This window comes from Triticum urartu, chromosome 5 (assembly GCF_003073215.2).
Source record: "Triticum urartu cultivar G1812 chromosome 5, Tu2.1, whole genome shotgun sequence".
Lineage (NCBI taxonomy): Eukaryota > Viridiplantae > Streptophyta > Magnoliopsida > Poales > Poaceae > Triticum > Triticum urartu.
The window spans coordinates 658,976,193-659,048,281 of NC_053026.1; the positions used below are offsets into that span (position 1 = coordinate 658,976,193).

The 72,089-nt window shown below is 46.1% G+C and overlaps 3 protein-coding genes and 1 pseudogene across 5 annotated transcripts; 2 read left to right on the forward strand and 2 right to left on the reverse strand.

Moving 5' to 3' along the window:
• Positions 1-17,908: 17,908 nt before the first annotated feature.
• On the reverse strand, positions 17,909-19,722 carry LOC125511683 (molybdate-anion transporter-like). Of its 2 annotated transcripts, none has more exons than XM_048677116.1 (5): positions 19,240-19,722; positions 18,863-19,107; positions 18,545-18,760; positions 18,297-18,411; positions 17,909-18,187 (listed from the first exon to the last, which is right to left on the reverse strand). In XM_048677116.1, the coding sequence occupies exons 1-5, from the start codon at positions 19,340-19,342 to the stop codon at positions 18,144-18,146; spliced, it is 723 nt and encodes a 240-aa protein (XP_048533073.1). In that variant the 5' UTR covers positions 19,343-19,722; the 3' UTR covers positions 17,909-18,143. The 2 variants fall into 2 exon arrangements, with proteins under 2 accessions (XP_048533073.1, XP_048533072.1); XM_048677115.1 differs by having other exon boundaries at positions 18,863-19,112; positions 19,240-19,720.
• Positions 19,723-23,193: 3,471 nt separating this feature from the next.
• On the forward strand, positions 23,194-25,745 carry LOC125511684. Of its 2 annotated transcripts, XM_048677118.1 has the most exons (5): positions 23,194-24,055; positions 24,128-24,189; positions 24,270-24,426; positions 24,520-24,593; positions 25,392-25,745. In XM_048677118.1, the coding sequence occupies exons 1-5, from the start codon at positions 24,041-24,043 to the stop codon at positions 25,441-25,443; spliced, it is 360 nt and encodes a 119-aa protein (XP_048533075.1). In that variant the 5' UTR covers positions 23,194-24,040; the 3' UTR covers positions 25,444-25,745. The 2 variants fall into 2 exon arrangements, with proteins under 2 accessions (XP_048533075.1, XP_048533074.1); XM_048677117.1 differs by having other exon boundaries at positions 23,195-24,189.
• On the forward strand, positions 25,581-30,250 carry LOC125507676 (annotated as a pseudogene).
• Positions 30,251-68,855: 38,605 nt separating this feature from the next.
• LOC125506578 (outer membrane protein H.8-like) lies at positions 68,856-69,567 on the reverse strand. The gene has a single exon (XM_048671365.1). The coding sequence runs from the start codon at positions 69,420-69,422 to the stop codon at positions 69,195-69,197; it is 228 nt and encodes a 75-aa protein (XP_048527322.1). The 5' UTR covers positions 69,423-69,567; the 3' UTR covers positions 68,856-69,194.
• Between the last annotated feature and the right edge of the window lie 2,522 nt (positions 69,568-72,089).

The window sequence follows — 72,089 nt, forward strand, 5'->3', positions numbered from 1 at the left end:
ATCAACATGGAGATGTTCACCGATGATGACTAGTCCGTCTCACGTGATGATCGGACACGGCCTAGTCGAGTCGGATCATGTTTCACTTAGATGACTAGAGGGATGTCTAATCTAAGTGGGAGTTCATTAAATAATTTGATTAGATGAACTTAATTATCATGAACTTAGTCTAAAAAACTTTGCATAAATGTCTTGTAGATCAAATGGCCAACGCTCATGTCAACATGAACTTCAACGCGTTCCTAGAGAAAACCAAGCTGAAAGATGATGGCAGCAACTATACGGACTGGGTCCGGAACCTGAGGATCATCCTCATAGCTGCCAGGAAACAATATGTCCTAGAAGCACCGCTAGGTGAAGCACCCATCCCAGAGAACCAAGACGTTATGAACGCTTGGCAGCAGCGTGCTGATGATTACTCCCTCGTTCAGTGCGGCATGCTTTACAGCTTAGAACCGGGGCTCCAAAAGCGTTTTGAGCAACACGGAGCATATGAGATGTTCGAAGAGCTGAAAATGGTTTTCCAAGATCATGCCCGGGTCGAGAGATATGAAGTCTCCGACAAGTTCTACAGTTGTAAGATGGAGGAAAATAGTTCTGTCAGTGAGCACATACTCAAGATGTCTGGGTTGCACAACCGCTTGTCCAAGCTGGACATTAACCTCCCAGACGAGGCGGTCATTGACAGAATCCTTCAGTCGCTCCCACCTAGCTACAAGAGCTTTGTGATGAACTACAATATGCAGGGGATGGAAAAGACCATTCCTGAAGTATTTTCAATGCTGAAATCAGCGGAGGTAGAAATCAAGAAGGAACATCAAGTGTTGATGGTCAATAAAACCACCAAGTTCAAGAAAGGCAAGGGTAAGAAGAACTTCAAGAAGGACGGCAAGGATGTTTCCGCGCCCGGTAAGCCAGTTGCCGGGAAGAAGTCAAAGAATGGACCCAAGCCTGAGACTGAGTGCTTTTATTGCAAAGGGAAGGGTCACTGGAAGCGGAACTGCCCCAAATACTTAGCGGACAAGAAGGCCGGCAACACTAAAGGTATATGTGATATACATGTAATTGATGTGTACCTTACCAGTGCTCGTAGTAGCTCCTGGGTATTTGATACCGGTGCCGTTGCTCATATTTGTAACTCAAAGCAGGAGCTGCGGAATAAGCGGAGACTGGCGAAGGACGAGGTGACGATGCGCGTCGGGAATGGTTCCAAGGTCGATGTGATCGCCGTCAGCATGCTACCTCTACATTTACCTACGGGATTAGTTTTAAACCTCAATAATTGTTATTTAGTGCCAAGTTTGAGCATGAACATTGTATCCGGATCTCGTTTAATACGAGATGGCTACTCATTTAAATCCGAGAATAATGGTTGTTCTATTTATATGAGAGATATGTTTTATGGTCATGCTCCGATGGTCAATGGTTTATTCTTAATGAATCTCGAACGTGATGTTACACATATTCATAATGTGAATAGCAAAAGATGTAAAGTTGATAACGATAGTCCCACATACTTGTGGCACTGCCGCCTTGGTCACATTGGTGTAAAGCGCATGAAGAAGCTCCATGCTGATGGACTTTTAGAGTCTCACGATTATGAATCATTTGACACATGCGAACCATGCCTCATGGGCAAAATGACCAAGACTCCGTTCTCCGGAACAATGGAGCGAGCAATCAGCTTATTGGAAATCATACATACTGATGTGTGCGGTCCAATGAGCGTTGAGGCTCGCGGAGGATATCGTTATGTTCTCACTCTCACTGATGACTTGAGTAGATATGGGTATGTCTACTTGATGAAACACAAGTCTGAGACCTTTGAAAAGTTCAAGGAATTTCAGAATGAGGTAGAGAATCAACGTGACCGAAAAATAAAGTTCTTACGATCAGATCGTGGAGGAGAATATTTAAGTCACGAATTTGGCACACACTTAAGGAAATGTGGAATCGTTTCACAACTCACGCCGCCTGGAACACCTCAACGTAACGGTGTGTCCGAACGTCGTAATCGCACTCTATTGGATATGGTGCGATCTATGATGTCTCTTACTGATTTACCGCTATCATTTTGGGGATACGCTCTAGAGACAGCTACATTCACTTTAAATAGGGCACCGTCTAAATCCGTTGAGACGACACCGTATGAATTATGGTTTGGGAAGAAACCTAAGCTGTCGTTTCTAAAAGTTTGGGGATGCGATGCTTATGTCAAGAAACTTCAACCTGAAAAGCTCGAACCCAAGTCGGAAAAATGCGTCTTCATAGGATACCCTAAGGAAACCATTGGGTATACCTTCTACCTTAGATCCGAAGGCAAGATCTTTGTTGCCAAGAACAGATCCTTTCTGGAAAAAGATTTTCTCTCGAAAGGAGTAAGTGGGAGGAAAGTAGATGTAACGCCCTCGATGCGGCTATAGCTCCCACGTGTCGAGGCACGACTTAGAGACATAACCGCATTGAAAGCAATGTCGCAAGTCAGGCAATCATTACAACATCCCATGTAATATATAATAAAAGGGGGAGAACATAGTTGGCTTACACTCGCCACGTCACATCAAAGTACATAAATAACATCCATCATACAAACACTCATGGCCCGACTACGGTGCCCAAATAGAAGAAAACCCAACATGCGACAAGGCCCTGAATCGAACCCCAACTAGGCACCACTACTGATCATCGGGAAAGGAAACATAATAACGCTGAGAGTCCTTGTCGAACTCCCACTTGAGCTCGTACTCGTCACCTGGAGCGAAATCACCTGGACCTGCATCTGGAATTATAGTATCTGTGAGCCACGGGGACTCAGCAATCTCGCACCCTCGCGATCAAGACTATTTAAGCTTATAGGAAGGATAAGGCAAATATATGTGGAGCTGCAGCAAGCGACTAGCATATATGGTGGCTATCTTATACGCAAAAGAGAGTGAGAAGAGGAGGCAAAGCGCGAGCAAGAATCTAGAAGAACAACCTGCGCAAGCATAACTCCAACACCGTGTCCACTTCTCGGACTCCGCCGGAAAGGGGCCATCACGGTAACACACACGGTTGATTCATTTTAATTAAGTTTAATTCAAGTTATCTACAACCGGACATTAACAAATTCCCATCTGCCCATAACCGCGGGCATGGCTTTCGAAAGTTCAATCCCTGCAGGGGAGTCCCAACTTAGCCCATGACAAGCTCTCACGGTCAACGAAGGAATAGACCTCCTCCCAAGACGTTCCGATCAGACTCGGTATCTCGGTAACTCAAGACACTTCGACAGGTTAAAACAAGTCCAGCAACACCGCCTGAATGTGCCGACAAATCCCGATAGGAGCTGCACATATCTCGTTCTCAGGGCACACTCAGATAGGTCAAGCTACGAGTAAAACCAACCCTCAAGTTTCCCTGAGGTGGCCCCGCAGGCTGCCCGATTCGGACCAACACTCAGAGGGAGCACTGGCCCGGGGGGGTTAAAACAAGATGACCCTTGGGCTCCGGTAACCCAAGGGAAAAGGAGGATAGGTGGCGAATGGTAAAACCAAGGTTGGGCATTGCCGGAAAAGCTTTAATCAAGGCGAAGTATCAAGGGGTTCCCATTATAACCCAACCGCGTAAGGAACGCAAAATCCGGGAACATAACACCGATATGACGGAACCTAGGGCGGTAAGAGTGGAACAAAACACTAGGCGAGAGGCCGAGCCTTCCACCCTTCACCAAGTATATAGATGCATTAAGATAATCATGGCAATATAATGATATCCCAACAAGTAAATAAAAGATGTTCCAACAAGGAACGGCCTCCAATCTTCACCTGCAACTAGCAACGCTACAAGAGGGGCTGAGCAAAGCGGTAACATAGCCAATCAACGGTTTGCTAGGACAAGGTGGGTTAGAGGTTTGACATGGCAATTGGAAGGCTGACAAGCAAAAGTTAGGCATCGCAGCATTGGCATAGCAAAAGAGCGAGCAAACTAGCATAGCAAAGATAGTAGTGATTCCGAGGGTATGATCATCTTGCCTGCACAGTTGTCAGAGTTGACTGGATCCTCACAAGCGAACTCAACGGGCTCCTCGTTAGCGAACTCGTCTCCTGGATCTACCCAACAATACAAACAAGCAACAAGGATACAATCAACCACGTGCAAGACCAAGCAATATGATGAAATGATGATATGCTATGCGGGATGTGACGCGGGATGCAAAATGCAAGATATGACAGGAAATGCATGAACCTGGCCTCAACTTGGAATTCCAAGGGTGCCACTGGAAATATGAGATGAAATCGCTTGAAAACGATATAAAGAACGCCGGAATCGGAGTTACGGTTTGGAAATGGCAAGCGTTTTAAGAATGACACCGGTCTGGAATTTACAGCAAGTAGGCATCTAAATGCAATGAGATGAACATGCTACAGCCACCAAACATGACAACAAAATACATGGCAGGGATGCACACAAGATGCTTAACAAAAGACTAGCACTGAGCCTCGGCCAATTCATCCATTATGAGGTTCAAACAAGCATGTCAAAAACGCAAATGCAAAACAGATCTCAGACTTAGTGAAATTAACACTTGTCTGAAATTTCAGATCACGAAGCCCTCTTCGGAGCAGCAAAACAACATGATACATGACCTGATTAAGACAAGTAAGAACATGGCATGGAGCTACTCAACAAGCTTAACAAAAGACCCAAAGTGACATGGGGCCAAAAGGGTTCACAAAATATACTAACGGGCTCATGAACATAGCAAAAACACAATCAGTTTTCAGACTTAGTGAAAACTGAGACATGCTGAAATATAACTCACGAAGGCATGTAAACGAGCTCGATGCACTCACCACGGTCCAAGTCATGGCAAGGCAGACATACATCCATTAAGAAGGTACAAAATTCTAGCTAGACATGGCAAGAACAATGGCATAGCATGCAAACATCAACTACAATAACATCGGCAAAATCGCAAACGAGTTGACGATCTGCCCAGATTCACCACGAAGCAAAAGTAGAGCTCGATTGACTCAAGCTATGGTGCTCCATAATTGCAAGTAAAGACATATATGGATAGAACATAACATGATTAACAAAACTCCTTTACTGATCATCCTCAAAAGAGGCAAGGATCACTAGGAAACAAGCTGAACATATGGCATTATGAACTAAATAATCCCAGACTTAGTGAAAACTACTAAGTCCCTGAAAACAGATTTTCCGGGTGCCTCACTTTGCAAGCTTGCACAAGTCACCACACACATCCTAAAAATGCATGGGTTGCACCTCTAGAAAGAAGACAAAATCCATAACAAAACATATGAAGGACTCACAGGCATAGCATGCACACAATAATCATGACAAAAAAGACAAAAGTCTAAGATGAACTAGCAGATCTTACAATTAACTCACCAAGCCTCCTTCTAACAGCATTTTGGGCATCAATATGAACTCAAATGAAAATGATGCAATGGAATGAAATGATGTACTCGTCGAGGCGAACATTTTGATATACTATATGCCCAAATCGGAGCTACGGATGCAAAGTTACGGCAGGTCAAAGTAGGCATAAAAATTAGGGTTTCTGAGCAAAAAGTCAACCGTTCGGGATCCAGATCTGGATCGGCACGGATAACGGAGTTTGCCGGATTTCACTGTTCACGCCGGAGTCTTGCCGGAGAGGAAGAAGCCGGACATGCATGGGGAGGAGGAGGAGGACGGCGGGGCCGGCCGGATCCGGCGAGGACGGCGGCGGCGGCGGCCGGGGTCGGCCGGTGCGGGCTCCGGCGAGGCGGGCGAAGGGCGGCCGGGGTCGGCCGGTGCGGGCTCCGGCGAGGTCGCCCGCGGAGGCGGCGAGCTTCGGCGCCCGGGGCCGGGGAAGACGGGCGGCGCGGGGCGAGGCTCCTCGGGCCCGACGAGGCGCGGGGGAGGGCCCGCCTCGGGCCTGCGGGCCGGCGGGAGCGGCGATGTGGGCGCGGCGGCGCGGGCCAATGGCGTGGCAACAAGTGGCGGCGGGGTGGCGATTCAGACGTGTCCGTCGGCGGGGAATTTTTCCGGCGGGCGCGAGGGGTGGATCTAGGGTTTCATGGGAGGAGATGATCCGAAAAATGGAGGGGGCTATTTATAGGCATAAGTGGAGGTAGGAGAGTCCAAATGAGGTGCGGTTTTCAGCCACGCGTTCGTGGTCGAACGATCTAGATGATGGAGCAAAGATTGGTGGGTTTTGGGCCAAATTGGAGGGGTGTTGGGCTGCAACACACACGAGGCCTTTTCGGTCCCTCGGTTAACCGTTGGAGTATCAAACGAAGTCCAAATGATACGAAACTTGACAGGCGGTCTACCGGTAGTAAACCAAGGCCGCATGACATGTCTCGGTCCAATCCGGAAATGTTTAATCCCCACACACGAAAGAAAGCTAGAATTGACCACCGGAGGAGAACGAAGCGCCGGAATGCAAAACGGACAACGGGGAAAATGCTCGAATGCATGAGATGAACACGTATGCAAATGCAATGCACATGATGACATGATATGAGATGCATGAAAACGAAAACAACACACGGAGACAAAGACCCGAACCCGAGAAATAAATATAAATTAGTGCCGGAAACGGCAAGAGTTGGAGTACAAATAGGGAAAGTTACATCCGGGGTGTTACAGTAGAACTCGATGAAGTACTACCTCTTGAACCGGAAAGTAGTGCAGCTCAGGAAAATGTTCCTGTGGTGCCTACATCCACTGGAGAGGAAATTAATGATGATGATCAAGGTACTTCGAATCAAGTTGCTACTGAACTTCGTAGGTCCACAAGGACACGTTCCACACCAGAGTGGTATGGCAACCCTGTCCTGGAAATCATGTTGTTAGACAACGGTGAACCTTCGAACTATGAAGAAGCGATGGCGGGCCCAGATTCCAACAAATGGCTTGAAGCCATGCAATCCGAGATAGGATCCATGTATGAAAACAAAGTATGGACTTTGACAGACTTGCCCGATGATCGGCGAGCGATAGAAAACAAATGGATATTTAAGAAGAAGACGGACGCGGATGGTAATGTTACCATCTATAAAGCTCGACTTGTTGCTAAGGGTTATCGGCAAGTTCAAGGGGTTGACTATGATGAGAATTTCTCTCCCGTAGCGAAGCTGAAGTCCGTCCGAATTATGTTAGCAATTGCCGCATACTATGATTATGAGATATGGCAAATGGACGTCAAAACGGCATTCCTTAACGGTTATCTTAAGGAAGAACTGTATATGATGCAGCCGGAAGGTTTTGTCGACCCTAAGAATGCTAACAAGGTATGCAAGCTCCAGCGATCCATTTATGGGCTGGTGCAAGCATCTCGGAGTTGGAACATTCGCTTTGATGAGATGATCAAAGTGTTTGGGTTTATGCGGACTTATGGAGAAGCCTGCGTTTACAAGAAAGTGAGTGGGAGCTCTGTAGCATTTCTCATATTATATGTAGATGACATACTTTTGATGGGAAATGATATAGAACTTTTGGACAGCATTAAGGCCTACTTGAATAAGAGTTTTTCAATGAAGGACCTTGGAGAAGGTGCTTATATATTAGGCATCAAGATCTATAGAGATAGATCAAGACGCCTCATAGGTCTTTCACAAAGCACATACCTTGATAAGATATTGAAGAAATTCAATATGGATCAGTCTAAGAAGGGGTTCTTGCTTGTGTTGCAAGGTGTGAAATTGAGCTCAGCTCAATGTCCGACCACGGTAGAAGATATAGAAGAGATGAGTGTCATCCCCTATGCCCCAGCCATAGGGTCTATTATGTATGCCATGCTGTGTACCAGACCTGATGTAAACCTTGCCCTAAGTTTGGTAGGAAGGTACCAAAGTAATCCCGGCAAGGAACACTGGACAGCGGTCAAGAATATCCTGAAGTACCTGAAAAGGACTAAGGACATGTTTCTCGTTTATGGAGGTGACGAAGAGCTCGTCGTAAAGGGTTACGTCCACGCTAGCTTCGACACAGATCTGGATGACTCTAAGTCACAAACCGGATACGTGTATATGTTGAATGGTGGAGCAGTAAGCTGGTGCAGCTGCAAGCAGAGCGTCATGGCGGGATCTACATGTGAAGCGGAGTACATGGCAGCCTCGGAGGCAGCGCATGAAGCAATTTGGGTGAAGGAGTTCATCACCGACCTAGGAGTCATACCCAATGCGTCGGGGCCGATCAAACTCTTCTGTGACAACACTGGAGCTATTGCACTTGCCAAGGAGCCCAGGTTTCACAAGAAGACCAGACACATCAAGCGTCGGTTCAACTCCATTCGTGAAAATGTTCAAGATGGAGACATAGAAATTTGCAAAGTGCATGCGGATCTGAATGTCGCAGATCCATTGACTAAACCTCTTCTGCGAGCAAAACATGATCAACACCAGAACTCTATGGGTGTTCGATTCATCACAATATAACTAGATTATTGACTCTAGTGCAAGTGGGAGACTGTTGGAAATATGCCCTAGAGGCAATAATAAAAGGATTATTATTATACTTCCTTGTTCATGATAATTGTCTTTTATTCATGCTATAATTGTGTTATCCGGAAATCGTAATACATGTGTGAATACATAGACACCAACATGTCCCTAGTAAGCATCTAGTTGACTAGCTCGTTGATCAATAGATAGTCATGGTTTCCTGACTATGGACATTGGATGTCATTGATAACGAGATCACATCATTAGGAGAATGATGTGATGGACAAGACCCAATCCTAAGCATAGCACAAGATCGTATAGTTCGTTTGCTAGAGCTTTTCCAATGTCGAGTATCTTTTCCTTAGACCATGAGATCGTGTAACTCCCGGATACCGTAGGAGTGCTTTGGGTGTACCAAACATCACAACGTAACTGGGTGACTATAAAGGTATACTACGGGTATCTCCGAAAGTGTCTGTTGGGTTGACACGGATCGAGACTGGGATTTGTCACTCCGTGTGACGGAGAGGTATCTCTGGGCCCACTAGGTAATGCATCATCATAATGAGCTCAAGGTGACCAAGTGTTTGGTCACGGGATCATGCATTACGGTACGAGTAAAGTGACTTGCCGGTAACGAGATTGAACGAGGTATTGGGATACCGACGATCGAATCTCAGGCAAGTAAAATACCGATTGACAAAGGGAATTGTATACGGGATTGATTGAATCCTCGACATCGTGGTTCATCCGATGAGATTATCGAGGAGTATGTGGGAGCCAACATGGGTATCCAGATCCCGCTGTTGTTTATTTGCCGGAGAGGCGTCTCGGTCATGTCTGCATATCTCCCGAACCCGTAGGGTCTACACACTTAAGGTTCGGTGACGCTAGGGTTGTAGAGATATGAGTATGCAGTAATCCGAAAGTTGTTTGGAGTCCCGGATGAGATCCCAGACGTCACGAGGAGTTCCGGAATGGTCCGGAGGTAAAGAATTATATATAGGAAGTGCAGTTTCGGCCATCGGGAAAGATTCGGGGTCACCGGTATTGTACCGGGACCACCGGATGGGTCCCGGGGGTCCACCGGGTGGGGCCACCCATCCCGGAGGGCCCCATGGGCTGAAGTGGGGAGGGGAACCAGCCCATAGTGGGTTGGTGCGCCCCCCCCCTTGGGCCCCCCTGTGCCTAGGGTTGGAAACCCTAGGGTGGGGGCGCCTCCACTTGCCTTGGGGGGCACTCCACCCCCCTTGGCCACCGCCCCCCCCAGGAGATCCCATCTCCCAGGGCCGACGCCCCCCCCAGGGGGCCTATATAAAGGGGGGAGGGAGCGCAGCCGCACCCAAGTCTTGGCTCCTCCCTCTCCCCTGCTACACCTCTCCCTCTCGCAGAAGCTCGGCGAAGCCCTGTTGCGGTGACTGCTGCATCCACCACCACGCCGTCGTGCTGCTGGATCTTCATCAACCTCTCCTTCCCCCCTTGCTGGATCAAGAAGGAGGAGACGTCATGCTGACCGTACGTGTGTTGAACGCGGAGGTGCCGTCCGTTCAGCGCTAGGATCTCCGGTGATTTGGATCACGACGAGTACGACTCCCTCAACCCCGTTCTCTTGAACGCTTCCGCTCGCGATCTACAAAGGTATGTAGATGCACTCCGATCACTCGTTGCTCGATGAACTCATAGATGGATCTTGGTGAAACCGTAGAAAAATTTTTATTTTCTGCAACGTTCCCCAACACAGGCGGCTCGGAGTCCGTGGCCGGAGATGAATCCAGTGGTTCGGCATCACGACTCTCGTGTGGGGTGAAGTCAGTATCCGGCTCTATCTCCGCTGAGAGTATGGTCTCCATGGCGGGGTCTATCCACCCGTCCTTGGATGGAGCAATTTGCTCCGGATTGAAGGCCGGAGTAGTTGCCGGTGTGATCTCCCGAACACTGTCCGATGGCAGAGCTAAATTATGCTCGTCGTGATCGTGCGGCGCACCTGGCATGGGCTCGAATCCGTCGAAGATGAAGTCTCCGCGGATGTCGGCAGTGTAATTCAAGTTCCCAAACCTGACCTGGTGGCCAGGGGCGTAGCTCTCGATCTGCTCCAGATGGCCAAGCGAGTTAGCCCGCAGAGCGAAGCAGCCGAATACGAAGATCTGTCCGGGGAGGAAAACCTCACCCTGGACCGCATCGTTACCAATGATCGAAGGAGCCATCAGGCCTTATGGTGATGACACAATGGAACTCTCAATGAAAGCACCAATGTCGGTGTCAAAACCGGTGGATCTCGGGTAGGGGGTCCCGAACTGTGCGTCTAAGGCGGATGGTAACAGGAGGCGGGGGACCCGATGTTTACCCAGGTTCGGGCCCTCTCGATGGAGGTAATACCCTACTTCCTGCTTGATTGATCTTGATGATATGAGTATTACAAGAGTTCATCTACCACGAGATCATAGAGGCTAAACCCTAGAAGCTAGCCTATGGTATGATTGTTGTTCTACGGACTAAACCCTCCGGTTTATATAGACACCGGAGGGGGCTAGGGTTACACAGAGTCGGTTACAATGGGAGGAGATCTACATATCCGTATTGCCAAGCTTGCCTTCCACGCCAAGGAGAGTCCCATCCGAACACGGGACGAAGTCTTCAATCTTGTATCTTCATAGTCCAACAGTCCGGCTAAAGGATATAGTCCGGCTGTCCGGAGACCCCCTAATCCAGGACTCCCTCAGTTGCATTCACGTTAATAGGGCACCATCAAAATCCGTTGAGACGACACCTTATGAACTGTGGTTTGGCAAGAAACCAAAGTTGTCGTTTCTTAAAGTTTGGGGCTACGATGCTTATGTGAAAAAACTTCAACCTGATAAGCTTGAACCCAAATCGGAGAAATGTATCTTCATAGGGTACCCAATGGAAACTGTTGGGTACACCTTCTATCACAGATCCGAAGGCAAGATATTCGTTGCTAAGAATGGATCCTTTCTAGAGAAGGAGTTTCTCTCGAAAGAAGTGAGTGGGAGGAAAGTAGAACTTGATGAGGTAATTGTACCTGCTCCCTTATTGGAAAGTAGTTCATCACAGAAACCGGTTTCTGTGACACCTACACCAATTAGTGAGGAAGCTAATGATATCAATCATGAAACTTCAGATCAAGTTACTACTGAACCTCGTAGGTCAACCAGAGTAAGATCCACACCAGAGTGGTACGGTAATCCTATTCTGGAGGTCATGTTACTTGACCAAGGTGAACCTACAAACTATGAAGAAGCGATGGTGAGCCCAGATTCGACAAAATGGCTGGAGGCCATGAAATCTGAGATGGGATCCATGTATGAGAACAAAGTATGGACTTTGGTTGACTTGCCTGATGATCGGCAAGCCATTGAGAATAAGTGGATCTTCAAGAAGAAGACTGACGCTGACGGTAATGTTACTGTCTATAAAGCTCGACTTGTTGCAAAAGGTTTTCGACAAGTTCAAGGGATTGACTACGTTGAGACTTTCTCACCCGTAGCGATGCTTAAGTCTGTCCGAATCATGTTAGCAATTTCTGCATTTTATGATTATGAAATTTGGCAAATGGATGTCAAAACTGCATTCCTAAATGGATTTCTGGAAGAAGAGTTGTATATGATGCAACCAGAAGGTTTTGTTGATCCAAAGGGAGCTAACAAAGTGTGCAAGCTCCAGCGATCCATTTATGGACTGGTGTAAGCCTCTCGAGTTGGAACAAACGTTTTGATAGTGTGATCAAAGCATATGGTTTTATACAGACTTTTGGAGAAGCCTGTATTTACAATAAAGTGAGTGGGAGCTCTGTAGCATTTCTGATATTATATGTGGATGGCATATTACTGATTGGAAATGATATAGAATTTCTGGATAGCATAAAAGGATACTTGAATAAAAAAATTCAATGAAAGACCTCGGTGAAGTTGCTTACATATTAGGCATCAAGATCTATAGAGATAGATCAAGACGCTTGATAGGACTTTCACAAAGCACATACCTTGACAAAGTTTTGAAAAAGTTCAAAATGGATCAAGCAAAGAAAGGGTTCTTGCCTGTATTACAAGGTGTGAAGTTGAGTCAGACTCAATGCCCGACCACTGCAGAAGATAGAGAGAAAATGAAAGATGTTCCCTATGCTTCAGCCATAGGCTTTATCATGTATGCAATGATGTGTACCAGACCTGATGTGTGTCTTGCTATTAGCCTAGCAGGCAGGTACCAAAGTAATCTAGGAGTGGATCACTGGACAGCGGTCAAGAACATCCTGAAATACCTGAAAGGGACTAAGGATATGTTTCTCGTTTATGGAGGTGACAAAGAGCTAGTCGTAAATGGTTACGTCGATGCAAGCTTTGACACTGATCCGGACGATTCTAAATCACAAACCCGATACGTGTTTACATTGAATGGTGGAGCTGTCAGTTGGTGCAGTTCTAAACAAAGCGTCATGGCGGGATCTAAGTAAGAAGCGGAGTACATAGCTGCTTCGGAAGCAGCAAATGAAGGAGTCTGGATGAAGGAGTTCATATCCGATCCAGGTGTCATACCAAGTGCATCGGGTCCAATGAAAATCTTCTGTGAGCATACTGGTGCAATTGCCTTGGCAAAGGAATCCAGATTTCACAAGAGGACCCAGCACATCAAGAGACGCTTCAATTCCATCCGGGACCAAGTCCAGGTGGGAGACATAGAGATTTGCAAGATACATACGGATCTGAATTTTGCACACCCGTTGACTAAGCATCTTCCACGAGCAAAACATGATCAGCACCAAAACTCCATGGGTGTTAGAATCATTACTGTGTAATCTAGATTATTGACTCTAGTGCAAGTGGGAGACTGAAGGAAATATGCCCTGGAGGTAATAATAAAGTTATTATTTATTTCCTCATATCATGATAAATGTTTATTATTCATGCTAGAATTGTATTAACCAGAAACATAATACATGTGTGAATACATAGACAAACATAGTGTCACTAGTATGCCTCTACTTGACTAGCTCGTTAATCAAAGATGGTTAAGTTTCCTAGCCATGGACATGAGTTGTCATTTGATTAACGGGATCACATTATTAGGAGAATAATGTGATTGACTTGACTCATTCCGTTAGCTTAGCACTTGATCGTTTAGTATGTTGCTATTGCTTTCTTCATGACTTATACATGTTCCTATGACTATGAGATTATGCAACTCCCGCTTACCGGAGGAACACTTTGTGTGCTACCAAACGTCACAACGTAACTGGGTGATTATAAAGGTGCTCTACAGGTGTCTCCGAAGGTACTTGTTGGGTTGGCGTATTTCGAGATTAGGATTTGTCACTCCGATTATCGGAGAGGTATCTCTGGGCCCTCTCGTTAATGCACATCACTATAAGCCTTGCAAGCATTGTGACTAATGAGTTAGTTGTGAGATGATGTATTACGGAACGAGTAAACAGACTTGCCGGTAACGAGATTGAACTAGGTATTGTGATACCGACGATCGAATCTCGGGCAAGTAACATACCGATGACAAAGGGAACAACGTATGTTGTTATGCGGTTTGACCGATAAAGATCTTCGAAGAATGTATAGGAGCCAATATGAGCATCCAGGTTCCGCTATTGGTTATTGACCAGAGACGTGTCTCGGTCATGTCTACATAGTTCTCGAACCCATAGGGTCCGTACGCTTAAAGTTAGATCACGATCGGTATTATGAGTTTTGTGTTTTGATGTACCGAAGATAGTTCGGAGTCTCGGATATGATCACGGACATGACGAGGAGTCTCGAAATGGTCGAGACATAAAGATCGATATATTGGACGACTATGTTCGGACACCGGAATGGTTTCGGGGAGTTTCAGACACATACCGGAGTACCGGGGGGTTACCGGAACCCCCCGGGGAGACTAATGGGCCTATTGGGCCCTAGTGGAGAAGAGGAGGGGCGGCCAAGGGCAGCTGCGCGCCCCTCCTCCCCCCCCCCCCAAGTCCGAATTGGACAAGGAGGGGGCGGCGCCCCCCTTTTCCTTTCCCCCTCTCTCTCCTTCCCTCTCCTCTCCTACTCCCACTTGGAAGGGGGGAGTCCTACTCCCGGTGGGAGTAGGACTCCTCATGGGGCGCGCCTAGGGTGGCCGGCCCCCTCCCCCTCCTCCACTCCTTTACATACGGGGAGGAGGGCACCCCTTGGAGACACAACAATTGATCTCTTGATCTCTTAGACGTGTGCGGTGCCCCCCTCCACCATATTCCACCTCTATAATATTGTAGCGGTGCTTAGGCGAAGCCCTGCGTTGGTAGCATCATCATCACCATCACCACGACGTCATGCTGATAGAACTCTCCCTCAAAGCTCGGCTAGCTCGGAGTTCGAGGTACGTCATCGAGCTGAACGTGTGCTGAACTCAGAGGTGCCGTACGTTCGGTACTCGGATCGGTCGGATCGTGAAGACGTACGACTACATCAACCGCGTTGTGCTAACGCTTCCGCTTTCGGTCTACGAGGGTACGTGGACACACTCTTCCCTCTCGTTGTTATGCATCACCATGATCCTGTGTGTGCGTAGGAATTTTTTTAAAATTACTACGTTCCCCAACAAACTCATGTCTATGACTAGGAAACCATAGCCGTCTTTGATCAACGAGCTAGTCCGGTAAAGGCTTACTAGGGACATGTTGTTGTCTATGTATCCACACATGCATTTGAGTTTTCAGTCAATACAATTATAGCATGGACAATAAACGATTATCATGAACAAGGAAATATAATAATAACCACTTTATTATTGCCTCTAGGGCATATTTCTAATAGGGTCACCGTAATCTCCTCACGCCCTCACTTGATCCCGCTTGGTATATCTTCTACACTTTGTGTGTTGATCAACTTGAATCACTCTTTGACTTAGTCTTGATCAACCTTGTATCATGCCTTGTTTATGACCAATCTTTGGATAATTCCTTGAATAACACCTTGGTCACAACCAACAAATGGACTTCAAGAAAAGCCTATGGACAAATCCTACGAATATAACTCAAGACAACCATTAGTCCATAGAGATTGTCATCAATTACCAAAACCAAAGATGGGGGCACCACTATGTTCTTTCATCCACCATCAGCACCACCGCATCGAGCCGCGTCCACCCGAGCCCCTCCCCATCCCCAAGACTCCCTGGAGTGCCAAATCTGTCGAACGCAGGGTGTAGCACCATCGTTCAGCGTCGTGCCTACATTTTTCTGGCGACATCTCCGGTGACCTAACCCCGGTGAGGCCCAGATCTAATCTCATCTGTTTGTTTCAATCCAATAGCTCAGCTCACACACGCACTCACTTACCAAATCGGTACCGGCCAATCATGTCTGGACACATGTCCCACCTTATCCAAAACATTATTCAGAACAATTTCCGTTTAATTGAATTATTTGGTAGTTTTATAGAAAACCCCTAGCACTTCAAACCATCGTAACTTTTATCTACGAATGCTAATTTAGTGAACTTTTTGCAGAACGATACTTATGAAATACACTTTCAGCTAGTCCAAAAATATTTAGCCTTTGAATAGTATAAAATTCAAATTCAAGCAGAATGAATTTAAATTTAAATTGGGCATAACTTGTAATTTATAAATCCAATTAAATTGAATCCTTTTACAGAATAAACTTAGTAAAATTAAGTTTCAAATGGTCTCACTGAAAATAAAATTTGAATAATTAAAAAAAATGAATTTAGGTAGAATCCAGTAGATGCCAGAATTTAAAAGAAATTTGGAACTATTTGAGTTGACTTTAAATAAAAGACCTAAATGGAATAATTCCTTTTGCAACTAAGTTCAGAAACTTAAAATGAACTTTATTAATATTTTTGGATTATTATTTGACTTTAGGAAATTCAAAGTAATATTTGGATTCAGTTCAAGTTAAAATTGGTTATAACCTTAGAACCATGAACTCAAATTGAATAAATCCTTTTGCAATATAATTGGGAAACTTAAAATTTACTTAGTAAAATTTTGGAGTTAAATTGATTTTAGAAAAATAAATTTAAACTGAATTTAGTCCAAGCACAGATAAGACTTGAATTGAAGTCTAGTCTAGTAAATAACTTTGGGATTTATAGTTGACCTTAGTCTAAACTGGAGGTTGAATAAATAAACTTTAGTAATTACTATATTGGATTTGTATTTGATTTTAGAAAAAGAATAAAAAATTTGAGTAGGGCTTGAACTGCCGTCAAAGTAGGAGTAGTAGTAGAATCGGATATCATCTCAAAAAAAAATATAGTAACGGAGTAATATAGGCCGCCGCCGCCGCCCAAACCATCGATCCGTGGGGTGCCAGTGCCATGCCGACAGACCACGCAGAGGCAGAGGCAGAGCCAGAGCCAGAGCCCGCCGTCGCCGGCGTCAGCCTGTCGCCGGATGTGCTGGCCAACATCCACGCCCGCCTGGCCTTCCCCGAGCGCCTCGCCTTGGCCGCCGTCTTCCGCGCCGAGCGCCACGCCTTCAGGCCCGAGGCGCCGTACCTCCTCATCCCCGGCCGGACCCCGGACACCGCCACACTCTTCTCCGTCGCCGACCGCCGCGCCGCCGCCGTGCGCTCCCGGGGCCACGCCTTCATGGGCTCCTCCCGCGGGTGGCTCGTCACAGCCGACGCTGACGCCGCGCTGCGCCTCGTCAACCCGGTGACCGGCGAGCAGCGCGCGCTCCCCTGCGTCCACGCGCTCCACGGACTTGGAGTTCACGCTGGAGCCCTTCACCAGGGGCCCGCCGTACCCCTGTTGGCACCTTCACGCTGGAGGCCGAGCAGACGCCAAGGCTGACTAATGAGGACAGCCAACCGTGGCGCCGACGCAAGTACCTCGTGGCGGCTGATGGTGGTGCTCAAGGAGTTGAAGGAGACGACGACGGGCTGGTGTGGCCGGACGTGGTCCTTGAAGGTGCATGTGCTGGACGGAGGCAGGTGGAAGGAGACGGAGGACATCGGAGACGCGGCGCTGTTCGTGTGGGCGAACGAGTCCCTGTGCGTGTCCACCAGGAGCTCAGGGCCGGCTGCGTCTACTAGACCGACAGCTTGCCGTCGGAGTGTTGAGCCTCAAGGACGGCACGGTGAAGAAGGTGTGGGGGCTGGGGCGGCACCGGAGCTGGCAGCGGCCGGTGTGGCTCACGCCTTCCGCTTCCATCCCATGATAGATACAAGTACATTGGTTCACAACCTCCATTGAGAATTACATACATACATACATACATTTACTAAATAAATGAAAGAAGCATCAGCAATTTAGAAAACAATGAAAATTCAAAGGTTTGAAATTTGTGTTAGTATGCAAAAAAGCAGAAAACAACATAAACTTTTTTTGTTTTCTTTTTGGCAATAGATAGATATTCACTCAGATATTGTTATCTGGTGTAATAATACATATATATATATATATATATATATATATATATATATATATATATATATATAGCTTGGACGAAGATACTCGTAGCGTATTCAACACAAATAATGCCGTCCCGATGAACAACAAGAGCAGGAATCATAATAATAGACTATACCAATTCACTCAGCAGCCTCTGAATTCTTGCTTTGGTGTATCCATCCATCCAATAATAATATCGATCCATGTGATCTAGGCTACAGAAAAAAGAAATATTACAATCAAAACATCTTTTGCTTTCCCCAATTCCATCTTATTCAGCACCCAGGTTGGCCTTTCAAGGATTTAGAGGCTCGTCTTGCGCAGTCATCTCTTGTGATTCTGCGGTAAGTATATATGGTTGTTAGCAGCAGTTAGGGACACTCTGAATCGATACATACATCGATCGGAAAGATAGCTGCTGGAACAAATTAAAGGAAAGGCAAGTTACTTGTGGATAGCTTGTGTAGGTCAGCGACAAGCATGAGCCGTCTCTGCAAGATTGCCACCATCAAGAGGAAGATGGAACACATGCCAAACATGACGGTGATAGGGAAAGCATTCACCTGCAACATAATCATGCATGTTTATTACTCCTACTAGGTAAAAAGGAGTTTCAGTGCCATGGTTTCCAAAAGATCCTGACTGACAGATCACCATCAGTGGATATTTTGGATAGGAGAAGAACATTTTGCTTACATTGTAGAGCACCACACAGACAAACAGGTTGAGCGGTATGCGGAAGAAGTTCATGATGGTGCTCCTCGCCTCCTCAGGAATGTACTGAGATCTCATCTTCATGATGGATGGCCAGAAAATGCCGACGCACGACTCAAAGGTACAGAAACCAAGCAGCTGTAGAGAGCCCCCAAACGAGATGCCGCTTCCTTTCACTGAAGACGTCGGCACCAGAAGCTGTCACGTCACACATGCGAAAACGATTCGCTATCAGTAAGAAGAAATCGTCGTACTAGAATGAAAGGCAGAGAAAGAAATGAAGAGTAAGTATGGTCTTACGCTGGTGGCAACCGGGAGGAGAAGGGTGAAGGCTGATACTGCAAACACGATCTGCATATAGCCTTCGACCTTCATCTTGCGGGCCAACAGGCGTGATGCAATGGAGCTACCCAGCATAGACGACAGCATGAAGGTAGCAAATATGAAGCCATGAGGAATGTCTTCATCATTTGGGCTCAAGGCTGGAGTCCAGAGGAAGACAAAGGTGTACATGGAGCCCTCGAACAGCGACTGAATGCGATTTTCTCATCTGAAGATTCATTCATTCATTCATTCATAAATGGTTAGTGTCAGAATAACAATTCTTGTAATGTTGTGTTGCAGTCCGTCCGTCCAATAAAGGAAGTGAAGCTATGGTAAGCAGCATATATACATACCTGAAGCGATTGCCTTGGCGGCAACCTTGAACTGAGACATGAGATCCTTGCCTTCAGATTGATCTCCGTAGTTTTCACTCCAGGAGGACATGATGATAGCCATGCCTATTGCCAGGAAGCACGCGGCGGCATCGAAAGGAGCCACAGGACCAAAGCCCAGGTTGTCAGCAAGCAGGTTTGCAAACAGCCCGGCTATAATGGCGATGAGACCATTTCCGAGGAATATAGCCTTTGAGAATGTGATTGACAACCACTGCGGGTCATAGCCTCTCTGTGAAAGATGACATGAAACAAAACAAAAAGGTGAATAATACTTACTAGTCTTGTTGCATTGCAAAAAGGTACTGTAGAAATCAACAAGATATAATAATAATAATAATGCATAATTTGGCAATTTGGAGATGACAAGGATTTATTTCTGGTTGGTTGTTAATCAAAAAATAGTACTTGCGGCCTATTAGTACATTACATTAGGGGAGGGGAGGGGAGGGGAGGGGAGGGGAGGGAGGGGCAGAAGAAGAGGATTAAATAGAGTGTCACATGCATGCTGCAGATACTGTAGTTAGAGGATCCATCCTATCCTTGGATTCTCTCTCTCTCTTGTTAGGTTAGGATGGATAATTCAGTGAGCACAGTGTTATGTTAATTAATAGTGAGAGAGACAGCACATGGAGAGAGAGGGCGAATAAAAGGACAAGGTCCCAGATTGATGCCCCAGAGAAAGAAAGGGCCATGCTTCCTTGCTCTGTTAAATAAATGCCAATGGCAAGTCGGCAACCACCATAGGATGACCTGACCTCACCTCACCTCACCTGATCTAATCCATTCCACCGACACAACAAACAAAGGACAAGTGACTGATTGATGAAACAAAAACAAAACATGGTGGATTTCATTTAAGATTGCAGGCGGCAAGATTTCATTCAGTCTTTTTTCCTTTGAGATGGATGATGACAAAGTGAGTGAGGTTTTCCTTTCCTCTTGCTGGGCACTCACTCATAGACAAAGTGAGTGAAATCTCCAATTATTTAACTAACACCACTTGTGTAGTCATCTTTATTTATTTATATTGGACTTGCTTGTAGCATTGGCAGTCAAACATCCAGTGCAGCCAGCATATTCACTTCAGCACTAGTACTAGATTATTCACGACAAATATACTCCCTCCGTCCCATAATATAAGAACGTTTTTGACGCTAGTGTAGTGTTAAAAACGTTCTTATATTTTGGGACAGGGGGGTAGATAGGAAGGGATAAGCAGCAGCAGCATTACGTAGGTAGTAGTAAGGACGGATGTTCAACACAAGACACATTCCAAAGATCTACTCCCTCCGTTTCCAAAGAGATGACCCAACTGTGTACTAACTTTAATACAAAGTTGGGTAACCTATTTTGGAACGGAGGGAGTAGTACACACAATCTAGTGAGTGCTTGATGCCTTGCCTTGTGGATATAGAACAAGACAAAAGGTTAAATCTTTTTCTTTCTTTCTTTCTTTGGATTAAAGGCAAAGGCAGCTAGCTAGCTAGCACAGTGGTTTGGGTTGAGTTGATTTTGATTTGATTTGATTTGATTTGATTGACAGTGACACTGGGGAGTAGTGTAGATCTCATCTGGTTTGGGTGGGTTACATACAAAGATACAGAAAATAGTTACTACTCTAATGATGAGTGGTTGTTACTACTACTCTAATGATGAGTGGTGGCAGGAGTGGAGTGGAGTAAAAACCAAGAGAGAAAGAAAGAAAGAAAGAAAGAAAGAAGGGGAAAGAAACCTTGTTGTGCTCGGCGACGAGTCATGACTCGAATGTGGAGAAGAGGAGGGAGGTGGCGACGCCGCCGAGGATGCGGCCGAGGAGGAGGACCCGGTACTGCGGGGAGTGCTTGGTGATGCAGCTGAGGATGTAGGTGATGCAGTAGGTGATGCACGCGCGCTTGCGGCCCCTAATTTATTTTTCATTCAGATTCATTCAGGTAAGCAAGCAAGCAATGAATCCCAATGGAAAACAAGAAAGAATTCCAGAAAGAAAAGAGACGTACTGCCTGTCTGCTAGTGATCCAACCCAACCCAACCCAACCCAACCCAACCTAACCCGGCCATCACCATTCACCCGGACGGAATACATACATAGACTTACTTCTCAATTTACACTCAATTAACATATGTTTGTGACACATTTTACCTTTTCCCTATTACTCCCTCCGTTCCTAAACTAGGTGGTCTACGGATCTGGATGTAGTTTTTATTTCTGGTATTCGTTGTACTGCCATGATTGAAGATGAATAGATCAGAAATTTTTCCGCAAAAAAAAATTGACTACATACGGAGCAAAATGAGTGAATCTACACTTTAAAATATGTCTATCTATATACATCCTTACATATATGTGGTAGTCTATTTAAAATCTCTAAAAAACAAATACTATTCTTTAGGAATGGAGGGAGTATTTTGCTTTTGGAGCTGATTGGACACGCCACGTCTTCGGCTTATTTCTATTATTTCTTGTCTAAGGTTCACATCTAGTTCCATTTTCTGCACTGCCGGTAATTGAAATAATTAGTTTTTGAATCGTATGTTTTGCCAAAATGAAAAAGAAAAAAATGGTGGGGGGGGGGGGGGGGGGGGTAGGTTTTCATCATGCGCGCTTGTTTTTTGTGCTGGATTCAATCAAGATTTGCCTAAAAAGATGACGTGTTAGGAAAGATCAAATTTTGGGTTTAGGTTTTAAGCACGAAACCATAGGTTTCTTCAAAATTCACCCACATGTGTCACAAGATACTGGTTTGCGTTGAAGCTGAATACTTGTGGATTCTGAATGTTGCAGATGCATGCCGGAAATTTGGCATGCTGGATTGACATAACAAGACCCCCAGAACCTTAATCTCATATCTAGCCAAGGAATTTAAGTGCTTTCGATTACTTGAAGGAGCATCTGTTTGAGAGATTTGGGATTTAGCACAAGTGACGGTATGCGCTATCTGAGTAGAGGAGCATGGTTGAAATCACCAACCAAGCTTCAATTCAGACGATAAGATTATGAAGCATTGAAATTCTTTGATTCGCGTTGCTACATGACACCTGGTTTAGATTGACAACCTGACCAAATTGTTGTTGTTCTTGATCGATTGAATGCTTGACAACTCTTTTATCCATTTCTTTTACAAAATGATCTCGCCATCCTCTACACATGGCCTTGGGTAAGTGGACAGAGGAAGATACATAAAATTGGTATAATTAATTAATGTAAATTGGATGGATGCCTTTATTGCCGACGAATCAAGGCCGCTTTTTTCTTTCAAACCCATTGCTTAGAAGAGCAACAACAACAACCCTTGGCCACTTCGGATGCCCCTAGCTGTGCACCCTGCAGAACCGACTTCCCCACTTCGAGATAATCAAGTAAAGAAGATGTTGGTTGCACGTCGAGCATGTTGGCCGTTTGGCTCTCCAACACCATTCAATGTGATGCTGACTTTTATGTGTCAATAGTTTCGACAAAAAGAGATACCGAGTCACCCTCCCTCTTCTCACCTCTCCCATCATGACGTAAGAATGACTATTAGACATCTTCAACCGCAAGTAGTGCGAGGATACACAGACAGGCACGAGGGCATGTATAAAATGGACAAGTGCAACTAGGTGAAGAGGAGGCAGCGATAACAAAGATTATTGCCCTCGCGAATGATCTCCAACAGATGGAGGACTAATCATTGTGTTTTCCATAGGGGAAATTTACTATTATAGTCAATCTTCAACACATATCTTTTTGTTTTTTTTACTTTATGGAGGATCATAAAAGATCATCCTATAGCAAGTAATCTCATAGAAATATAACATTGACCGTTATGGCATCCTTCATTCCTTCCAGACATGCCGCTCATCGTTCCCCATCTGGTACCTTGGTTCACCTCATGTGGTCAGAAGACTAAGGAGAATCCACTTAAGATGGCAAATGGCAAATCAAATGATGTCTCTTCACAAAACATTGAAGATACATAGTGCGCTCTGAGATGTACATGTAAGATTTGTTTTGAATTTTCTGAAGCTTCAAACACACACTTAAAAAGGGAGGACATGTGTTCGGTATTAAAAAAAATGTCTAGGTTGTAGAGGTTTTACTGGGTAAATGTAGGTGGAATAAGGAATGACTGTAATGCATGCACTACAAAAGATGGGTTCTTACGACTGTCCAACATGGACAGTTGCACCAGCAAATAAGTTGTCCGACTCAGTTTTCTCTCCAGTAGAATCAACCTGTTATGCAGAAGTGACACCCTGTGAATTTTTTTCATTGAATCCTATGATGGTGGTTACAATTAGATATACTCCCTCCGTGCACTTTTATAAGACGTTTCAGCCAGCTAACATGAACTGTTTTGGGTGATGTCTGAATTGGCTACAACATCTTATAAATGAACTGAGCGACTACCTTTTCCCTGTCTTGGTAAAGGTGCCAGGAAAGTTCTTCTGTATGAAATGTAACTTTCTCACTGGTTAATTTCTATTCTAGGTGGCATGCATAATCATGATTTTCTGTGCAAACTTGTTTCACCACAACCCCCACAAAAGTAGTTGTACTTTACTACATATGTCTACAGGTGGCATCAAGCTTCTGTATTAAATCTATTTTTCATATCCCAGTTTTTCTTCTTCTCATGAACAAGTTATTTACAAACGGGGTCCTTTTTCATTATTTAATTTTCTAATATAATTGAGTCCATCTCCACACAAGTATTAAGATTTCATTTCTCCCCTGTGTCAATGAAAGGAAGTAGCTCCCTTCCCTTCTACACTTGTTGTGATGCCTCTCGATGAGGTATTCCTGCTGCTGGTTTCCTCTTTCAAATTCTCTTTCAGTCTTTTAATTCCTTTGCTGTTTCTTTGGCAGATGAACACTCCTATATCTGCATTCAAAGGAAAAGGACAGGCTATTGTGCCTAAAACTCCTAGGTATCGGCCCTTCCTTTGTCCTATCATACATTCTGAGAGTTCTTCCTCTTTGCTTATGACTGCTGTTTTTTTTAAATCAGCAAATCACCGTGCCCAAAAAGTGCTCACCGCAAACTCTGTCTTGGACCCTCTAAATCTAAGGACACTGAACTTTCTGCCTCTACTACCAAGGTGGCTAGCCAAACTGAAGAGGTTGCCGCTGCCGGAAATGTTGTTCAGCCTGCACCCATGCCAGATGTTCGTGCCTATGCTTAAGATGCAAATATCGTTTCTATTCTGCACAAACCATGCTTGATGTACAATAATCCGTGATGGCACCAAATTATACAGGTTGGACAGGAAACTGAAGGTGCAGTTGCTGAGGATCCAAAGAACACCCTTCCTGACCCCTCTAAGCCCAAGAGGTATAGACTCATGACCTGTTACATTTAACTATTTCAACACGTATGAGAGAGGCATTGAATTTAGTTGCGTCTTGCGCTGCCTTTTATGGAACAAACTAAGTTCTGCTGTTAGACTATGGAATGGTTCCTGCTTTAGTATGTGCATTTGATATGTATTCTTTCTGATATAAGTTCTAGCATCCACTTATTGTTTCGCTTGCTACTTGGTCATACCTCTTAAAAATTTACTAAATACAAGTTTGTTACCAGGCTCACTAGTTGTTCTGAGCTCTCTGGTGTATGCGGATTAATTACCTGCCCACAAAAAAAACTCAGCTTTTGCCTGTTTCATTGCTCACGATGCATTGCAAGTTGGATGCCTATCCAGTAATATTAGTCTCTCATGTAGGAATCCTATGGGTCTTTTGTTCTTTACAGTTCAAAACAGTCTTCCTTGTGCATATTGACCATGCTTCCTTCTTCACTCATGCATGCAATGTCATTTGATCTGGCTTTTCTTTCTAGAACCGCTGTTTTTAGATTTATGACAGGCTCAGTAAAACATTCCTTTACCTTCAGCATATTTATATGCATTCTTATTTCTTTTTTGTTCCATGTGCATGCAGATTGATTATCTATATAATTGGTTTTCTATGTGCTAAGGTTCAATGAGACTTCTGGTCGTTTATGTTTTTCTGCAGTTCCTATGTCTAATCTTTTTTTTCTCATTATTTCTACAACATTCTAGAGCTCTAGGCTTTCTCGCCGGGAACAAAATTACTAACATGTCTTTGGTTTATGCTAATGGATCAAATTCAGAACAAACAATACCGGCAAGGGGGCTGGCATACCAAAGAAAGCGAAGCAGTAGTTCTTCCATGGCGTAATCTAGATATGTACATACGGTACGACTAACACATCTTCGATTTAACCATGCCCCTTCTCCGATTTGGGTTGGAGTACTCTGAGCAAGAAATGTATAGACTTTAGTCCTTCCTTGCTGCCTCTATGGTGAAAAGTAGTCTATGATGTAGTCTATGATCTTTAGATTTTGTTGTTGTCTCTATGGTCAAAAGCGGTTTATCATCGCTTATTGTACATATGTGAAGGACTCCTCTTCTACTTTTGTTTCAAGAACACTATGACTCAAGAAACAACCTTTCCTTTTATGCATGCTTTCACTTCAATGTTTTCATCAAAGCTTCCCTGTGATCATATCTGCAGCACTTACAAGATCATCTTAAGATTTCCAAATGGATCATGTACACATTTCACCAAGCATTATTTTAGATGCTGTGCTGAAAGACACTTTAGCTCCCAATATATGTATACTACACCCAGCCTACAGGAAAACGTTGGTATAGAGACTGTGACTGAGTTTTATTTATCTCTGCAACACTTGCCAGAGAGCACTGTCAAGAGATTTGTTTTTCAGAGTCATCTTGCTACTTTTTCAGGTTTATTAACATATGAAATCACCATGCTTTTTGCCATAGCTCTGGTTCTTGATATAATGCTTATAAGCACTGTCCCATCCTAATTATTCCCATACAATTTTTTATTTCGCTCAAGAGTCCTTTTCTACATGACTTAGTGCATCATTTCCAATCTTATGTACTTACTGCATATAGTATATGAGTTATTTTTTTTGAACAACAATATGTTAATGCACACTCTTACACCGATTAGCTTACGCTCGGCCTTTGCGCCATTGGCGCAACGGGTCATCTAGTTCATTTAACAAGTGAGCTTTAATCACAGTATGTAGCTCAGATGTACTGCGTGATGGATGATGTGCCCGTAATTCATCGGTCTTGTGTACTACTCTACGTACTGTACGTACTATCATGTACTTACGTAGTAGCTAGTGAGATTTATGTAATCACAGTACATCTGCATCTGCATGCCAATGCAATTCATCAGTAACACCAACCACTCATATACACTATATTTTCACTACCAACTGTCAATTTGCTGTGCTACCACCAACTACTGCATGATGGCCCTAACTAATTCGTCCTGTTGGATGATTTCAGTCACAATTACCACAGCTAATTCTTAATTTGATGATCATTTCATACAATAAAATTTAGCATCATGCCTTGACCATATCACATCACAACATGCCATGCAAAAACAAGTTAGACGTTCTCTATTTTGTTTGTTGCAAGTTTTACGTGGCTGCTACGGGCTTAGCAAGAACCAATCTTACCTACGCATCAAAACCACAACGATAGTTTGTCAAGTTGGTGCTGTTTTAACCTTCGCAAGGACCGGGCGTAGCCACACTCGGTTCAACTAAAGTTGGAGAAACTGACACCCGCCAGCCACTTGTGTGCAAAGCACGTCGGTAGAACCAGTCTCGCGTAAGCGTACGCGTAATGTCGGTCTGAGCCGCTTCATCCAACAATACCGCCGAACCAAAGTATGACATGCTGGTAAGAAGTATGACTTATATCGCCCACAACTCACTTGTGTTCTACTCGTGCATATAACATCAACACATAAAACCTAGGCTCGGATATCACTGTTGGGTAACGTAGTAATTTCAAAATTTTCCTACGCACACGCAAGATCATGGTGATGCATAGCAACGAGAGGGGAGAGTGTTGTCCACGTACCCTCGTAGACCGAAAGCGGAAGCGTTATGACAACACGGTTTTTGTAGTCGTACGTCTTCACGGCCCGACCGATCAAGCACCGAAACTACGGCACCTCCGAGTTCTAGCACACGTTCAGCTCGATGACGATCCCCGGACTCCGATCCAACAAAGTGTCGGGGAAGAGTTCCATCAGCACGACGGCGTGGTGACGATCTTGATGTTCTACCATCATAGGGCTTCGCCTAAGCACCGCTACAATATTATCGAGGATTATGGTGGAGGGGGGCACCGCACACGGCTAGGAGAACGATCACGAATATCAACTTGTGTGTCTATGGGGTGCCCCCTGCCCCTGTATATAAAGGAGTGGAGGAGGGGAGGGCCGTCCTAGGGCGTGCCCTAGGGGAGTCCTACTCCCACCGGGAGTAGGATTCCCCCTTTCCTAGTACAACTAGGTGTCCTTCCAAGTGGTAGGAGTAGGAGACAAGGAAGGGGAAGAGGGAAGAGAAGGAAGGAGGGGGCGCCGCCCCTCCCCCTAGTCCAATTCGGACTAGTCAATGGGGGCGCGCGGCCTGCCTCTTCCTCTCCCCTAAAGCCTAATAAGGCACATATACTTCTTCCCCCGTATTCCCGTAACTCCCCGGTACTCCGAAAAATACCCGAATCACTCGGAACCTTTCTGATGTCTGAATATAGTCGTCCAATATATCGATCTTTACGTCTCGACCATTTCGAGACTCCTCGTCATGTCCCCGATCTCATCCGGGACTCCGAACTCCTTCGGTACATCAAAACTCATAAACTCATAATATAACTGTCATCGAAACCTTAAGCGTGCGGACCCTACGGGTTCGAGAACAATGTAGACATGACCAAGACACGTCTCCGGTCAATAACCAATAGCGGAACCTGGATGCTCATATTGGTTCCCACATATTCTACGAAGATCTTTATCGGTCAGACCGCATAACAACATACGTTGTTCCCTTTGTCATCGGTATGTTACTTGCCCGAGATTCGATCGTCGGTATCTCAATACCTAGTTCAATCTCGTTACCGGCAAGTCTCTTTACTCGTTCCGTAATACATCATCCCGCAACTAACTCATTAGTTGCAATGCTTATAGTGATGTGCATTACCGAGAGGGCCCAGAGATACCTCTCCGACAATCGGAGTGACAAATCCTAATCTCGAAATACGCCAACCCAACATGTACCTTCGGAGGCACCTGTAGAGCACCTTTATAATCACCCAGTTACGTTGTGACATTTGGTAGCACACAAAGTGTTCCTCCGGTAAACGGGAGTTGCATAATCCCATAGTCATAGGAACATGTATAAGTCATGAAAAAAGCAATAGCAACATACTAAACGATCAAGTGCTAAGCTAACAGAATGGGTCAAGTCAATCACACCATTCTCCTAATGATGTGATCCCGTTAATCAAATGACAACTCATGTCTATGATTAGGAAACGTAACCATCTTTGATTAATGAGCTAGTCATGTAGAAGCATACTAGTGACACTCTGTTTGTCTATGTATTCACACATGTATTATGTTTCCGGTTAATACAATTCTAGCATGAATAATAAACATTTATCATGATATAAGGAAATAAATAATAACTTTATCATTGCCTCTAGGACATATTTCCTTCACCTGTGTGGGGGAGTGTCAGAATACAGGGATTATTGGAAGCAACATCATCAGTCACTGCCAGTCCCGGGAGAACGACAGCATATCTGCTGGAAGTTCTTGGTACACACAGGAGGCCCTTGCATGCATTGGAAGCAACTAAACTGTATGACAGACTGCCGCTACTACTGCATGATGCAAAGAGAAGAGGAACGGCGGCTAGGTGGCCTGAGCCCTGTTCAATATCACGGAAAATGTCCCTTCAAACGTGTTTCTGTCTTGTAATATCTGGCTTGTATGTTGATGAGTAGTGATACTTACTATAATTTCACCATGATGACTACTACTACTAACTTGTTGGCTGTGTATTTATCAGGAGCCCCTCTCGGCTGCACTGTCTGCTCTCAACCTATTGATGCACTTCACTGACTGGCTTTCGTTCTTCCTGCTAGTGAAATACAGATTACCTCTTAGACCCCAGACGAAGAGGATGTACTATGAATACACTGGCCTATGGCATATCTATGCAATATTATCAATGAATGCATGGATCTGGAGCTCTTTATTCCATACCAGGTGCGCATTTGCTCAATCAGAGCTTGGGCATGCTGCTGTCATAATAATATATTGGGTTTGATATCTTGCTCACCATCATTCATTCATTCTTCATTTTGTATTGTAGGGATATTGACGTGACTGAGAAATTGGATTACTCTTCAGTTGTGGTCGTACTTGGCTACTCTTTAATCGTTACATTGCTACAAATTTTTAATGTCAAGGAGGGGCCTGCCAGGGTGATGGTTGCTGCACCTATTCTAGTATTTGTTACAACACACATCTTGTATCTTAACTTCTATGACCTTGACTACGGTAAAGTTCCTTTTTGCTTCTCCTTCTACAGTATTTGATCTTTTGCATACTATATCTATCTACCCTGCATATAGTATGACAATAAATATTTGAACAATCTTGTACTCCCTCCGTTCTAAAATACTTGACTTCCACTTGTCCAAAAATGGATGTACCTATATACTAAAACAAGTCTAGATACATCTAGATTTTAACAAATGGAAGGCATGTATTATAGAACGGAGGGAGTAGCTGTTAGTTTTACCATGTTTTTGTGGTGTTACAAGTTTGAGCCCGTGTCATAAATAAAGGCCAGCTACGACGGAAACGAACTAAAAAATTGTGTCTTCAGTGTTTTTTTTACCTTCGACACACAGTTACCTTTGGTGGCAAACATATTAATTCTTGTGTTTATATGCCTGCCTGCCTTTTCTTCAGGATGGAACTTGAAAGTTTGTGTGGCGATGGGTGTGATTCAAATTGTGGCTGGTGTGACCCGTCATACGTCATGATTAAAGCTTTGGGTGATTGTGTTTGGAGGAGCTCTAGCTATGCTTCTTGAAGCTTATGAGTTACTCCCTCTTCTGTAAACTAATATAAAAGCGTTTTGATTACTACTTTAGTATTCTAAACGCTCTTATATTAGTTTACGGAGGGAATACAATATAAGTAAAGCTTATATGAAGCTAGCATTGCAGAATGAGCCGTCAAAGACGAGATATCACAGAAAGCGTTGAATGAAGAGGCAACATTTTTTTTCCAACTAAAAAAATGAGAGTCAGGGTTATTAGTTTATATAGAGATAGAGAAAACATACATGGGCCGAAGCACGTGGCCATCACCTAGACCACGCCAGCCCTTCCTTGTTCACGCATTCCCCACTTGCACTCTTCTTCTTCTTCTCGCTCCGCCGCACCACGCCGGCCGACGATGGCAGGAAAGCGGTGCTCTTTCTCCTCCCCATCCCTCACCGCAGCAAGACCCATCCCTCACCGCGGCAGGCAAGCGGCTGGTTACTATTATCCATCCATTCCATCCTCCTACGCTACTACCCTAGCTAGCTAGCAATGGCAGATCAGTGCAAGGTCTGTGCCGTCAATGTACGTAGCTGACAAATTACTTTACTTGCTCAAGGTAGATGGATGGATGCTCAAGCTCAATAGGGAGGGAGGGAAGGAGCTACTGAAGAATGGCAGATGAGTACACAGCTTGTTCCCCTTTGCCTAATCTCCACCTCTCTTTTTTTGACAATCTTACTTCGCCTGATCTCGTATATAGAGATTGCACTCCTCTAGTTCTGCTTCCCCCTTTTGTGTGTGTGTGGGAGTTCTTCCCTAAATTAAAGTTGTGTCACTGAATTGGGCATTATATTATATTGTGCTTGCTGTTTCTTTTGGACTGCTTGTGAGAGCTCCTCATTGTAGAAGACGAACAAGTGCATATGCTATATAATTCCTGCATCTTTAGTGTGACTTATCTTAGTCGATGGCTGAAATAATCCTGCTTGGTTAATCAAGTATGGACTCGCATTTGGTTGGTTGTGATTCCAAGCATGGAGTTCTAGACATTACTACTACTACTACTACTACTACTACTACTACTACTACTACTACTACTACTACTTGTTACTGCAAGCATGTTGTCCTGTCATACTGAATTCCCACCTAAATATGGTGTTAGCATGATGGAGCGGTGGTATGTTGTGTTGAACTGGAGAAACCATGCATATATAGCTAGTGCAGCCCATTCAGAAGTGAGTTACACATTTTTTTTCTGCTGAGATACATGAATGTGGAAAGATGGGTTTTTGCTTGCTTAAGTTTTTGCTCTACTCATGTCTGTAGGTTGAGTTTTACTTTGCCTGACCTCACCTCATATAGAGAGATTTCACTCCTCTAGCTTTGCTTCCCTGTTTTTTATTATTGGGGTTGTTCCATATAATAATAATTAATAGTTTTGTTCCGGAATCAGGCATTGTTGATGCTGTTTCTTTCAGGCACCTCATATTCAGATCGAAATGCACTATGTCAGGACAAGATGAAACGTGCACATTGACTGGGTGACGCTATGTTTTCTTTTTGTCGTGATTTATGAATGTCGAAAGAGGGGTTTCTGCTTGCTTAAGCTATATATATAATTCCTGTTTGTTCTAAACCTAGTCACACTTTTCGACCGACCTGGTCTGACAAGTACTACCACTCTACAAAAACTGACCGAAAACAACCACCTTTTCACCTCCCTTTTTTTATTTTGCAAAAAAAAGCATCATGCATGTCAGAAAAGGAAAGTGCCCATTTTGTAGGCGTTTTAAAACCCGTCTCTTTCGTTTATGACAGGTGTGCATGCATGGCTTCTTAATTAAAAGAAATTGTTTTCTCTTTAATTTATTGTTTGTTTGTTTGCAATCATATCGCATCACTCGCAGAACAAGAAGGCTAAAACTGAATGAAGAACAAATCTTTCTACTTATGTTGAGAGCCAAGCTGATTACACGATCCACATTAATTGGCAAAAGAAAGGAAGACAAAAATTGATTGATCTCAGCGAACAATTAATTAGGGAGGCATAATTAAATAAAGCAAAAGAAAAAGAAAAGCGTGACACATATAGATCAGCACGTACGCATTATTAGTTTATTACAACTGATCGATCGAGGGAAAGAGACCATGGCGACGGACGGATGGATCATTCATCTCTGTCCGGCGTCCGGGCATGCAGGGCGGGCGGTCATCGATCAGTCGGAGGTGCTGCTGCTGCTGCTGGGCTCCGGTGCATCTGCAGCGGAGGGCTCGGAGGCTGGGGAGTCGGCGGCGGGCGCGTCGGCGGGCGCGCTGGCGGAGGGCGCCGGCGCTTCGGCCTTCTTCTCGGCCTTGGCCTTCTTGCCCTTGGCGTCGGCGAATGGCGCCACGGCGACGGCGACCAGGAGGAGGGCGACGATGAAGACAGCGGCGCGGGCCATTGTTGTTGTTGGCTTGGCTTTGGCTTTGGCTTGGTTGGAATTGGATCGGTGGGTGCTTGCGCGAGCTTGGCGATGGATGCTTGTTTGCTTTGGGAGGTGGCGGTGGTGGTGTGGCTAGGAAGGGCCTCGCCGTGGTGTTTATATGCAGGGGACGCCGGCTATTGTTAGGCGGAGGACGTCCCATGGCGCGCGGTGGGTTAAGCTCAAGCCGGAGGTGGCGGGCGGGCGACGGTCACTTGGCATGCATGCTCACTGGGTGGGTGGCGCCGAGCGTGTGGCGGCCCAACAGGTTTGACCACTATATTTACTTTTTTTTCAGAAAAAGGAAAGTATTATATACTCCATATACTTTGCATTTATGTAACCATGCAACAATGCTACTTACATTGGCAAGCCATGCATGCCACTCATTTGAGCTATTTTTTTCTTTTATTTTCATATATTGCCAAATACTACGGTATATGTGTCGATCGGGTGCTTGTTGGAGCATACCTACCTAGTTTATGCTTCACATTTTTGTTACAAAATGGCATTCTGCTAACTATAAAGCAAATCAACAACATTCTTACATCTGTTTTTGCATTAGTTTTAGTTAATATATATTCTACCATCCATTACTACAATTATTGTTTTAACAAGATTTCGCAAGGCCCGGCTCTCCCTAGTTCCTCTCGCATGCACCCGATCTAGTTCACCGATTGCCCAACGCTCGTCTCCCTCCCGCCGTTCTTGGTCTTTGACGGCTGCCTTGCCGACTGCTACCTGCTCACCACCCTCCATGACTCCCTCCTCGGCTGCAGGATGCTGCTGCTCACGTCCATCATGTCCATGTTCGTCACGGGCATGCTTGTATCAGCATAATTTTGTTAGGATTAACATAATCACTTGGATATGATCTTAATCTCGCCATTTGAACACCTTCTTATGCGGAATATTGATGACTAACCGTGATTGTCAAAGAACACCAGGGACTCCATGCAGCTACCGTGAGCCTCCAGGGGCGTGGAGCTTGCCGGGGAAGAAGCAGCTGTAGGGAGACGGACATGAAGGATGCAAGATGCCGCCGACACTACCCTCATGGTGGTGGACGGTGGTAGACGGTATTCGGATGCCTTCAACGCCTCCTTATGATCGGTAGTTAGGATTAGGGATGTAAGCCCATGTGTTGTTATCTCTTTCTAATAACCCAATCCCCTTCATATTTTGTGATGCCTCGGACTTAATCGTGCACTAGTCATACACGTAAATGCGCACGATCAAGATCAGAGACTCACGGTGTCGTGGAATTGTCACGGCAGATGTCCTCTTGCAAGGACTTAGTCGTGGAGCCATCGCAACTAGGAAGCTTAAAGGGGTTAATCGGGACAAAGGACACGAGAGGTTTATACTAGTTCAGCCCCTTACGGTGAAGGAAGGCTTACGTCTAGTTGGGTTGGTATTGCTTGAGGTTTCCATGACCAGGGAGCGAGATACGCTATGCCTGGCTCTCGATGAGTTGTTTTTCTGCCTAAGCCGCCAGCGGGTCGCCCCCTTATATACACGGGTTGGCGCCCTGCGACTTGCAGAGTCCCGGCCGGCTCATAGACAGTGTCCGGCTCGATGACTAGTTATTTCTACCTTACAATACAAGTCATGCCATCATGGCGGTTTATCTCTATGGGTTTTAAGCCGCCTGTGGGCCTTTAGGCCTTTTAGTGAACCGCCATCTTCATGCCTTGGTCTTGGGCTTCTGATAAGCCTCTATCTGCGTAACCCGGCCCCTCCTGGACAGCTTACACAAATAGTCATATCCCCAACATTAGGCCCCAAATTAATTTGAACCGGTTCATGTCAATCTCTGAAAACCTTATGGACTGGCCTTTAGTCTTCTGTCTTGTGTGAAAATTTTAACCCGCCGTGATGTCATCATCTGGATCCGGGTTTAATCATCGTGACGTCATCTTTGATAAAACCTTATATTTTAATCCATCATATCTTCAATGGATCTCTGCCTTTACTGACCTTCCCAAAAATCGAGGCATCGGGGCCGCCGGATAATGATGTCTTGGTCTCCTCGTTTCTCGCGCCATCTTAGTCGGCCCCTCCTTATAAATAAACACGACCTAGGTCTTTTTCATTTCCTCCAGTCGTCTTCTTCCTTGCACTCCCTTCTCTGCCGCTCGAGCTCCGCCGCCGCCACCGTCGGAACCCTCGTCTTCATCGACTCAGGCCGCTGCATTAGCCTGATTCGGACCAGAAAGCGACGGCGACCCTCCGCAGCTCTTCCGCATCCGTGAGTTCTTCTGTTCCCCTTTCTCAGATCTGCATTGGAACCATCTTTGAGTTCGTCGGCGTTCATTGCCGCCCGACGCAAGCTTTCATTAGTTCTCACCTCCAATGCCTCGTTTAGATTATGAAAACAACATAGAACTGCTGCAGAACATGTTTCACGCTTATTCTACACGAAAACAGATCTTATTTCCTTGATTTAGAAGCCCTCCTTGAGTATATGAACTTCCCTGTACTGCTTTAGGTCTAGAAATTTTTCTTTTCAGAGCATTGTTTGATCCAAAATAATATTTGTACTTTGTGAAATCTGTTTGCTCCACACTTACCCAAAAACTTTGATTGTTGACTCTGTTTCAGCCATAGCAATTCGTCTACCCGGTTTAAGATAACGCCGGCTATCAGCACCGCTTGCTTCTGGCGACTTAAGACAATCTTAATCATCTTTAATACCTGCCGCGGTTAAACATTATCACATAGTTACCTGTATGTCATTAGGCCCCTCCTTAAGCCGCCATCTTAAATAACTCAATAATGCTTATTCTCCGGGTTATAATAAACCGAAAAATTTCCTTTATCTTGTTTGTAGGCTTCAGTTTACATAATGGCACCCAAAGCTGTCAAACCCCCGGTGACCTGCAACTGGGTCCCATCCATAGTCACAGAGAGCAAATTGTCCGAATTTGTGAAGTCTGGCTATCTGCCCAATAAGGAGGTCATGTCTTATCGTGCTCCTGACCCGTCCGAGGAGAAACCTCATCCCAAAGAAGGGGAAGTAGTAGTCTTTACAGATCATATGAGCCGGGGTTTCGCTCCACCCGGTTCAAAATTCTTCAGAGATGTGCTGCACTTCTTTGACTTAAGACCTCAAGACATCGGGCCCAATTCCGTGTCAAACATCTGCAACTTCCAAGTTTTCTGTGAGGTTTACCTTGGAGAAGAACCCAACCTACTTTTGTTCAGAGAATTGTTCTATCTGAACCGGCAGAATGAGCGTGCCAATGGGCCCAGTTTGGAACTTGGTGGCATATCGATTCAAAGGCGGAGAGACTACCTATTCCCTTATGCTGAATTGCCGAGTCATCCAAAGGACTGGAACCAAACATGGTTCTACTGCCATGATTCCTCTCCGGTTGGTGAAAACCCGCTGCCTGGCTTCCGTGCATTACGCCTTGAATCTACTCACCCGCTGCCGGATAAATTGTCTACCATTGAACGTCTGCCACTCACCCCCAAGATCAAGAAGATTAAAGCTCTCTTGGGGAACGGCTTGGATGGCATTGACTTGGTCCGAGTCTGGGTTGCTTGGAGAATAATCCCATTAAGCCGCCGCCCCGGCTTAATGTGTAACTACTCAGGCGAAAAAGATGACCCTCAGCGTCATAGCCCTGACGACTTACCAGATGACGTAGTGGAAGCTACAACTCAGTCTTTGTTGAAGGAAGGCATAGTGACTAGTAATGCCTTCGGCTTACTGCCCTTCTGCAAGAAGAACCCGGCCCCTGCAGTAAGCTCTCAGCCTCAATGATTGCTTTCATTTTATGTTACACTGTATTCTTACTCATAACCCTTTATAATCTTTCACAGGCTAATGACAATTTCTGGAAAATCCAGTATAATCATGAGGCGGCCAAGCAAGCCAGGGCGGCCAAGAGAGCCGAAAGGAAAACCGCCAAGCCCACCACTTCAAGGAAGAGGAAGCCAAGTGCTTCTGAGATGTTTCAGCTTGATGATTCTGATGACAATGAAGAAGAGGTAACTTTTCAATTTCCTTGACTATTGTATCATCATTTTACTGACATGATTTCTCTTTCAGGAAGATACGGGAAACAGCCAACCCGTCGAAGAAGAGGTAACTATAATCTCCTCCGACTCCGAGCCTCTGCCGCGTCAGAAAGTTCGAAGAGTAACCCGGAAAGTTAGATTTTCACATCCTTTGGCTTACCAAGACCCTGACTTTCTTTTGAAGCAACATCAATTTGAAAGTCGGAGGCAGACCCGGACCAGCAAGGATGCAGAGCTCTCCTCCGGTTTGCCTGACGTAACCCGGAAGCGTCGGACTGAGGTTATCTCCGACTTATACCCTTTATTACCTTTGGTGGGTCTAATACGTCAACCTCTCAATTCATCTGACTCCAATTATCAGGACACATCTCCTTCATCCGGCGAGTCTATGCAATCTAACATGCCGGCTTTTAAGACTGCCCCTGGGTAATATCAATTTATTTACCTTACACTTTTCCTTCTTCATGCTCCTTTACTCATTTCTCTGCTTTGCCCACAGTGTGCAAGTTAAGCCCAGGAAGAAAACCAAAAAAGCGGAGCCGGCTCAAAACCCTGTGGTGACTGAACGGAACAGGGTGTAACTGCTCCCGATTCTTCCATACCTCAGCCGCCGCCTGAGCCGGCTCAAGATACTGCAATGCCATCCTCTGATCCGCCTGCCAGAGATATTCTTGACGGTTCTGTTAACCCGGAAGCTCCTAGCCCAGGCAAAGCAACTGACCCAGAAGTAGAAATACTCAAAACTCAGTTCGTTGAACCGGCCCGGCCCACCGTCCTCGCCAAATGTTCGGCTAAAGAAGAGTTGCTAGAACGCCGAAAGGCCAAGATGGATATCACCGACTATACTCATTTGAGTATTGGAGAGATCATCTCGGGCTATATCAACCAGGTGCAAAGCAGCCGTGACCTAGAAATTGACATGGTGAAGCAAATACAGCAAAAATCTGAGGTATGACTTATGCTTTCTTACTTTCAATCATACTTACTGTACCAGCCCCCAAGTCTATTGCTTATGAATAAATATGCTGTAGAATTTTAGAAAAGTTGTTAGAGCTGCCTATCCGGCTTACAGAAGAAATATTTAAACCGGATGAAACACAATACCTTTAAATTGCGATACACATTAGCCCCCAAGTGCCAATTATCTTTGCGTGCAAAGTATTTGGGACTTAATATGCAGTATCGGCTTAATAATTTTGGAAAGCTTCAATACACATTAGCCCCCAAGTGTCAAGTATGTTTGCTTGCAAAGTGCTTGGGACTTACGAGTATTTATCATGACTCTGACTGTAACCTGGGATGATGCAGGCCACCATAAATCAATTTGAATCGGAGATTGCTGACCTTAAGAGCCGCCTGTCAGCCCACGAATTGGAAATTCAAAATGCCAATTCCAAATTTGAATTTAGCGTCTCTGAACAAGAGAAACTGAAGAAGAATTTTGAAGCGGATAAGAAAATCTGGGCTGACAAAAAAGCCTTATTGGTGACCCGGGCCGAGACAGCAGAAGCATCACTTGCAGCAGTAAACACCGAACTGTCCGGCTTAAAGGATCAGATATCTCAAATGGTCTCAGCAATGTTTGGTAAGTATCAATATATGAAAATTTAAATGCTGCAAACCTTTCCATGGTAAATACCTTAATCTTTATTTCCGGTTTACCTTATGCTTATTAACATTGTAGGCCCCAGGAGTACCAACCTTAAGCAAAATATGCTGATCAAGCTGAAGGCAGCGTATACACTGGTGGAACAACTTTACACTGGGTCACAACGTGCTCTGGCCGTTGTGGCTTTATCCAATGATGTTTCTTATCTCCTTCAAGATGTGTTGAAACGGCTTGCCGTACTCCCTCAGCGGGTTCAAGAGCTAAGGCGGGCATCCGCAAGAGCCGAGGCTATAGCAGCGTTGAGCCGGGCTAAAGCATTTTACCCTGAACTGGATGTGACGCCCGGATAATCAAGCTACATTAAACCTCTGCTAATGGTGCCACGTCACCTCGGTTAATGTTGATAAACTCGAGTTAGTTCGAAGCTGATTCAAATTCAAATTCAAAATCCGGCAAACAATAAAAGTTTTCAAACATTAAAACTAAAATGTTCAAAATGTGTAAAATAAATCATGGATAATACTAGCGGAGAAATCACACTTTTATAAAATGTTTAAAGTCTCTAAAGTAATTAAAACAACAACTATGACAATTAATTAAATGCCTTTTAAAAATTACAATAATGCAAACTATTTTACTTAGGTGTCAAACTTTTTGGGGCAGTATAATAAGTTGTAACATTAATTTAGGAGTTGTATTTATATTTTATAAAACAAAAATTAAAAGAATAAAATAGAAAAGAATATAGATAAAGAAAAGAAAACAGAAAACAAAAGAACCCCCCGGGTTCCGGCCCAGCAGACCCCGGCCCAACTGGGCCATGTCCCAGCCAGGCCGGCCCGCCCCGGCACCCTACTAGGTCAACCCTAACCCCCCCACTACGGCAAATTGCCGCCATATCGCACAGGGGCGCCACCGAGTGGGCCGGCCCATTCGAAGCACTGCAGCGAGCGAACAAACGCGGTGTAGGTAAAAAATAGAGCGCCCCAGTGGGGGATCGAACTCGCAACCTCTGGCTTCTAAATGACTCTGGCTAGAAACTCGACCTGGCAGCACGTTAGTGACTGTTATACACCGCGGAATCTTAAATGAACTAAGGAGAGGGTCAGCTCAGAGATGTACTGTAGCGGACGGACCGTGAACACTTTTTAAAAACACAAATAAAATTCGAATTTCAAACCTTTTCAAAAAAGATTAAAAAAATAGAAACCAGAAAAGTATTTTGAATTTGTGAACAGTTTTTTTAAAGGAACATTATTTAAATTCCGAAAAAATTGAAAGCTTGCACATTATCTGTAACTCTCCGAACAATTATTTAATTTGTGAACAAATTTTGAAAAGCAGAACATTTTTTGAAATTGTGAACAAAATTTTGAAAACAGGAACATTTTTTGAAATTCCCCAAAAAAATTAAAATGCGAACATTTTTTGAATGTATGAACAAAATTTGAAAACAGGAATTTTTTTGAAATTCCCAAACAATTTTAAAATGCGAACATTTTTTGAATGTAGGAACAAAATTTGAAAATAGAAACATTTTTTAAAATTTCCAAACAATTTTAAAATGTGAACATTTTTTGAATGTAGGAACAAAATTTGAAAACAGGAACATTTCTTGAAATTCCCAAACAATTTTAAAATGCGAACATTTTTTGAATGTAGGAACAAAATTTGAAAACAGGTACATTTTTTGAAATTCCCAAACAATTTTAAAATGTGAAAATTTTGAATGTAGGAAATTTGAAAACAGGAACGTTTTTTTAAATTCCCAAACAATTTTAAAATGCGAACATTTTTTAATGTAGGAACAAAATTTGAAAACAGGAACAGTTTTTTAAAATCCCAACCAATTTTAAAATGCGAACATTTTTCGAATGTAGGAACAAAATTTGAAAACAGGAACTTTTTCAAAAATTTGAACTTTTTTTAGAATCTTGAATATTTGCGGAAAAAGAAATTTAAATTGAATAAAAAGAAAACAGAAAAAGAAAAACCTGACCACAAAGAAATAGAAAGAAAATAAAGAAAAGAAAAAACATTTGTAACAGGAATTTATATACATGACCAAACAGTTGAAACGGAAACTTTTTTCTACTGCTTCGAACATTTTTTGAAAGTGTGAACATTTTATATATAGGTGAACATTTTTCAGCTGCGTAAACTGAACATGATTTAAAAAATAAGAACATTTTTTGAAAATTTTGAAAAACAAGAACATTTTTTAATACATGAACAAAAAATTGAAAAATAAGAACATTTTTTGAAATTTGTGAACAATTTTTGAAAACAGGCATTTTTTAAAATCCATGCCATTAATTTTCATATTTCTCAAAAATGAACCAAAATAATTTGAACAATTTTTGAAAAAACAGGAACATTTTCTGGAAATTCGGAACAAAAATTTGAAAGCAGGAACATTTTTTGAATTTATGAACAGATTTTGTGAAATGGGAACATTTTTTGAAATTTTGAACAAAATCTGAAAAACAGGAAAAAAATTGAAATTCGGATTTTTTTTGAAAATAAACTTGAAAAGAAAAAAAGGAAAAGAAAAAAGAAACAGAAAAAAGGAAACAGAAAAAAAGAAAAAAGAAAAAGAAGAGAAATAGAAAAACGAAAAACGAAAAAGAAATTGAAAAAGAAAAAGTCAGTTCAGGAACCTTCTAAAAGGTTCCCAAAACCGGAAAAAACCGGCTGGAAACATCTCCAAAAACTGGGGTCTGCTGTAACGCTAAATGGGCCGACCCACTCGGTCGCTCCCTCGCACCTGTCCTGTGCGAAGCGTCGACTACTTGCGGCAATGAGCGGCAAGTAGGATTCCCCCCCCCCACTACTCTACTCGCCCCCACTCCCTCTCCCTCGTCCCACTCCTCCTCTGCCCCCGATTTGGATCGGGAGGCAGCAACCCCGATCCCGCGTCGCCCCTTCGCCACCTCGTCGGTTCTCGCCTCTCCGTCTCCTTCCGCACGGCGTCCGGCACCCCTTCGGCCCGTGCTGGAGCAGGGGCACGACCCTGCGGCGCCTCGATACATCGCGCGCTGTCATTGCTCACCGCCACCTCGTCGACGTTGCCTTCCCGCCTCTTCCCCGACCGGCTACCCCGAGCACCATTACCCAGACCCTACTCCCCGCCGTGAGCAACCCCCTCCCTCTCCTTTCTCTGTCGTGGTCGCGCCCTCTCCCCTCACGCTCGGCTCCATCCCACACCGCATCGTAGCCGCCCACGCCAACCGCTACCGTGCTTCGCCTCCGTCCCGCGGTGCCTGGCTGCGCCCCCGCCGGCCACCGCGACCCCCCTGCCTTGCTCGCGCGCCCGCACGCACGCGCATGCCACGCCGGCCCGGACCTCCCTCGCCCGCCTCCGCTTCCCTGCCCGCACCTGCCGCGCCATGGCCTTGCTTGGCCGTTGCCCCCGCTGCACGCTGCTGCTGCTGCTGCTCGGCTTCGCCTGCTGCCGCGCATGCGCGCCCGAGCCCCGCGCACTCACCGCCCCCCTGCACCGGCGCTCTGCATCCGCGCCCGCGCCCCTGGAGCCCAGTGCTCGCCCGCATCCTTCGCCCCCCGCGGTCGCGTCCCAGCTCGCGCCGACCGTCGTCACCGCCGTCGATGCCCCCTGCGCAGCCGCCGGCCCCCTCCTGCGCCGGTCCCTGCCTCCCCTGCTACTGCCGCCCGCCGGCCGTGCTCAGCCGTGGCTGGCCTGGGCCAGTACCCGGTCGGGCCGGCGCCCGCACCCGCTAACGAACCGCCCCGGTTGGCCTATGGGCCAATGACAGCCGGGGCCCACCGCTGAGGACGTTTAAAAAAGGATTTGAAAATATATATATATATAATAAAAATTAATTAACTAATTAATTAATTAATTAACCCTGTTTAATTAAATCTAATTAGCTAATTAACTTAACTAATCTATTAACTAAACTAATTAACTTGGTTAGTTACCAAACAGAGAATGACACCTGGGCCCCACTACCTAGGTTTGACCAGTCAACAGATGACTAGTCAACTGCTGACTGGACATTTGACTGGGTCAACCTAGTCCCCTAGCCCCACATGTCATTGACTATGGCTAGCCCTCAGTGGGTATAAAAAGTATATCCTGTTTTAATTCGAATTAATAAATAATTTTAGAAAAACTTTAAAAGTTTGAAAAATCATAGAAAATAAACCGTAGCTCGGATGAAAATGTTTTCTACATGAAAGTTTCTCAGAACGACGAGACGAACTCGGATACGTAGCCCGTTTATCCGCCACACATCCCTAGCATAGCAAACACGCAACTTTCCCCCTCCGGTTCATCTGTCCGGAGACACGAAACACCGGGGATACTTTCCCGGATGTTTCCCCCCTTTGCCAGTATAACCTCTTGCTGCGTTAGGTCACCTCTAGCACCGCGTATTGCCGTGTCTTGCTTTGTGTTACATTTGATTGCTCTGATATTTATTGTGTTCCCCCTCCGTTACTTCTTTTCGGTAGACTCCGAGACCGCTGTCGATGTCCGTGTGTTCGACTACACCGAAGATGACCCTTCTTTCTTGCAGAGCAACCAGGCAAGCCCCCCCCTTGATCACCAGATATCGCCTACTCTTCTCTATATGCTTGCATTAGAGTAGTGTAGCATGTTACTGCTTTTCGATAATCCTACTCTGCTGCATAGCCTGTCATTGCTACTACTGTTGTTACCTTTACCTGCTATCCTACATGCTTAGTTTAGGATGCTAGTATTCCATCTGTGGCCCTACATTCTTGTCCGTCTGCCATGCTATACTATCGGGTCGTGATCACTCGGGGGTGATCACGGGCATATCCTATAAACTTTACACTGTTACATTACCTGTGATACTGTTCGGAGATGGGGGCTGAAGGGGCAGGTGGCTCCATCCCGGTAGAGGTGGGCCTGGGTTCCCGACGGCCCCCGACTGTTACTTTGAGGCGGAGCGACAGGGCAGGTTGAGGCCACCTAGGAGAGAGGTGGGCCTGGCCCTGTTCGGCGTTCGCGGATACTTAACACGCTTAACAAGATCTGGGTATTTGATCTGAGTTGGGTCGTTGACCTTATACGCACTAACCGCCACGTGCGACAAGATATGGGCAACCGGCGTCGTGGTATCAGCCGAAGCACTTCGTGACGTCAGCGATTGAGTGGTGCGCGCCAGATTGGACCGCTTAACGTGACTTCCGTTGTACTGGAGGTGGCTAGGTCTGCTTCCGGCCGTGTTCGCAACGTGCAGGTGTGCTATGGGCGATGGGCCCAGACCCCTGTGCGCTTAGGTTTAGACCGGCGTGCTGACCTCTCTGTTGTGCCTAGGTGGGGCTGCGACGTGTTGATCTTCCGCGGCCGGGCATGACCCAGGAAAGTGTGTCCGGCCAAATGGGATCGAGCGTGTCGGGTAATGTGGTGCACCCCTGCAAGGAAGTTGATCTATTCGAATAGCCGTGTCCATGGTAACAGGCGACCCAGAGTTGTACCTTGACCTTATGACAACTAGAACCGGATACTTAATAAAACACACCCTTCCAAGTGCCAGATACAACCCGGTGATCGCTCTCTAACAGGGCATCGAGGAGGGGATCGCCGGGTAGGATTATGCTATGCGATGCTACTTGGAGGACTTCAGTCTACTCTCTTCTATATGCTGCAAGACGGAGGCTGCCAGAAGCGTAGTCTTCGACAGGATTAGCTATCCCCCTCTTATTCTGGCATTCTGTAGTTCAGTCCACTGATATGGCCCTTTACACATATATCCATGCATATGTAGTGTAGCTCCTTGCTTGCGAGTACTTTGGATGAGTACTCACGGTTGCCTTGTTCCCCCCTTTTTCCCATTTCTCTATCCGATTGCTGCGACTAGACGATGGAGCCCAGGATCCAGACGCCACCATCGACGATGACTCCTACTACACTGGAGGTGCCTACTACTACGTGCAGCCCGCTGACGATGACCAGGAGTAGTTAGGAGGATCCCAGGCAGGAGGCTTGCGCCTCGTTCGATCTGTATCCCCGTTTGTGCTAGCCTTCTTAAGGAAAACTTGTTTAACTTTTGTCTGTACTCAGATATTGCTTCTTCCGCTGACTCGTTATGATCGAGCACTTGTATTCGAGCCCTCGAGGCCCCTGGCTTGTATTATGATGCTTGAATGACTTATTTATGTTTTAGAGTTGTGTTGTGATATCTTCCCGTGAGTCCCTGATCTTGATCGTACACATTTGCGTGCATGATTAGTGTACGATTGAATCGGGGGCGTCACACTGGACCCGGCCGATATCGCTCTTGGATACCCGAGTCTAAAGGAGGATGGCACCTTATTTGACGAGGCAGATTTTACCGCTTGTGTGAAAGACATACGCCCGGTGGCTACTCTTATTGGGAACGACACCGAACTGACCAAATATCAACCGGGTTATGATAAGGAGAACCGGAGGATTCCAACACCTCATTACCATGAAGTCAGCCTGGTTCCTCCAACTCGTAAGCACACCTTTGCCCCTGAAGTCGACCCAACCGGTTTAATAGATGATGAAGCTGAGTTTGAAGCCTTGAGTGGCATTGACTGGGCATCATCATCCTTCCAGGACAAGGCAGCCGGCGGAGAGGCGGAGAAGGATAACCCGGAAGCTTCAGGTCAACCCCAAGAATAAATCGCCAGGCGCCACATGCTTATGTCTTGGTAGAAAAAACAATGCCTCATCATTCAGACCCGGGGGGTCTTGTAATAGAGTAGAAAATACTTTGAATTTTGTCATGCCTTCGTGCATGCTTATGGCACTTAATACTTGCATAAGTCGCCGTTACTATGCACTTGCAGTTTACATGAATCTGTTATGTCCTTGCAGAAATATCTTGTATTGCCCTGCACATAAGATAAACAAAACACCCTTGGCGACTTATCGCATTGAGGGTCACATAAGCCTTGATAACCCAGAATACACACCGAATATTTACAGGAAAACCAGCATATGACTAAACTTAGTAGACATAATCACAATGATATACCTGTGATGCTTACAGTTATCTTTCTGGCTTATATAACCCAACCCCTGAGGTCGAGTTTAACTCCTGAAAATTGATACATAAAGTTCACCTGGCACTTATCAACCTGATGTAACCAATGTTAAGCCGGAGGATTGCAGTATACTCCATTGTGTTTTCAAGAGATTCTCAAGACAATCAAGTATAATTAATAAAATTTAAAAGGCCTCTGATTTGAATACGATCAGTGAACCGTTCCAAAGGGGTTAAGCTAAGATTCGGATACGATCATATAGCCCCCAGTGGCTGTGGCAATGCCGATCAAGTGGGTATCGACAGCTATGTTCTCTTTGGTTCGAATACGACCTATGTTTGAACAGGAAGCCCCCAAGTGACCATAAGAGTTGTTTAATGACGATGATTCGAATACGATCCACGTCAGACCCAAAGGGGTTAAGCTATGATTCAAATATGATCAAGAAGCCCCCAAGTGGGTTTGGCAGTATGCCGATCAAGTGGGTATCGACAGCTATGTTCTCTTTGGTTTGAATACGACCGATGTTTGAACAGGAAGCCCCCAAGTGACCATGGCTAGATTCAGATATGATCATAAGCCAGACCAAAGGAAAAGCCGGATTCAGATACGACCCGCTTCCTCTTGGTTATCTCCACCACCTGACAAAGAAGACACATAAACCTTTTTTGGGAGTGGAAAAAAGGACAGAGGTCATGCTTTATTGCTTTATGTAATATATACATAGTAGAAATATATACACATTAGAGCCGGTGGCTCAAGTATAGTAAGGCCGAAGATGAGCTATATTCCACGGTCGGCGGGTCTCCTCCTCCGATTTACGTGAGTCTTTGTGCTCTCGAACATCGATAAGGTAGTATGACCCGTTGTTCAAATTCTTGCTGACCACAAAGGGTCCTTCCCAAGGAGGGGATAGCTCACTAGTAGAAAACCGGCCTTTTGTCCCAGTTCGTAAGGGCCTTTAGTCCCGGTTCCCGAATCGGGACTAAAGGGTCGTTACTAATACCCTCACCCTTTAGTCCCGGTTCAAACCAGAACCGGGACAGATGGGCCTCCACGTGGCCTGTGCGCCGAGCCCAGGCAGGAGGGCCTTTGGTCCCGGTTGGTGGCACCAACCGGGACCAATAGACCTCCACGCGTCAGCATTTCTGTGGCTGGGGGTTTTGTTTTTTGAAAGGGAGGGTTTGGGGGTTTGGGGGGGTTAATTTAGGTATTTCATATATTGTGTTAGATAGCTAATTAATAGAGAGAAGTGTTCTCTCTTATGTCCGTGCTTGGTCGATGCTACGTATACTATATACGTATAGAGAGGACTAGACACGCTAGCTAGCTAGTAAGCAAACGAAGGAAACAGAAGATCGTCATGAACATATATGCATACAGAGAGAAGTGATATCGACCACCTCTCCTTCTCCGAGAGATTGGTCGAACAACAAGTTCTCGTATATCTATCGTCCGACACTACCGGCTACATATATACAATAATTATCTTTTACAAATATAATCTCTTAAATTATGGATGCATGGTCCACATAGTATTCTCCTTCTTCAGCGATCACGTGGTCAAGAAAGAATGCCGCCAATTCCTCTTGAATTGCTCGCATGCGATCTGGTTTTAGGAGTTCATCCCGCTGCCGAAACATCTAATTTGAAGAAGGGGGTCAATACATATATATATATATATATATATATGAATGAATGAAACTCAACACAAATGATGGTAATAAACAAAAATTGTGAATATTATTTCTTACGCACTTCATATTGTTTCTCAGAGTACCCGCCCTGCTCACAGCTCGTGTGGCGGATGGACTCGCAGACGTAGTATCCACAGAAATCATTCCCTTGGTCCTGCCACAACCACTTTACAAAAAATAGAGGTCAATCAAACTGATAAGCAAGAATGCCAAATGGTATTGATGAAACTAGCGCTTGAATCAATAGCTAGGAGACGCGCGGAACATGGTACTATAGTACTTACTTTCAGGTATCTAAATTCCAGCTCCTTCGGGAGTCCCGGGGATTTTGTGCTAAATTGTCTCCAAACACTGCCAGACAAAAGAAAACAATTACTTGATATCAGGAAATGAACAAATTTGCTGATATGGTGGATAATGATTGATTTAACTTACTTCTTGAGGATTTCAGTCATGTCCGCATACTCCTGGGGATCTTTTCGTCTCGAGTCCAAGACAGTTACTACTCCCTTCTCAAGCCTAATCTCCAGCAGAATATAGTGGAAACTGCGTAGCATGCATAACTCATCAATTACATTACTATAACCTGGACTAATATATAAGGGAAACCGAATATGCACAAGACAACACTCACTTGAAGTTGTAAGGAAAGAGTATTATATCTTTGTGTTCATTTATTTTGAATGATCGTAGCAAGTTGGCCTTAGTATCTGCGGCATGATCTTTAACCTGAACTGCATCTATGAGATTTGTGTTAATGAACCCAATATCACCGATTTGTCTTTTCTTCAATTCGGCGATCTTCAATCTGCATAATATAGTGAGGATAATTATAAATACATGCAATGAAAGAGCTGAGCTATATAGAGAGACTTAATGACAGAAGTTGTAGTACTTACAGACAGTAGCAGGTGACCGTTGCTTTATCGAGGGCCAATTGATTGAAAAACTGATAGAACTCCTCAAATGGAACATGCAACAGTTCAATTCCAACGAGGTCATGCTCCGGTTTAACTCTCATATACAAAGTATTCCTCCCCCAGACTCTCTGCAGGTTTTCATGTACCAATCATGCAATCTTCGCATCATCGTTGTTATAGATCTTTCATCTTTGACGAGAGGCTTCCCGTACTCGTATATGTGTATCTGCACGTCCAGGAAATCATAATGTACATCGTCGGGCAGGTAATCGTCAGGATTGTTATAACCGGGCGCCATCCTCGGATCGACGCTAGGCACCTTGAGCGAGGGGCACGATTACTTTGCTTGTTCGCCGAGCTGGGCAATTTGTTTCCCAGCTACTCGTCGTTCTTTCAGCCTTTGATCACTGACTGTACTTCCCGACCGCGACGCTTCGGCCCATGTCTTTGCAATAATGCGCTCATAGTTGCCTTTCGGCGGAGACTTGGGTGGTTTTGCCAGGGCAGCCAGAGTGCGCCTCACTTTCACCGGATCTAGCTTCTCCTTCGGAGGTGGATTTCTCTTTGCTTTCAACCCTTGAAACCAGTCATCCACCTCGGTTTGCATGATCCTCGCGTTCTCCTCCAGGGTCCTCTCGTATGGTAAATTCTCTGGAGTCTTCAGAGAAGGACCGAATCTGTATTTCCTCCCGCCTCTGGCTGTACTGCTAGACGCCGGCAGAGCAGACGGAGCGGCAGTCTTCTTGACTTGCTTACGAGGCGGAGGAGAAGGACTACGACGCGCCGGAGCAGCTGCCGGAGCGGCGGCGGATCTCTTCCGCCCTTGCTGACGAGGCGGAGAAGGAGTAGGCTGGCTGCTCGGGCGTGCCGGCGCAGGCGGAGAAGGAGGCGGAGTGCCTCCATGTGCCGGAGAAGGAGCCGGCCGAGGGCCCTGATCGTCACTCGCCGGAGGAGGAGGCGGTGGAGGAGGCGGAGTGCCCTGACTCGCTGGAGGAGGAGGAGGAGGCGGAGGTGTCCAGTTTGGAAGCTTGATGAGCTTTTTCCGCCATAGGCATGGAGTCTTCAGAGCAGAACCCAGCCGAGTCTCCCCTTCTCCGGTAGGGTGGTCAAGCGGGAGGTCCTCAAATCCCTCCGTTATTTCATCCACCATCACCTTAGCATATCCTTCTGGAATCGGCTGGCAGTGAAAAGTTGCGTCGGGTTCATTAGGAAAAACAGAGCCAACAGCCGCCTTGACCTTCATATTCATCCATTGCGCCATAAGGTGGCAAATTTGAGCCTCCGTGATAGCATCCACGGGATAGCTGGCAAGAGCCGTCAAGACAAGCTCCGGCTGAAGCAGCTCGGTGGAAGCCATGCTGCTTCTCCGCTGAGATGGCGGGGTAGCTTCAGGGGAAGCTTCGGCAGTTCGTTTGCTGCGATTTGCTTCTCGTTCCTCTATCCCGAGTACCCTTTCTTTAAGCACCTCCAGTTCGGACTGCTGCACTTTCTTCCTCCTCTCCTGGCTTTTGTAACCGCCTGCGTCCGGAAACCCAGCCTTCCACGGAATGGAGCCTAGCGTGCCTCGTGTCCGTCCAGGGTGCTCAGGATTTCCGAGGGCCTTTGTGAGCTCGTCATTCTCTCTATCTGGAAGGAACGTCCCTTTCTGCGCTGCAGCGATATAGTACCGAAGCTTCTTCAAGGGTATGTCAAGTTGCTCATCCGTCCAAATGCACTTCCCTGTTACAGGGTCCAAGGTTCCGCCAGCCCCGAAGAACCAAGTCCGGCAACGGTCTGGCCAGCTCATTGTCTCTGGTTCGATCCCTTTTGCAAGAAGATCATTCTCAGCCTTGGCCCACTTAGGCCAGGCTACGAGGTAGCCACCTGACCCCATGCGATGGTGAAGCTTCTTCTTCGCAGCATTTTCTTGTTTGTCGCCGACATCTGCTTACTCTTTTCCGATGTCTTGTAGGCCACAAATGCAGTCCAGTCATCTCTGATCTTCTCATATATGCCCTTGAATTCTGGTGTCTCTTTTTTCTCGACAAACCTATTCAGGTCATTCTTCCACCTCCTGAATAGGTTTGCCATCTTCTTAAGAGCAAAAGACTTGATTAATTGCTCAACTGGCTTCTCCGGATCATCCTCTGGCGGTAGGGTGAAATTTGTCTTCAGCTCAGTCCAAAGATCATTTTTCTGCATATCATTGACGTAAGACACCTCAGGGTCTTCTGTAGCCGGCTTGAACCATTGGTGGATGCTGATCGGGATCTTGTCCCTAACCAGAACCCCGCACTGAGCAACAAATGCCTTCTTTGTTCGGATGGGTTCAATAGGTTGGCCATCGGGCGCGATTGCTATGATCTCAAACCTTTCATCCGAGCTCAACTTTTTCTTCGGGCCTCGTCTCTTTACCTCAGTTGTGCTCGATCCGGAGGGCTAGAAAAAAGAGCAAAGACTTAATTAATATGTGTACATACCAAAACAATGAATGCATCAATTAGCTAGTCAGCACAGGCTTAACTAATATATATACCTGGCCGGACTCGGTTCGGTCACCGGAGCCGTCATCACGGTCTCCTTCTTGCACCAGCATTGGGTCACCGGAGCCGTCCTCACGTTCTTCTTCTTGCACCGGCATTAGGTCACCAGAGCCAGCTTCTTCACCCTCTCCTTCCAGAGTACCATCGGTGTCGTTGAGATACAACGAGATGGCATCACTTCCTTCTGCGATTATGTCCCTCAACATCGCTTCGTTTGCTTCGTCTCGGGTGGTGTCCATAGTTTCTACAAATATTTACAACATGGCAATTATTATTCAAACATAACAAATGGATATATTAGTGGCAAACGTAGAACTAGCTAGCTAATCATAGTAAGGAATCATATATATTAATTAGTGGCCTCGACGCTGCTTCTCTAGGGTTTGGGGTGGCCTCGACAACGCTTCAAGGGTTTGGGGTGGCCTCGAGAGAGTTTGTCGGGTAGGGGCGCGGCGGGAGGGGGTAGGAGACCGACATCGTTTTTTTCTAGGGTTTGGGTGTCCTCGAGAGTTTTGGTCGAGCGAGAGGGTCGGGGGGTGCTCCCGCGGTATAAGTTATTATCACAGTCGAGAGGGGGTATATATATCGACCACCCATCATGTCGAAGTTATCCGAGGGGTATATCGACCCCCCCCTCGTGTTGAAGTTATCGGGAGAGGGAATAGAGAGGAGAAGAAGAAAGGAATAGAGGAGAAGATCGAAGAAAAAAAAGAAGAAGAAAAAAGAGGAGAAGAATAAAGAAATAGAGGAGAAGAAGAAGAAAATAGAAATTTCTATTTTCTTCTTCTTCTCCTCTATTCCTTTCTTCTTCTCCTCTTCTTTTTCTTCTTTTTTCCTCTTCTTATTTATTTCTCCTCTTCTTCCTCTCCTCTTCTTCTTTCTTCCCCTTCTTATTTTCTTCTTTCCTATCCTTCTTTTTCTTCTAAATTTTAGCATATTCTAAATTTTCTTCTAACTTTCTATATATGAACAAAAAACTTTCTATGAACAAAAAACTTTATATATATATATGAACAAAATTTCTATGAACAAAAAAAATTAAACTAACCACATACACATATACATTATACATACACATATACAATATACATACACATATGAAAAAAAATAAACTAAAAAAATTAAGGGCAGGGGCGGCGCGGCAGCGAAGGGCAGGGGCGCGAGGCGGCGCGATGGCAGCGCGCGGCGGCGTCGGTGGCCAGTACAGGGGGAGGAGCAGGGGAACGGGGCGGCGCTCACCGTGAGGTGGCGTCGGCGACGAGGAAGGCTCGGGGACGGCGGAGGCGCGCGCGCTCGGGGGCGAGGGCAGGGGTGCGCGGGCTCGGGGACGACATCGGCGATGGCGACGGTGACGGTGAGGCACGGGCGACGGCGACGGCGCGGTCGGGGGCGACGGCAGGGGCGGCGGACGGCGTCGGGGCAGCCGGGCGGCGTCGATGTGCTCGGCGTCGTCGGGGCGGGATCGAAAAACTGAACGAAATTTTTCACAAGTCTTGCTTATATAGACGCCACATTGGTCCCGGTTCGTGGCACAAACCGGGACTAATGCCCCCCTTTAGTCCCGGTTGGTGCCACCAACCGGGACCAAAAAGGCCTCTTTTCAGCAGCCCAAAGGGCGGGAAGCGGCGGCCTTTGGTCCCGGTTGGTGGCACCAACCGGGACTAAAGAGGGGCATTGGTCCCGGTTGGTGCCACGAACCGGTACCAATGCACCCCTTTGGTCCCGGTTCGTCCCACCAACCGGGACCAATGGCCTTGTGCTCCCCACGCCCAAAAGTTTAGTCTCACCTCGCTAGTTGAGAGGGCTCGGGAGTGGTTTATAAGCGCTACTGCGCCCACCCTCTCGAGCTCCTATCAACTGCAGGCTTTCAGGCCTAATCTGTCACTGCAATGCCTGTGGGCCTACTGGGCCTGCTGCGGGCCTGAATCCTGGCCCATGGTTGGGTTTCTAGTCATATTCAGGCCGTGGTGGCCCAGTTGGTGGCATTTTTTTGCTATTTTTTCATTTCTACTTAGAACTAAATACTTATAGTTTTGTAGTGATTTCTTTTTTATTTTATGTCACTAGTTTATGAATAACTTTACAATAAAAATTGATTTTTGAGTCATTGTTTTTCCTGCTATTTAATATTACCGTGTTTTATCATTATACTCAATTTGGTAATTTTAGTTAGTCATAACAAATATTATAGGCATTTTTCTTTTGTTTTTCCTGCTGTAGTGATTTCACTAGTGCAGAACCGGGCAATAGCACCGGTTCGTAAGGGCCTTTAGTGCCGGTTATGGAACCGGCACTAAAGCCCCCCCCCTTTAGTACCGGTTCGGCACGAACCGGCGCTAAAGTGCCACCACGTGGCGTGAGCTCGCGCCCTGGTATGGGGGACCTTTAGTACCGGTTGGTGTTACCAACCGGTACTAAAGGTTTTTTTTTATTTTTTTTTTAAATTTTGGAAAAAAAATTTGATTTTTTTATTTTTAATTTTTCTGAATTATTTGATGATTTAGTCTCTAATCACCTCTCTTAACTGCTCAAGTGTGGATCACTCATTCCAAATCATCTAACTTCCCGACCGGTCACCCATCCCTCTCACTGCTCCAGCCCGAGCACGCTTAACTTTCAGGTGCTATTCTCCTTCGTTTCTGAGTCTGCACTTGTTGTTTTCTTGAAAATAGTAAGATGTCAATCCTATTAACCCTCAGGAGTTTAGCTTGAGCATGAAGTCACACATTTCACCGTTTGAGTTTGAAACTATTATTCTAAAAAAACAGTGATTATTTAGTAACGCTAATATATCTTGAATAAGTTTGACCATATTTGACCATAGTTTGACCATAGTTTGACCAGATTTGACCAAAATTCAAAAAATTGAAATAATTATTTAGTAACACTAATATTCTTGAATAATTATGTAGTAACACTAATATTTCTTGAATAAGTAGTTTGACCATAGTTTGACCACAGTTTGACCACAGTTTGACCAGATTTGAACAAAATTCAAAAAAACTGAGATACTTATTTAGTAATACTAATGTTATTGCGTAATTATTTAGTAACACTCTATATTTCTTGAATCAGTTGTTTGACCGGTTTGACAAGATTTAACCAAAATTCAAAAAAACATAAATTAGAGCATATCTTTTTTCCTTTTACAATTTGTCATTTCAAAATTGTCCTAAACCCTAAACCCGGGACTTAAAACGTCGGAAACTCTATGCTAAACAGTAAAAACTAAGGGTTTAGACCATAAAACCTAACCCTAAACGCTGAAATCTAAACCCTAGCACTAAACGCTAAAAATGTCCAAGAAAACATCTAAAACGCCCAAAAACTCTATTTTCCCTTTGGAATTTTGTGATTTTAAAAAATTGTCGAAACGGAAAACTGGTTGTTTCAGCGGATCAATCCTTTTGTTCTGCAAATTTTGATATATTATATGTATTTTTCTGAATTAGGATGATTTAGTTATGATTTTTTCAAGTTTGAAAATTGCCCTATAGTCCCGGTTTGTGTCTCCAACCGGTACTATAGGTCAGACCCCTTTAGTACCGGTTCATGGCACGAACCAGTACTAAAGGTTAGACCTTTAGTACCGGTTCGTGCCACGAACCGGTACTAAAGGTGATCGTGGGGCCCCGGCCTGACGCCAGCCTGCCACCACCCCTTTAGTACCGGTTCGTGCCACGAACCGGTACTAAAGGTTCAACACGAACCGGCATTAATGTAAATCCGTTCGAACCGGCACTAATGGTACCATTAGTACCGGGCCAAAATCAAACCGGCACTAATGTGCTTCACGTTTGACCCTTTTTCTACTAGTGTTTCTTTCTCATCTTTCGTAAGAGCGTAGCTGGCAGGACCTTCATACTGCTTTTGAGGCATGCCGTCTTTTCGTGCAAACGTTGCAGGTCCTCCCGTGCCTCAGGTGTATCTTTTGTCTTTCCATACACGCCCAAGAAGCCTAGCAGGTTCACGCAAAGGTTCTTCGTCACGTGCATCACATCGATTGAAGAGCGGACCTCTAGGTCTTTCCAGTAGGGTAGGTCCCAAAATATAGATTTCTTCTTCCACATGGGTGCATGTCCCTCGGCGTCATTCGGAACTGCTACTGCGCCGGGACCCTTTCCAAAGATTACGTGTAAATCATTGACCATAGCAAGTACGTGATCACCGGTACGCATGGCGGGCTTCTTCCGGTGATCTGCCTCGCCTTTGAAATGCTTGCCTTTCTTTCGACATTGATGGTTGGTCGGAAGAAATCGACGATGGCCCAGGTACACATTCTTCCTGCATTTGTCTAGGTATATACTTTCAGTGTCATCTAAACAGTGTGTGCATGCGTGGTATCCTTTGTTTGTCTGTCCTGAAAGGTTACTAAGAGCGGGCCAATCGTTGATGGTCATGAACAACAACGCCTTTAAGTTAAATTCCACCTGTCCGTGCTCATCCCACGTCCGTACACCGTTTCCATTCCACAGTTGTAAAAGTTCTTCAACTAATGGCCTTAGGTACACATCAATGTCGTTGCCGGGTTGCTTAGGGCCTTGGATGAGAATTGGCATCATAATGAACTTCCGCTTCATGCACATCCAAGGAGGAAGGTTATACATACATAGAGTGACCGGCCAGGTGCTGTGATTGCTGCTCTGCTCCCCGAAAGGATTAATGCCATCCGTGCTTAAAGCAAACCATACGTTCCTTGGGTCCTTTGCAAACTCATCCCAGTACTTTCTCACGATTTTTCTCCACTGCGACCCGTCAGCGGGTGCTCTCAACTTCCCGTCTTTCTTACGGTCCTCACTGTGCCATCGCATCGACTTGGCATGCTTTCCGTTTCTGAACAGACGTTTCAACCGTGGTATTATAGGAGCATACCACATCACCTTCGCAGGAACCCTCTTCCTGTGGGGCTCGCCGTGAACATCACCAGGGTCATCTCGTCTGATCTTATACCGCAATGCACCGCATACGGGGCATGCGTTCAGATCCTTGTATGCACCGCGGTATAGGATGCAGTCATTAGGGCATGCATGTATCTTCTCCACCTCCAATCCTAGAGGGCATACGACCTTCTTTGCTGCGTATGTACTGTCGGGCAATTCGTTATCCTTTGGAAGCTTCTTCAATATTTTCAGTAGCTTCTCAAATCCTTTGTCAGGCACAGCATTCTCTGCCTTCCACTGCAGCAATTCCAGTACGGTACCGAGCTTTGTGTTCCCATCTTCGCAATTGGGGTACAACCCTTTTTTGTGATCCTCTAACATGCGATCGAACTTCAGCTTCTCCTTTTGACTTTCGCATTGCGTCCTTGCATCGACAATGACCCGGCGGAGATCATCATCATCGGGCACATCGTCTGGTTCCTCTTGATCTTCAGCACCTTCACCCGTTGCAGCATCATTGGGCACATCGTCTGGTTCCTCTTGATCTTCACCAGCTCCCCCCGTTGCAGCATCACGGTATTCAGGGGGCACGTAGTTGTCATCGTACTCTTCTTCTTCGTCGTCTTCCATCATAACCCCTATTTCTCCGTGCCTCGTCCAAACATTATAGTGTGGCATGAAACCCTTGTAAAGCAGGTGGGTGTGAAGGATTTTCCGGTCAGAGTAAGACTTCGTATTCCCATAATCAGGGCATGGACAACACATAAAACCATTCTGCTTGTTTGCCTCAGCCGCATCGAGAAACTCATGCACGCCCTTAATGTACTCGGAGGTGTGTCTGTCACCGTACATCCATTGCCGGTTCATCTGCGTGCATTATATATAATTAAGTGTCCAAATTAATAGAAGTTCACCGTGACATGCATTAAAAGCAAAGTACATACATAGTTCTTATCTAACAACATATAGCTCTCCATAGCATCTAATTAATTAAACCATACATTGAAACTATGTAAAACATTTTAATGCGAAAAAAAAGGCGATCATAATCGCAACCAAGGTAACAATTGATCCAACGGCATAATGATACCAAGCCTCGGTATGAATGGCATATTTTCTAATCTTTCTAATCTTCAAGCGCATTGCATCCATCTTGATCTTGTGATCATCGACGACATCCGCAACATGCAACTCCAATATCATCTTCTCCTCCTCAATTTTTTTTATTTTTTCCTTCAAGAAACTGTTTTCTTCTTCAACTAAATTTAACCTCTCGACAATAGGGTCGGTTGGAATTTCCGGTTCACATACATCCTAGACAAATAAAATCTATGTCACGTTGGTCCGCATAATTTTCATAAACAATAAATGAACCAATAGTTATAAAGATTAATGTATATACCACATCCGAATCATAGACAGGACGAGGGCCGACGGGGGCGGATACCAAAACCATCGCACTATATAAGATGCAATAATAAAAGTAATAAAATGATACAAGTATCTATCTAAACATACAAGTAACAATATTTTTCCTTTCAGAAAGAAGATAAGAACAAGAGGCTCACCACGGTGGTGTCGGTGATGAGATCGGCACAGGTGATCGACGGCGGTGAAGACGGGGGTGGGGCGTGACGGACCGCTAAATCTAGACAAATCTCGAGGAAAATGGAGCTTTGAGGTCGAGCTTCGAGAGGAGAAAGCTTAACTAGTGTGGCTCGGGCATTTCATCGAACACCTCATGTGCATAGGAGGTGAGCTAGAGCACCACAAACACCTCCCATCGCCGGCCCAGAAAAATAGAGCACTGGAGTGCTCTGCTCACGGGCGAGGGTATATATAGGCAGCACTATTGGTCCCGGTTCGTGGCATGAACCGGGACTAAAGGGGAGCCTTTGGTCCTGGTTCAGGCCACCAACCGGGACCAATGGTGGTGGGCCAGGAGCCAGGCCCATTGGTCCCGGTTCGTCCCACCAACCGGGACCAAAAGGCCCAGACAAACCGGGACCAATGGCCCACGTGGCCCGGTCGGCCCCCTGGGCTCACGAACCGGGACCAATGCCCCCATTGGTCCCGGTTCTAGACTGAACCGGGACTAATGGGCTGCCCCGGCCTGAACCGTTGCCCCCTTTTCTACTAGTGGCTTGTGCATGTCGGATTGATCCTAGATGAGCCGGAGTACCAAGTCACCTTCCTGAAAGGTTCTGGACCTAACCCGGCGGCTGTGGTAGCGGCGCAGGTCTTGTTGGTAAATCGCCGAGCGGGCTATTGCCAAGTCTCGCTCTTCATTCAACAGGTCAAGCGCATCTTCACGAGCCTTTTCGTTGTCAACCTCAACGTAAGCCGCCACGCGAGGTGAGTCATGTCGGATGTCACTTGGCAGAACCGCCTCTGCTCCATACACCATGAAGAAAGGTGTGTAACCCGTGGATCTGTTAGGTGTAGTGTTGATGCTCCAAAGTACAGAGGGTAGCTCCTCCACCCAACAACCCGGCGTCTGCTATAAGGGGACCAAGAGCCGGGGCTTGATACCTTTCAAGATCTCCTGATTGGCTCTTTCCGCTTGGCCATTGGATTGAGGATGAGCCACAGCCGAAACGTCAAGCCGGATATGCTCTCGTTGACAGAACTCTTCCATGGCTCCTTTGGAGAGGTTAGTGCCGTTATCAGTTATGATACTATGTGGAAAGCCAAAATGGAAAATCACCTTTTTCATGAACTGGACCGCCGTGGCTGCATCACACTTACTGACTGGCTCCGCCTCAACCCACTTTGTAAACTTGTCAACTGCCACCAAGAGGTGTGTCTTTTTATCTTTAGACCTTTTGAAAGGTCCGACCATGTCAAGCCCCCAGACTGCAAATGGCCAAGTAATTGGAATCATCCTTAATTCTTGAGCCGGCACATGAGCTCGTCGTGAGAACTTCTGACATCCGTCGCATTTACTGACCAGATCTTCCGCATCAGCATGAGCCGTCAGCCAATAAAACCCATGACGGAAAGCTTTGGCCACAAGAGATTTTGAGCCGGCGTGATGACCACAATCACCTTCATGAATCTCACGAAGGATCTCCTGACCCTCTGTAGGCGACACACAACGTTGAAACGCTCCAATGATGCTGCAGTGATGTAACTCGCCATTGACAATTGTCATAGACTTGGGCCGCTGGACGATTTGTCTTGCCAAGGTCTTATCTTCAGGCAACTCTCCCCGGGTCATGTAAGCCAAATAAGGCACTGTCCAATCCGGGATAACGTGGAGAGCCGCCACCAGCTGTGCCTCCGGGTCTGGTATTGCCAGATCTTCCTCTGTAGGTAACTTAACAGAAGGATTATGCAAAACATCAAGAAAGGTGTTAGGCGGCACCGGCTTACGCTGAAATCCTAGCCGGCTTAAGGCATCAGCCGCCTCATTCTTCCTTCGATCAATGTGCTCCACCACATAACCCTTGAAGTGCCCAGCCACCGCGTCAACTTCACGACGATAAGCCGCCATAAGGGGATCTTTGGAGTCCCACTTGCCTGACACCTGTTGGGCCACAAGGTCTGAGTCTCCTAAGCACCTTACCCGGCTCAAGTTCATCTCTTTGGCCATCCGGAGACCATGGAGTAAGGCCTCATACTCAGCTGCATTGTTAGTACAAGGAAACATAAGCCGGAGCACATAACAGAATTTGTCACCTCAAGGGGAAGTTAACACGACTCCAGCCCCCGAGCCTTCCAGCTGCCTGGACCCATCAAAGTGAATCGTCCAATATGTGTTATCGGGCTTCTACTCAGGTGCCTGTAGCTCTGTCCAGTCATTGATAAAATCCACCAAGGCTTGAGACTTAATGGCAGTACGTGGCACATATTTCAAACCATGAGGCCCGAGCTCAATGGCCCACTTGGCGACTCGTCCTGTGGCCTCTCTGTTCTGGATGATGTCTCCCAAGGGGGCAGAACTCACCACAGTAATAGGGTGACCTTGGAAATACTGTTTCAGCTTTCGACTTGCCATGAACACTCCGTAAACCAGCTTCTGCCAATGAGGGTACCTTTGCTTTGACTCGATGAGCACCTCACTGACATAATAAACCGGCCGTTGAACCATATGCTCCTTACCGGCCTCCTTGCGTTCCACCACAATTGCATCGCTGACGGCTCGTGAATTAGCAGCCACATATAATAGCAAAGGCTCTTTGTCAATAGGAGCTGCAAGAACCGGTGGCTCAGATAACTGCCTCTTCAAATCCTCAAAAGCAGCGTTAGCAGCATCACTCCAGACAAAGGTGTCTGCCTTCTTCATCATCTGATATAGTGGCAGGGCCTTCTCTCCTAACCGGCTTATGAAACGGCTTAAAGCAGCAACACGACCCGCTAGTCTCTGAACATCATTGATGCACGCCGGCTTAGCCAAAGAGGTGATTGCTTTAATTTTCTCCGGATTAGCTTCAATGCCCCTGTTTGAAACCAAGAATCCCAAAAGCTTGCCTGCAGGTACACCAAATACACACTTCTTCGGGTTAAGCATCATCTTGTAAACCCGGAGGTTATCAAAGGTTTCTCTGATATCAGATATCAGGGTTTCCGTCTCTCTGGACTTCACTACTATGTCATCCACATAAGCATGAACATTGCGCCCAATATGATTGTGGATACAATTCTGTACACACCGCTGATAAGTCGCCTGGGCACTCTTGAGCCCAAAAGGCATAGACACATAATAGAAGGCTCCAAACGGAGTGATGAAAGCCGTCTTCTCCTGGTCCTTAACTGCCATTTTGATCTGATGATAACCAGAGTAAGCATCCAAAAAACTCAAACGTGCACAACCCGCCGTAGCATCAATGATTTGATCAATACGGGGGAGAGCGAAAGGGTCAGCCGGACAAGCCTTATTTTAGTCCGTGTAATCCACACACATCTGCTAGGTTTCGTTTTTCTTGAGCACGAGCACCGGGTTAGCCAACCACTCCGGGTGAAAGACTTCAATAATGAACCCAGCCGCCAAGAGCCGGGCGACCTCCTCTCCAATAGCTTTCCGTCGTTCCTCATTGAATCCCCGTAGAAACTGCCTGACCGGCTTATACTTCAGATCAATATTAAGAGTGTGCTCAGCGAGTCCTCTTGGTACACCCGGCATGTCAGAAGGTTTCCATGCGAAGATGTCCCGATTCTCATGGATGAACTCGATGAGCGCGCTTTCCTATTTAGGATCCAAGTTGGCACTGATGCTGAACTGCTTAGACGAATCGCCTGGAGTAAAATCAACAAGCTTAGTCTCTGCAGCCGAATTAAACTTCATGGCCGGGTCATGTTCCGTGGTCGGCTTCTTGAGGGAGGTCATATCTGCCGGGTCAACGTTGCTTTGATAAAACTTGAGCTCCTCTGCTGCACAGACAGACTCGGCATAAGCCGCGTCGCCTTCTTCGCACTCCAGGGCCACCTTATGACTTCCGTGCACAGTAATAGTGCCTTTATAACCCGGCATCTTGAGCTGCAAGTAAACATAACACGGCCGCGCCATGAACTTAGCATAAGCCGGCCGCCCGAACAAAGCGTGATATGGACTTTTGATTTTGACCACCTCAAAGGTTAACTTCTCAGCCCTAGAATCATGCTCGTCTCCAAAAGCTACCTCCAGCTCAATCTTACCCACAAGATACGCCAACTTACCAGGCACCACTCCATGGAAGACGGTGTTGGAAGTCTTTAAGTTCTTGTCAGTTAAGCCCATGCGCCGAAAGGTCTCGTAATAGAGGATGTTGATGCTGCTACCTCCATCCATGAGCACCTTAGTAAATTTGTAACCACCAACCTGCGGTGCCACTACCAGGGCCAGTTGACCCGGATTATCAACCCGAGGAGGGTGATCCTCCCTACTCCAGACAATGGGCTGTTCCGACCACCGTAAGTAACGAGGGACTGCCGGCTCAACGGAGTTCACAGCCCTCTTATGAACTTTCTGATCACGTTTACACAAACTTGTGGTGAACACATGATATTGCCCGCTGTTTAGCTGTTTTGGATGGCTCTGATAACCCGACTGCTGTTGCTGCTGACCTCCTTGACCAGGCTGCTGTTGGTTATAACCACCCTGGTTTCCCTGAAAGCCGGGACCTGAACCGCCGCCCGGGCCATGAAAGCCGCCAGCTCCTGAGCCGCCGCCCGGGCCTTGATTGCCATCAAACATGTTGGAATTCTTGAAAGCCTTCATGATTGCACAATCCTTCCATAAATGAGTCGCTGGATGTTCCCGGGTGCCATGTCTCGGACAAGGCTCATTGAGTAGCTGTTCAAGAGATGGACCTGACCCACCGGACCGAGGGGGCGGTTTCCCCTTGCGTTTCTGATTGTTACCTTGTGCATTAGCCACAAATTCCAGGTTACCGTCCGCCTTACGCTTATTGCCTCCTTGATTTGCCGGGTTATGCTGCTGAACCTTTCCATTACCGTTCTTCTTTCCCTTCCCTGTCTTTTCCTCGCCAGACGCGGGATCCTTGGTACTATCAGAATCGGCATACTTGACTAAAGCCGCCATCAGCGTCCCCATATCATTGCAATCACGCTTAAGACGCCCCAGCTTCTGTCTCAGAGGTTCAAAGGGGGATGTGCTGCAAGGCGATTAAGTTGGGTAACGCCAGGGTTTTCCCAGTCACGACGTTGTAAAACGACGGCCAGTGAATTGTAATACGACTCACTATAGGGCGAATTCACCTTCCTCCTGCTTACAATTTGTCAGGTCCACAATCGACATAGACTGCTTGCAAGTGTCCTTGAAGTTCTGGATGAATCGAGCCTTTAGCTCTGCCCATGAACTAATAGAATTGGGTGGTAGGCCCTTTAACCAAGAACGGGCCGTTCCGTCCAACATCATGGTGAAGTATTTAGCCATCGCTGCGTCATTGACCTCCAGCAGTTCCATGGCCATCTCATAACTTTCGATCCACGTCCCAGGCTGTAAGTCGGCCGTGTAATTCGGCACCTTCCGAGGCCCCTTGAAATCTTTGGGCAGACGTACATTACGTAGAGCCCGTACCAGACAAGGAACACCTCCGGTTCTAGTAGCAGCTCCCGCCTCAACAGAAGTCGTTGGATAAGCCGGTAAGTCCTGTTGGTCTGCGAGCTGAGCCGCTAGCTGAGCCGCCCGCTCGTCCTCTTGACGTATTCGATCCTGCACCGGGTTTTACCCGCCCGGCTGGTTCCGGCGCCGTGCGCTGCTTGACACGGCCTCTGACTCCATGTGTCTGCTGTAACTCGGGCTCCGATTTTGACGAGGCGGAGCCAGCCAAGGCGGAGGAGTTGAGTGAATCCTGTCCCGGCTGTAGGAGTAGGTCTCTTGCTGAGCCAGAGCTGTTTGGACAAGTTCCCTGATCCTCCGGGTTTCCACCGCTGTCGGATCATCACCATCCACTGGGAGAGCCGCCAAACGTGCTGATGCTGTGATTAAGTTCTCCATGGGGTTGGAGAAGTGACCCGGAGGTATTGGTACGTAACGGGGTGGTGCCATATTCCCGTAAAGAGGCGCCGTCACCTGAGGCTGGACCGGGCCTCCCGCTCCGGATGTCATAAACTGATTTTCACCCGGCGGATTACTTGGGCCGGCTCCGGGTGTAGCAAAGAGATTCCGAGGACCATAAACCTGACGTAAACGGGACTGAGTTTTCTGATGTCTCCTCCTCATTACCTCATTAGATGCGTTCAGGCTCATATTGAGCTGAAAAGCCTCTGTCTGAAGCTGCTGCGCCCGTGCGTCCAAAGCCGCCTGCTCTGTAGCCAATCTAGTATCTTCAGCTGCTAAGGTTTCCTTGGCCCGAGCAATTTCCTCACGAACCTGTGCCACCTCTGCCTCATGCTCAGACTGGTTCGCAGGGATGACGGTGGCAGTTAACAGGGCCGTAAGTTTATCCATGAGATCCATCAGCACCTGAGCCGGTGAGCGCATAGGGCCTCCTGCCCCGGCTGCTCCTAACCCGGACGTTATTGCCGCTGAAGCCGTAGAATTTTGGCCGGGTTGAGTGCCAGCCATGAAGACTCCTGCCCAGTTTGGTGACTCTGAGGGGTCCAGAATAGTGCTTCCATCAGAACAGCCCCCAAGCACGCCATCTTGAACTTGATACAGCGAATCTGTTGAGCCGGCGGACGATTCACCGTCAGAGAGGATGGCCGGCTCACCATCACCTTTAGATCCTTCAGAAAGTTCACCTCCGTGGATGCAACCCACAAAGGCACGCTTCACGACGGGTCGAGCTCGGGCGGGTCTCGCACGCTGAGCCGTCTCGACGAGGTCGGTGCAGTTGTCCGGCTCAGTGCCCGGCTCACCGGTCCGGGCGATGAAAACGTGAATTCCGCCAAAGGGGACCCGGTACCCGTACTCAATTGAGCCGGCGTCGGGGCCCCAGCCTTCGTCGTCGATGTAGATCTTGCCACGACGATTCTTGGTCATCCGGCCAACCGCGTATCCCTTGAGCCCTTCGAAGCTGCCCTTCAAGAACTCAAATCCACCGTGCGCTGGCCCCACGGTGGGCGCCAACTGTCATGGAATTGTCACGGCAGATGTCCTCTTGCAAGGACTTAGTCGTGGAGCCATCGCAACTAGGAAGCTTAAAGAGGTTAATCGGGACAAAGGACACGAGAGGTTTATACTAGTTCAGCCCCTTACGGTGAAGGAAGGCTTACGTCTAGTTGGGTTGGTATTGCTTGAGGTTTCCATGACCAGGGAGCGAGATACGCTATGCCTGGCTCTCGATGAGTTGTTTTTCTGCCTAAGCCGCCAGCGGGTCGCCCCCTTATATACACGGGTTGGCGCCCTGCGACTTGGAGAGTCCCGGCCGGCTCATAGACAGTGTCCGGCTCGGTGACTAGTTATTTCTACCTTACAATACAAGTCATGCCATCATGGCGGTTTATCTCTATGGGTTTTAAGCCGCCTGTGGGCCTTTAGGCCTTTTAGTGAACCGCCATCTTCATGCCTTGGTCTTGGGCTTCTGATAAGCCTCTATCTGCATAACCCGGCCCCTCCTGGACGGCTTACACAAATAGTCATATCCCCAACACACGGGAAGATATCACAACACAACTCTAGACACAAATTCAAACATAAAGCTTTATATTACAAGTCAGGGCCACGAAGACTCGAATACATAAGTCAGCGAAAGCAACAACATCTGAGTACAGACATAAGATAAACAAGTTTGCCTTAAGAAGGCTAGCAAAAAAACGATTACTAGATCGAAAAGGCGCATGCCTTCTGCCTGGGGCCTCCTAACTACTCCTCATCGTCGGTCTCCATGTAGTAATACGCTCCGTCGGTGTACTAGTAGTCATCAGCGAGATCAACTGGCTCCTGGGCTTCGTCATCTGATCGCAGCAATCGGGTAAAAGGGAAAAAGGTAGCAAAGCAACCGTGAGTACTCATCCAAAGTATTCGCAAGACTTACAACCGTGAGTAGGGATATATCTTTGGCCTATACTGTAGAAATGCCAGAATATAAGGGAATGCTTAGCCTATCGAAGAGTAGCATCTTGCAGCAACAGAAGAAAGTAGAGCGGCATATATTATAGTAACAAGTGTATTTTCAACAACGCCCAGAGATCCTTCCTCGACTCCCTGCGAGAAAGCGATCCCGGAGCCATCGTATCCATTTAGTGTCACAAGTATCCAGTTATAGTTGTAATAGATTGGGATACAACTCCGAGCGTCCGTTACCGTAAACACAACTATTCAAATAGATATACTTCCTTGCAGGGTGCACCAACTTACCCAAAACGCTCGATTAACTTTGGCCGGACACACTTTTTCGAGTCTTGTCCGGCCTCGGCTGATCGACACGCTGTAGTCCTACTTAGGCTCAGCAGAGAGCTCAGCATGCCAGTCTACATCCTAAGCGCTCAGGGGTCTTGGGTCCATCGCCCTTTGCACTGCTGCGCGTTGCGCAACTGGCCGGGGACCAGACCCACCTCCTTATATAAGCGCAGGTGGTTACCGTCCACCCGAAGAATCAGCCCGCATCTCTGAACTATGACATATGAAGAGCTTTTGGGAGAATCGTACGACGCCGAGTGCCCATACTTATTCCCGCGTGGTGGTTAGTGCGAAAAGGCCAGAGGCCTACTCAGATCACATATCCAAACCAGTTACTCTATTAGGAGCTCACGGAAATGATCAGTGATCCTGTCGTCCCGTCTCGTGGATTTACGATAAGGGTCAGGCCCATCCCTCTCCTGGGCGGTCTCTGCCTGCCCAGTCGTGCCGCGTCATTATTTCACGGGTACCTTCATAGTCAACCCGACTTATCTAGATACTGTCGGGAACTCAGGTCCACCTCTACAGGGGTGGCACCACCTGTCCCTTCAGTCCCGCAGTAACAGTTAACGGCGAACAGTTAAAGTAGTTGTGGTTCCATACCATCAAGGTGACCTCATAGGAATCACCCTCGATAGGTTCACACATGAGGTAAAATGTCAAGGTGAACTTGGAGGAATCACCCTCGATGGGTTCACGCTTGAGGAGCTGCACGACAGAGACATCATCGGGAGTGGTGAGTGAGGAATCACCCTCGGTTAACCACACTCGATGTGATACACTACAGAGATATCATCGTAAGTGGGATACGAGGCATCACCCTCGGCACTCGATAGTAGCTCTGCAGAGTCGTACAACTAAGAGGGGTGTCGGTGATGTGTCGGTCTCTGCTCGTTGATCACATTGATCGAGTCACCGGTAACAAAGCGGGGTAACAAGGACAAGGGTGAGGGGTCACTCATGGATCACTAACTAACCAATACTAAGCATATAGGATAACAACAAAAGTAACAATAGCAGGTTACAAAGGCTGTGCATCAGAATAGGAGCTATTGAACAACAGTAGCAAAATCTAATGCAAGCATGAGAAAAAAGAATGGGTGATATAGGAATGTTGAAGGGGGGTTTTTTTCTTGCCTAGAAGCTCTGCTGAAAGGGGCTGCTCATCAGGTGTGTAGTAATACCCGGGAGCAGCGTCGATCTGGGGGTCTACCGAAGAGAAGAGGGGGAAGAAAAAATAAATATAAAGCAAACAAATGCATCATGATGCATGACATGGCAATATGTTATGCTAGGGTTACCTAATGCAGTGCTAAGCATTACAGACGGAGCAGGAAAATATCTGGAAATATTTTCCCGGCTTTAGGTAGTTATCGGACAGAAGAACCGGAGGGGAAGGTTACATGTTTGCAGTGTTAGATGCATGTGACAGGTATGTGGATGGCATAAACCGAGTTGTCTTATTTTTCTGGTCATTTTTCATATATGAATTATTTTCATTCGAGTTATGGATTATTTTATATGAATTTTCAAGTTTTAAACAATTTCTGAAATTTAATTAGAAATTAAATGTCTAAATGCTAGATACACCCAAAAGTGTACCCAGACAGGCCACATAGGGGATGACTGGTGGGCCAGCTGCCTAGTGAGCAGGCTGACTGGGTCAGCCTTATCCACTAAAACAGTGGAGGGACCCCACACGTGCGTGACTCTGGCTATTTTCATAGTTAACTTTTAATCTCTGATTAATTAAGGGGGTAGGACCCACCTGTTAGTGTCACATTAGTTAACAGATTAAGTTTAAATTAACAAAACAATTAATTAGCGTGTGGAGGTCACATGTCAGTGACTGGGGTTGCCCAGTCAGCACATTAACTGGGTCAATGGGGTCAAACGGGGCCCTTGGGACCCACTCGCAGTGACCCGGGGTGGGCCCCAGGGCCGGCCACGTCAGCGCCGGCGCCGGAGCTGGCTCAGGCGACCAAATCCGCTGCAGAGGTGGCCAGGGTCTCGCCGGAATCCGCCTACGGGCCACGAAACAGGGTGTGGCCGGTCCCGTTCGAAGCGGAGATGAAGCCGTGTCAAATGGAGGCGGTGGCACGACCGGAGGTGGTCCGTGGCGTCGCCGGCGGCGAGCGGGGCGGTCGCCGGGGCTCAGCGTGAACGGTGCGCGCGTGGGAGCTTGAATTTGATCGAGCTAACGCGCGAGAACGGTACTACGGGCGACGGCAAGGTGAGTGGGTGCATGTGCGTGACCAGAGGGCCACCGGCGCACGACCGGCGACAAGCTCGAGCGGCGACTCGCTCGACCACGGCGGGGGAGCTCGCTAGCGGGCGCGCGCGAGCTAGATGAGAGAGGGAAAGGAAGGGGGCTCACTGGGGGCCTGCTGGTGTGCTAAGTGGGCTCGGGGGAGGCTCGACGACGCCGGAATTGACGACGAACGACATCGGGACCCGAGGTTGAAGACGACGGCGATTTGGCGATGCAGGTGCGCTAAGTGGCTGCAGATGGTGTAGCGGACGCGGGCGGAGCTCGTGGACACAGCAGATGGGCGCGGGGTCGACGGTGGCCACGGCTATGCCGGAGCCATGGCGACGGCGGCGCTCGGGTGAGAGGAATGTGCGAGGGAGAGGAACGAGCCAGGAGGGATATCTGGGGGCCGCCCCGAGGAGCCACGGTGGCCTCCTTATCCCCTCCCATCGCATGTAGCAGCGCGACCGACGAGGTGGCTATGCGGGGACGGGCACGGGCGCGCGCGCCCGGTCTGCCTCCTATAGTAGGAGGTTGAAGGCGACCGAGAGAGGTGGGCTGGGCCAGGCACTGTGCACTAAGGCCCAGTGCACAGTGGCCTTTCCCCTTTTCTTTTTATTTTCTTTTTCTGTTTTCTTTATTTGTTTCTGTTTTGTATTTATTTCAATAGAATGAGTTTTGTAAAATATGAAACTTGTCCAATTAATTACATTGCAATATTTGGCACTACCACAAAAAGTTTGGGAGAAGTTTGAATTTTTCATAATCGCAAAAGCATTTAAAAATGCTGATTTGGCACTGTTTTAATTGCTAGAGAGCATTTAAGCAAATAAGTGATGTTGTTTTCCTTGACCAATAATTTTTATGGAATAGTTGCTAAATGATGAACTATTTTGCAACCATGTTTGTGAACTTTAATTTTCACTTGCAATTTGAATTTTTATGGAATAGTTGCTAAATGATGAACTATTTTGCAACCATGCTTGCGAACTTCCCTGTACACACTTCCATGGTGTTGCCATATTGTGTCGTGTGTCGCCGTCAGTGTTGTCCGTATTGTGCCTACAGCCCTAGAGGCACATAACCTACCTTACTGATCAATTCTAGTTGTTGTGGTCGTAGACGCAATTTATATGACTTGTCGAGACTAACAAATTGTAAATAAATGAAAGTGATCTCTAGTTACAATGGAGTCTCTTTTATGTTACAGCAAAAACAATTTTCTAGTCGCTTGAAACACATTTTTGTTTGCGTACCCTAGACACAAGTACGATCGAACTAGGCTGAAGCGGTCGTCGTAGTCGTGGAAGCAAATTTTTCGGCTGACTCAAACAAATTCTAACCAGATGGAAGGAATCTTGATTAGCAACAAATTCTAACCAGATGGAAGCAATCTCTATTTGGCATGGAAGCAGTTTCAGAGCCTGGCCGAAAAAAGAAGATCATGTGTAGGAGGCGAGGCAATTAGAGTTACACCCGAAATGAGGATTGAAAACAAATTGTATGGAAACAAATTGTAAAGAAGTGGGGAATTTTCTGTTTATTGTTCACAATCGCTTCACGGTACAAGGCTAGAATTGAAGATGACAACAAGCCTTATGTTGAGAGGCAAGTATAACTACGTACATGACATTGGCAAAAGAAAGAGGAAATTTGATCTCAACAAAATTAAACGGGACGAACTATTCCCCTGAAAAGAATGCCATAAAAAGAAAAGAAAAGAAAATCTTGGATGGGGCGGCGTGGATCAGCACGCATGCATTATTACAAACAGAGAAAGGGAGAGCTCCGGTTCATCATCACCAGACGGATCGTTCTCTGTCCGGCGTCCGGGCATGCAGGGCGGGCGGTCATCGATCAGTCGGAGGTGCTGCTGCTGCTGCTGCTGGGCTCCGGTGCATCCGCAGCGGAGGGCTCGGAGGCTGGGGAGTCGGCGGCGGGCGCGTCGGCTGGCGCGCTGGCGGAGGGCGCCGGCGCTTCGGCCTTCTTCTCGGCCTTGGCCTTCTTGCCCTTGGCGTCGGCGAATGGCGCCACGGCGACGGCGACCAGGAGGAGGGCGACGATGAAGACAGCGGCGCGGGCCATTGTTGGCTGGTCCGGTGGGAGCTTGCTAGCTGCGGGCAGGCGCACTGCTTGGCGATGGATGGATGGATGGATGCTTGTTGGCTTGAGAGATGGAGATGGTGGTGGTGGTGTGGCTATGAGGGCCTCGCCGTGGTGTTTATATGCAGGGGACGCCGGCTATTTTTGGGCGGAGAAGAGAAGGTCGGGTCGCGCGCGCCGAAGGTGGATCACCATCACCATCACCATCACCATGCATGCTCATTCCATTGCTGATCGAGTGGGTGGTGCGGAGCGGGTGGCGGCTTATTATTCAACCACTACTATTCTTGTAATACTCCACACTACTAGGGCTGTCAAATAGTAATAGTAATATGCTTGTCGTAGATTTATTTTTTTGAGCGGTTAGTAATATGCTACATCACCCATGGTGTGTCTATATTTTACCGTTTTCGTTCGACAGGCGGAGGACCATCAAGCCAACGTTTTCGCCCACCTCCATCGTTCGCTAGAGGAGATAGGCCAATAGACCAGTTTAATTATTTTCTTATTATAAACAAAGAAAATACAAATTTATAAAACTACCATGATGTTAAAATTTTAAAGTTGTCATTCTACTTTATAAAACTGCCATTTCTCTAATTTGCAAATTTACAATCGAATGATTAAAAAAAGTGCCGTGTGATCTACATATTTTTTTTTATGAATTTTTACATGGAGATGTTTTACTGTGCGAAAAATGTCATGTTTTGGAGAATTTTCTTCTTTCTTTTTGCAATGGACCAAAGCAAAATGCCATGCTGTAAACTTCTTATTTATTTGGTTCACTGTGCAAAAATCATAAAACATGTCATTCCGTTGAAAAAATCCATGCAAATATTTTTTTGCATCTTCTTAATAAAAAGATTATCATGCCTAAAATAATAAAATTTTCATACTCTCAAATAAAAACTATCTCCTTTAAATAACAAAACTATTACGTTATTAATAACTAAAATGTCACGCTCTTAATAATAAAACTGCAATCCACTTAATGAAAAAATCGTGTTATTAATAATAAAATTCCATGCTCTTAGTAATAAAACTGCCATCGTCTTCATAATAAAAATGATATGCTATTAATTATTGAAATGCCATGCTCTTAATAATAAAATTTCCATGTGAGAAAGTAAAAAAAAAGACAATTCCAAAATTAACATGGATAAGTGATACAATTTCCCAGCCATGGGCATTACAAAAATACCTAAAAATTGCCATGTTCTCGGAGACAAAAAATGACATGGTTTAAAATAAAAAAGAATTGCCATGCCACCTATAATTAAAAGTTGCACATGGCAAGTTTAGAAGAAAAAAATCTCCCTAAAATGGGGACTTTTTGTACTTTCAAAAATGGTAAAAATTCAGGATTTTTTCCAAATAAAAATCAAATTTAAAACATGTTTTTCTTTAAAATCTTCTACTACTATAGTACACGGTTTTTTGAACTTTGACTCATCACTCGCGGTGATATTAAAGTATTGGTCGCTGATTTCTTACCCAACCAAACTAATCCAACAGCCGTGGTTTCTGGGATTAGCTTGGTGCGGCCGCGCGCCAAAATAAGGTGGACATGATCTTTCTGGAGTTATCTTGAACCCACTATACACCTGCACCCTCACGTTCTGTTATTGATGAGAGAAAAAGTTCTATGCAAGATCTTCCGTGGCTGTTTTGTGAAGCACCCATCGTGTAAAGTCATTTGGGCACCAAGCCACCAAGAATTGTATCGTGTAACCTTGATTGTTGTTTGATCGCAAGACATCACGTGCATAGCACGTACCATCTACTAGTACATATAGTAGTTTAAACGCAGGAGTTCACAACCCCCCACTTTAGTCGAGTGGGAAGTCCACCCCCACCCCCCCTACATAGGAGGTTGTGAATTCGAAACCCTGGTCACGCAATTTTTGGGAAAAAGAAAAAGAATGTTCACCAGGAAACGGGAAATAGTGAATGGCTCCAGCTGATCTCGTGGTGTCCGCCTTGCGCTAAGATACGTGCAACGGTGGGAAGGCGTTTGCTGGGGTGAGCCTCCTGGCGACCATTCGCCAGTTATCATTTTCGTTTTTAAAAGAGATAGAATAATTGGAATTTTCATGACATATATGAAGGTATGGAACATGAAAGTTAAATATGTTCAAACTTATTCATATGATGGCATTGGCGTCATCTTTTTTGGGGTGTACGGTTGGTATATGTCTCCTGTGCATAAGATAGGATAGGAGCTTTGCTACATCGACGGACAATTATTTTTTATGAGATAGCGGCAGCAAAAGTAAAAGCTCGCGCGTGCTCTCTAGCATTGTGTCTTGCCCGTGCACCACAACTAGTTCAAGTTGATGTCACAGACTATCTATCTATCTATCATTTGAAGAAAGAAATGGCAATCGTTTCAAAGCTCATCGCAGAGTGGACACATGACAAGTATAATTACATGACACTGATAAAAGGAAGAAACAAAAATGCTATCTCGGTCAAAAAATAAAACGGATTTTCTCCATAAAAACATACTTCCAGATGAAAAAGATATACAGCTTAGATGAACACGCATTATTATATTACAAAAATGGAAGAAAAATGTGCTATGGTTCATGGTCGTTCCCTGGACGTGGAACCGTAGACCGATCTCAGTCGGAGCTGCTGGGCTCCGGC

Coding starts and splice junctions, on each gene's coding strand:
- LOC125511684 (XM_048677117.1), top strand. CDS start 24,041: ATGCCTCTCGATGAGGTATTCCTGCTGCTGGTTTCCTCTTTCAAATTC. Junction 24,190..24,269: donor ATTGTGCCTAAAACTCCTAG/GTATCGGCCCTT, acceptor TTTTTAAATCAG/CAAATCACCGTGCCCAAAAA. Junction 24,594..25,391: donor GACCCCTCTAAGCCCAAGAG/GTATAGACTCAT, acceptor GATCAAATTCAG/AACAAACAATACCGGCAAGG.
- LOC125506578 (XM_048671365.1), bottom strand. CDS start 69,422: ATGGCCCGCGCCGCTGTCTTCATCGTCGCCCTCCTCCTGGTCGCCGTC.
- LOC125511683 (XM_048677116.1), bottom strand. CDS start 19,342: ATGGCTATCATCATGTCCTCCTGGAGTGAAAACTACGGAGATCAATCT. Junction 18,761..18,862: donor TCCTCCCGGTTGCCACCAGC/GTAAGACCATAC, acceptor GTGACGTGACAG/CTTCTGGTGCCGACGTCTTC. Junction 18,188..18,296: donor CCTACACAAGCTATCCACAA/GTAACTTGCCTT, acceptor TACTTACCGCAG/AATCACAAGAGATGACTGCG.